Source organism: Meriones unguiculatus, chromosome 19, assembly GCF_030254825.1.
Source record: "Meriones unguiculatus strain TT.TT164.6M chromosome 19, Bangor_MerUng_6.1, whole genome shotgun sequence".
Classification (NCBI taxonomy): Eukaryota; Metazoa; Chordata; class Mammalia; order Rodentia; family Muridae; genus Meriones; species Meriones unguiculatus.
In genome coordinates, this window is record NC_083366.1 from 38,407,981 (window position 1) to 38,480,069 (window position 72,089).

Genomic DNA, 72,089 nt, shown 5'->3' on the forward strand with positions numbered 1-72,089 from the left:
GGGCAAATCTAAAGTCACAGTTTAGCCTCCCAAGATGGTCAGGCTGCATGTCATGGATGGTCAGGTACTCATTCCCTGTGTGACTCTATTCTTTCACACTGGATCCAGGGAATCACCTCTGCCACCTTTAGTATAATAGGAGTGGGGGAAAAAAATTAAGCAAGCAAACATGTCCAGCAGGGGTCCTACTGTGGTCTTTAAAAGTAAACTAGAGAGAACCTGTGCTTCATTCTCAGTCCTAGAGCTCAGCCTCACACTCTTACACAACTGGCTGATTTAAAACGGTGCTGTTGAAAACCTAAGGAAAACATTTTAGAACAGAATCAAACCTTGAGCACATATTTTTTTTTCCAATGCAGTTTATTCAGGAACCTTGAACAATCCTCGGACCCTGGGGAAAGCCAGCCCACAGCTTAAATAGCCTCTGGGTAGCCATCCCAGGTGTGCCACGTGTGCAATGCAGATAGGTCCACATACATGGAAGCAAGCCAGATCCTCAGCCTTAGCCAAATGTGGAATTGTTCGTGACAGAGAGCACTCACCATCAGGAAGGTGGAAGGCGGAAACCAGCTCCATCTTTAAGGCATAGCATTCCGCAGCTCTCTACAGTTCCCCCTTTTTGTTTTAGACGCATCAGGCAAGAGTAGAGGTCTGATCTCTGATATTAGAAATAAATTGGGACTTTGTACTGATGTTCATTTAGGTGTCATCCACCCAAAGAGCATCAGACCCGTCTGATACCTTTTTCTCAGAGGCGGGACCTAGGGCATCAACCCGCATGCAATCAGACATGCTCTTCTCTGGGTCGAAAGCGGCTGACCCTGAGTGCAGTGCTTAGCCTCGCATCCTGATTGAGCACAGATTTTGATCACAAGAAATGTTAGCCATAGAGGAACTTGTATTTCTGTCAAGGAGCTTCTTTATACAAAAAGGAAAATTTTAAGAGGTTTTGTCTTATTTGAGTCTTTGATCGAAAATGTCATGTTTTTATAATAAATTTATCTTTAGAAAACATTTCTATGTCTTTTTCAATTTTTAATTAAAATGTAATTTTTAAGATTTTCACTTTCTGGAGGGCTGGATAGATGACTCAGCAGTTAATATTTTCATTTTCGGCAAGGCATGATAACACATGACTTTAATGAGAGCATTGAAGAGGCTGATGCAGGCCGATCTCTGTGAATTCAAGGTTAGCCTGGTATAAAAAGATAGTTCTAGGACAGCCAGGGCTGTTACACAGAGAAACCCCATCTCAAAAGACAAACAAAACAAAACAAAAAAGATTTCTACTTGTTCTCTACCCTCTTTCATCTCTTCTGTCTGTCTACCACCAACTCCCTCCAAAGTGTACAACTCTCCTTTACTTTAAGCACTGTTGCTACAAACACAAATGTGTAAAGTTGTAAATACGAGCTGTTGAGTGGGTTTAGGGTTGACTGCATGTACATGCTCATAGGACTAACTACTTGGTATTGAGAACCAACCAAGGGACACATCCCTGGGGAAGATTAATTCTCCTGCTCTCCACAGTTATTCATTGTTTGTAGCTCTTCATCTAGGGGCAAGAACCTTTTCCCATCTACACTGATAAGTCAAATGTTTTTGGAATTTTCATTCTCCTTTAAGCAGCCATGTGGTTGAGATTTCCTGGGTGTAGGCTTGCTGTCATAGCAAGAACACACAATCTCACAGCAGACTTCTAGGTCCTCTGGCTCTTACAACCTTCTGCCCTCTCTTCAGTAATTTTCCCTGAGCCTTTGGTACAACACTTATGTTGTATCAATTGGGGTTTGGTATTAAATGTTCTCTACATTTGAATTAGTTGTGCCTTTCCATATGATCTTGTTTTGCAGCCAAAGGAAGCTCTTTTAATGAGGAGTAAGATCTACACTTCTCTGTGGTATAGGGTAAAGAATCTGGACTGCAGTTTGGAACTATACTGATCTAGAAAAGTAGTAGTTGTGCATTCTTCTCAGGACTACAACCTCTCCAGCCATGGGTACCCAGCTAGATTTATGGTGCCAGGTATGATTTGACCACTGTTGAGCAGCACTTGAATACAATTACATTTCTGTAGTGGTTCCCAAGATGAAAGTATCACTATTTCATTATTTTGAAATTGTTGCTGGTCCAGACACTTTATAGCTCGATAGGGCTGCTTGGTGCACCTCTCCCTTGGCAGCTTGCAAAGCACTTTCTGATACTGAACACTAGTCCTCAGGGATGAGGCTTCTGGAACAGTTCCAGCTCCTTACTCCAAGTCCTTTGTCCAAAGTGTATCATCCTTTTAGCAATATGGACTTAACCCTCAAGTTCTGCAAGGCAACCAAAAGTAATGGTAATAGCCTATATTATGTTGGAAGGGTACTGTCTAGATGTACCTCAACTTAACACAACCTAGGATCAATTTGGAAGAGAGACCTCAACTGAGAAAATGACCTTACCAGTCTGACCTGTGGGCAACCTTGTCATGCATTTTATTGATTGATGATTGACCTGGGAAGACCTACCAAACCATGGCTTATGCCATCTCTGTGCTGGTTTTCCCAACTACTATAAGAAGGCAAGCTGGATAAGCCATAGAGAACAAGCCAGTAAGCAGCACTCCTTAATGGCCTCTGCATCTTTGTATACCTTCAGGTGCTTGCTTTGTGTCTCTGCCCTGACTTCCTTTGAAGACAGACTGTGAAGTGGAGAATAATCCTACTAAACCCTTTCCTCCCAACATTGCTTATGGTTGTAATCCTTATCATAGCAATGAAACACTGAGACTGAAATTGGTACCAAGTTCATGAAATATTACAGTGAACGATCTGGCCATGTTTGGATGAGGACTGTGGAAGGAGTTTGGAACTTTGGGCTGTAAAATGCATTGAGTGTTCAGAGATTAATGAGCTGAGAAGATAAGAATGTTGAGAGAAACACAGATGATGGCAGCCTCGCTTATGTTTCAGAGGAAAATTTGACAGCTCCTGAAAGACTATATCAGGACCATTTGATAGGTTAAATAAAGAATCTGTTTCTGGTCAGTTATCTGAGATTAGTAATTGATGATGGTTAACTGGACCTTAGAAATCAGCTGTGGTTAAGAGAAGACCAGTATCACTGAAGCAGTCTTCTAGAAATGATTTTCTCAGGGTCTTCATACAGAAACTGTGATCCAGATGGACCTGAGGTTACATCTCATGCTGGCAGCTGAATTAGGTAGTTAAGAGTCAACTGGGTGGTATTGGTTTGAAGGCATAAGGGGGTCATGGAGAGCAACTGAGGTTTGGCACTGTGTGGCAGGGCTCGAGTCCATGAAGAGAGACTTGGAGAGACCATTGGTAAAGTTACATCCTCAACTGCAGTAGAAGACCCAGGACTGAAGCCAGGGAGTACATTTGAAACTTGGAAAGATATGAGATTCTTAGTTTCTGGAGAAAGCCCATAAGAAGCTACTGTAAAAGGGATGGTTCAGCTGCACTGCAGACCCCTCCATTTTGGAAATGGCGTGGGACAACCAACAAGGACCACAGCAGCTGTGCAGTAGACCTGGCCTGATCCTATGAGACAAGCTGTGTGTGCTAGAGAATGTCCCAGCCATTAGTCACTGAGTTTTTTATGCTCAGTTGTAATTTGCTTAGTTTGTTTTGATTTGTTTAGATTGTGCCTGTACCCTGATTCTCCTTCATTTAGTAAGAAGGTATTAACTTATATTTTATTTTTAAAAAGCCGACAGTTAACAGATTTTGAATGTCATATAAATTTTGGATATTTTAGAGAGACTTTGAATGTTTATAGAGACAGATCTTTTCAACTACTTGAATTTTTAAAGACTGTGGGAGTTTTAAAAGTGAAAGTGTTTTATATTGTGATAGTAATGGTAATATGAGATCGTGGAGATAAAGAAGAAAAGAAAGGTTATAGCTTAACAGTGACATATTTTTGTGTCAAGCTGACAAGTGAACAGTTGTGATGGCAGTTATATGTCAACATGACTTAATCTAAAAATCATTTGACAAGAAAAAAACACACATCAGAAAATGCTCCAAACAGATGGGCTTGTGCGAAAACTGTGGTATATTTCTTGATGATTCATTTGGAAGGGTATTGAAAGCTGAACTGATCAACTGAGAGTTTCTCTGAGGCCCTGGTGTATAGAAAAGGAACATAGCTTCTTCTCAAAACTAAGAACATACTTTGAGCAGCCAGTAATGGCCACAGGCCAAAGCCTTGGGGAGACGCTGCTTCGCATCCTTAGAACACAAGTCTTCCCACCTGAGCTATCAGTGCCAAGGTCGCTGTGGGCTCAGTCTGTAATGCTCTTGAGACACCCTGTGTTCTCCTTGTGCAGACAGGATTGGCTTATGGCTTACTAAGTCCCACTATAAAGCAGGACTATATAGAGTCTGTTGATTTTCTTACATTTCTCCCCTGGAAATAGTACATAAGAAGGTATAGTTCTTAGGAACTGTGTTTGGCATAAGACAGAGCTTGTGCAAGACATCTCAATGCCAAACTCTCTTTCTCATCTTCTATCCTTTTTATATTCTGATCTCCTGGTTTTCTCTCTCTCTCTCTCTCTCTCTCTCTCTCTCTCTCTCTCTCTTTCTCTCTTTCTTTCAATGTCACTGAAGAAAAACCTGATGGCCCAGATCAGGATAACACAACACTCTGTACCTGATGCCACCCCTGGGCTCCTGGTCCTGGATGCCAGAAGCAGGCTAAACAAGCCATAGGGAGGAATCTGATAATCAGTACTTTTTCATGGCTTCTTCATCACTTCCTGCCTCCAGGTCACTGTGAGCCAAAAATTTCCTCCCCATGTTGCTTATGTTTGTGTTTTTTATTACAGCAGGGAAACATTATCTGGCAGGAGATCTCTTGGACTCCACTGACAAAAAAAAAAAAAAAAAAAAAAAAAAAAAAAAAAACTCCATGTAAGATTTTTCAAGTCTATTTCTAGAATATTTAAGACTATGGTTTTTGAAGTATTATTGCTCCAGGGAGTAATTTCTTTTTGTTTTTTGTTTGTTTGTTTGTTTTTTATTTGTTATATTTTTATTATTAATTACATTTTATTCATTTTTGTATCCCCCCATAAGCCCTTCCCTCCTCCCCCTCCCGCCTCCACCCTACCTCCCCTTTCTGCATGCATGCTCCTCCCCACATCCACTGATAGAGGAGGTCCTCCTCTCATTCCTTCTGATCTTAGTCTATCAGATCACATCAGGAATGGCTGCATTGTCTTCTTCTGTGGCCTGGTAAGGCTGCTCCCCCTCAGGGGGAGGTGATCAAAGAGCAGGCCAATCAGTTTATGTCAGAGGCAGTACCTCTTCCCATCACAATGTAAGCCACTTGGACACTAAACTGCCATGGGCTACATCTGTGCAGGGGTTCTAGGTTATCTCCATTAATAGTCCTTGATTGGAGTATGAGTCTTTGGGAAGTTCCCTGTGTTCAAATTTTCTTGTTCTGTTGCTCTCCTTGTAGAGTTCCTGTCCTCTCCAGCTCTTGCTATTTCCCAGTTCTTATATAAAATTCCATTCACTCTGCCTGCCAGTTGGCCATCAGGCTCAGCATCTGTTTTGATAGTCTGCAGGGCAGAGGCTTTCAGAGGCCCTCTGTGGCAGGTTCCTAGGTTGTTTCCTGTTTTCTTCTTCTGGCTTTCAGAGGCCCTATGTAGCAGGTTCCTAGGTTGTTTCCTGTTTTCTTCTTCTTCAGATGTCCATCCTCTTTGCCTTTCAGGATGGGGATTGGACATTTTAGTTAGGGTCCTCTCTTTCGCTTAGTTTGTTTAGATGTACCAATTTTAGTGGGTTTATTCTATGTTGTATGTTTATAGGACTGAGTATATACTGTGTGTGTCTTTTTGCTTCTGGGACAACTCACTCAGGATGATCCTTTCCAGATCCCACCATTTACCTGAAAATTTCATGAATTCCTTATTTTTCATTGCTGAGTAAAACTTCATTGTATAGATGTACCACAATTTCTGCATCCATTCTTCAGTTGAGGGGCATCTGGGTTGTTTCCAGCTTCTGGCTATTACAAATAAAGCTGCTACAAACATGGTTGAGCAAATGTCCTTTTTGTGTACTTGAGCCTCTTTTGGATATATGCCTAGGAGTGGTATGGCTGGATCTCGAGAAAGCACTATTCTTAGTTGTCTGAGAAAATGCCAGATTGATTTCCAGAGTGGTTGTAAAAGTTTACATTCCAACCAGCAGTGGAGGAGGGTTCCCCTTTCTCCACAACCTCTCCAGCATGTGTTGTCACTTGAGTTTTTCATCTTGGCCATTCTGATGGGTGTAAGGTGAAATCTCAGGGTTGTTTTGATTTGCATTTCCCTAATGGATAATGAGGTTGAGCATTTCTTTAAATGCTTCTCTGCCATTCGATATTCCTCTACAGACAGTTCTCTGTTTAGCTCTGTTACCCATTTTTTAAGTGGATTACTTGGTTTGCTGCTTTTCAGCTTCTTTAGTTCTTTATATATACTGGATATGAGTCCTCTGTCAGATAAAAGGTTGGTGAAGATTCTTTCCCAATCTGTAGGCAGTTGCTTTGTTTTGATGACAGTATCCTTTGCTTTACAAAAGCTTTTCAGTTTCAAGAGGTCCCATTTATTGATTGTTGCTCTTAGAGCCTGTGCTGTTGGTGTTCTGTTCAGGAAGTTTTCTCCTGTACCAATGAGTTCTAGGGTATTCCCCACTTTTTTTTCAAGCCAATTTAATGTGTCTGGTTTTATGCTGAGGTCTTTGATCCACTTGGACTTCAGTTTTGTGCAGGGTGATGAGTATGAATCTATTTTCATTTTTCTACATGTAGACATCCAGTTAGACCAGCACCATTTGTTGAAGATGCTATCTTTTTTCCATTGGATGGTTTTGGCATCTTTGTCAAAGATCAGGTGTCCATAAGTGTATGGGTTTATTTCTGGGTCTTCTGTTCGGTTCCATTGATCCACCATTCTGTTTCTATGCCAGTACCATGCAGTTTTTATAACTGTTGCTCTATAGCACAGCTTAAGATCAGGGATGGAGATACCTCCAGAAGATCTTTTATTGTAGAGGATTGTTTTAGCAATTCTGGGTTTCTTGTTATTCCATACGAAGTTGAGAATTTTTCTTTCCAGGTCTGTAAAGAATTGTGTTGGTAATTTGATGGGCATTGCATTGAATCTGTAGATTGCTTTTGGTAAGATGGCCATTTTTACTATGTTAATCCTGCCAAGCCATGAGCGTGGGAGATCTTTCCATCTTCTCATATCTTCTTCTAGTTCTTTCTTCAGAGATTTGAAATTTTTTTCATACAAGTCTTTGACGTCCATGGTGAGGGTTACTCCGAGTTACCTTATGTCATTTGTGGCTATTGTGAAGGGTGTTGTTTCTCTAATTTCTTTTTCAGCTTTTTTGTGTTTTGTATACAGGAGTGCTACTGATTTTTTTGAGTTAATTTTGTATCCGGCCACTTTTGCTGAAGGTGTTTATCATCTGTAGGAGTTCCGTGGTAGAGTTTTTGGGGTCACTCACATATACTATCATATCATCTGCAAATAGTGATAATTTGACTTCTTCCTTTCCAATTTGTATCCCCTTGATCTCCTTCAATTGTCTTATTGCTCTAGCAAGGACTTCCAGCACTATGTTGAAGAGATATGGAGAGAGTGGGCAACCTTGTCTTGTCCCTGATTTCAGTGGGATTGCTTTAAGTTTCTCTCCATTCAGTTTGATGTTGGCTATAGGTTTGCTGTATATTGCCTTTACTATGTTGAGATATGTGCCTTGTATCCCTGATCTCTCCATTACTTTAAACATGAATGGATGTTGGATTTTGTCAAATGCTTTTTCAGCATCTAGGGAGATTATCATGTGGTTTTTTTCTTTCATTTGTTAATATGGTGGATCACATTGATGGATTTCCATATATTGAACCACCCCTGAATACCTGGGATGAAGCCTACTTGGTCATGGTGGATAATATCTTTGATGTGTTCTTGTATTCGGTTTGCGAGTATTTTGTTGAGTATTTTTGCATCAATGTTCATAAGGGAGATTGGCCTGAAGTTCTCTTTTTTTGTTGGGTCTTTGTGAGGTTTAGGTACCAAGGTGACTGTGCCTTCATAGAAGAAGTTTAGCAATGTTCCTTCTGTTTCGATTTTGTAGAATAGCTTGAAGAGAATTGGAGTTAGCTCTTTTTTGAAGGTCTGGTGGAATTCTGCGCTGAATCCATCAGGTCCTGGGCTTTTTTGGATGGGAGACTTTCAATGACTGCTTCTATTTCCTTGGGAGATATAGGACTATTTAATTGATTTACCTAGTCCTGATTTAGCTTTGGTAAGTGGAATCGATCAAGAAAATTGTCCATTTCACTTAGATTTTCAAATTTTGTGGCATATAGACTTTTGAAGTAAGTCCTAATGATTGCTTGGATTTCCTCAGTGTCTGTAGTTATGTCCCCCTTTTCATTTCTGATTTTGTTGATTTGGATGGTGTCTCACTGCCTTTTAGTTAGCTTGGCTAAGGGTTTGTTGATCTTGTTGATTTTCTCAAAGAACCAGCTCTTGGTTTCATTGATTCTTTGAATTGTTTTATTTGTTTCTAATTGATTGATTTCAGCCCTGAGTTTGATTATTTCCAGCCTTCTACTCCTTCTTGGTGTGTCTGCTTCTTCTTTTTCTAGAGTTTTTAAGGGAGCCATTAAGTTCCTTGAATGCGCTGTTTCAAATTTCTTCTTGAAGGCACTTAGTGCTATGAACTTTCCTCTTAGCACTGCTTTCATTGTGTCCCACAAGTTTGGGTATGTTGTGTCTTCATTTTCATTGATTTCTAGAAAGACTTTAATTTCTTTCTTTATTTCTTCCCTGACCCAGCTGTCTTTGAGTAGCAAGTTGTTCAGTTTCCATGTATGTGTAGGCTTTTTGCTATTTCTGTTGTTACTGAGGTCCAGATTTATTCCATGGTGATCAGACAGGATACAAGGGATTATTTCAATCTTCTTATATTTGTTGAGGCTTGCTTTGTGACCAACTATGTGGTTTATTTTGGAGAAGATTCCATGAGGTGCTGAGAAGAAGGTAAATTCTTTTGTGTTTGGGTGTAAGGTTCTGTAAATGTCTGTTAGGTCCATTTGATTCATGACCTCTGTCAGAGACATTGTTTCTTTGTTTAATTTCTGTTTTGTTGACCTGTCCTTTGTTGAGAGTGGGGTGTTGAAGTCTCCCACTATTAGTGTGTGTGGATCTATGTGTGGTTTAAGTTTTATCAATGTTTCTTTAACAAATGTGGGTGCCCTTGTATTTGGGGCATAGATGTTCAGGATTGTGATGTCTTCCTGGTGGAATTTTCCCTTGATGAGTATGAAGTGTCCTCCCCATCTCTTTTGATTAATTTTGGTTGAAAGACTATTTTATCAGATATTACAATGGCTACTCCTGCTTGCTTCTTGCGTCCATTTGCTTGAAAAGCCGTCTTCCATCCCTTTACCCTCAGGTAATGTCTATCTTTGTGACTTAGGTGTGTTTCTCGTATACAACAGATTGCTGGGTTTTGTTTACGCATCCATTCTGTTAGTCTGTGTCTTTTTATTGGAGAATTAAGTCCATTGATATTGAGAGAGAATAATGACCAGTGGCTGTTAGATCCTTTGAATTTGATGTTGGCTGTGGTCATCGGGTTGTGTGCTTGGTTGCTTTTTGTTTTACTGTAGTGGGGTTATTTATTTCCTGTGTTTTCTTGAATGTAGCTAGCTTTCTTGGGTTGTATTTTCCCTTCCAGTGTCTTCTGTAATGCTGGATTTGTTTGTAGGTATTGTTGCAATCTGTTTTTGTCATTGAATATCTTGTTTTCTCCATCTATGAGGACTGAGAGTTTTGCAGGGTATAGTAGCCTGGGCTGACATCTGTGTTCTCTTAGGGTCTGATGATATCTGTCCAGGCCCTTCTGGCTTTCATAGTCTCTGTTGAAAAGTCAGGTATGATTCTAATTGGTTTGCCATTATATGTTACTTGGCCTTTTTCTCTTGCAGCTTTTAGTATTTTTTCTTTGTTCTGTATACTTACGGTTTTGATTATTATGTGGCGGGAGGATTTTCTTTTCTGGTCTAATTTACTGGGTGTTCTATAGGCCTCTTGTATTCTTATTGGCCTCTCCTTTAAGTTGGGGAAATTTTCTTCAATGATTTTGTTGAAAATATTTTCTGGGCCTTGGTGCAGGGAATCTTCTTTTTCCTCTATTCCTATCATTCTTAGGTTTTGTCTTTTTATGTTGTCTTGAATTTCTTGGACGGTCTGTGTCAGGAATTTTTTAAATTTAACATTTTCTTTGACAGATACATCTATTTCTTCCATTGTATCTTCCACACCTGAGATTCTTTCTTCCATTTCTTGTAGCCTATTGGTCATGCTAACCTCTGTAGTTCCTGCTTTCTTCCCTAAGTTCTTTCTCTCCACAATTTCTTCCATTTGTGTTTTTTTTTTTAATTTTTCCAATTCTATCTTCAGGTCTTGAGCTATTTTGTTGGTTTCCTTCCCCTGTCTGACTGTATTTTCATGTTTTTCCATCAATTCCTTCAGCTGTTTGTTTGAACAATCCACTGTTTCTTTTATTTCATTCAGTGATTTAAGCATTTCCTCTTTAAAGGCCACATACTGTTTGGCTGCAGCTTCTTCTATTTCTTCTCGTATTTTATTTGTTTCCTCTGTTATCATCTTCTTGAGCATAGATGTTAGGTCATCTCCTTGAATTTCATTTATGCTGGGGTGTCTAGGGCTATTTGCCCCTGGATAACTGGGTTCTGGAGATGCCATAATGCTCTGGCTTTTGTTGGTTGAACTTTTACGCTGTCCTCTACCCATTGGCCTATCTTAGTTGTTTGAATTTAGTTTCTAGTTGTTCCTGGACTCTTGTAGTGGAGAGAATCCCTTTGGCAGGAAGATGGTTTTTCCTTCAAGGAAGCCTTCCCAGCTTTTTGGGTATAGTCCCTGGATGTCTGGTGTTTTTCAGGAGTTGCTACAGCTCACCTCAGGCATAGAGACCTGGGTCGTAACTGTGGTCCTGATTAGTCAAGAGGGCTCTCCTCTCACCGGGAGAAGTCCTGGAGACAGCTGCCCTCTTTCTGGGTTTCTTACTGTAAATTTAGTGATCAGCTGCTGTAACCTGTGTGTCCCATGGTTAGGGATGACTGGTTGCCCCTTGGAGCAGTATCTGGGGGTTGATCTCAGGGTTCCCGGTCTTTTGTAGGTCTGAGGTTGGGGCTCTGTGCCCCAGAACCCAAGAGGTAATCTGTGGCGGGTGAGTACTGCTCTGGTGTCTTGGGGCACTCAGTTCTGTCTGTAAGGAATAGTTGGTATGAAGCAGGCCTCTGAGCTGGTGGAGCGTGCACCCACCTGCTAGTCTGCAGGAGCTGAGTTTCCAATCACTCTGTGCTCCCTGTTTGGGCCCAGATCTGTGATGGCTGGGCGTACTCACCTGTTTGCGATCTGCAGTTTGCTAGACATTCCCTAGGTGACCCCAGCAGCATGGTTTCTTCCTTCTCTGTGGGGTCCTCTCCGGACAGGGGTTCCCAGTCCCTGTTGTACTGGGGCACGCAGCTTGTCTGTACCGCTGAGCTGAGCGCAGGAGCTCGGCTGTGATGGCGGCAGAGACCTTCCAGGGAAACACTGGGTGACCTGCGATCAGACCAGCAACCCTGATTTCCCGTGGGGTCCCCCCGCGACTGGGACTCCCAGTCTTAGGTACCCTTGTGCCCACGGTTCAGTTTTTTGTGTTTTTTTTTTCAATGCAGTTTATTCAGGAACCTTGAACAATCCTCGGACCCTGGGGAAAGCCAGCCCACAGCTTAAATAGCCTCTGCGTAGCCAACCCCAGCATGCCACGTGGGCAATGCAGATAGGGCAACATACATGGAAGCAAGCCAGATCCTCAGCCTTAGCCAAATGTGGAGTTGTTCATGACAGAGAGCACTCACCATCGGGAAGGTGGAAGACAGAAACCAGCTCCAACTTTAAGGCGCGGCATTACGCAGCTCTCTACAGTTCCCTCTTTTTATTTTAGACACATCAGGCAAGAGTAGAGGTCTGATCTCTGATATTAGAAATAAATTGGGACTTTGTACTGATGTTCATTTAGGTGTCATCCACCCAAAGAGCATCAGACCCGTCTGATACCTTTTTCTCAGAGGCGGGACCTGGGGCATCAACCCACATGCAATCAGACATGCTCTTCTCTGGGTTCAAAGCGGCTGACCCTGAGTGCAGTGCTTAGCCTCACATCCTGAGTGTAACATTTTAGCTTTTTATGGTAGCCAACCATGCTTGGGGAGACTGTCCTGCTTCAGTGGCTGTAAAGGCCTGAATAGTCATGGCTGCATCACCCTGTTGTGAGACTCTAATCTTGCATATATATATTAGGCAAACCAAGGAGACCAACACCAGAAGGCCTGCTAACGCTCCCATGCCCGCCCATTCCTTCAGATGACTCATGGCTGCAGCAATCCATGATGATAATCCTGTGGCTAGTCCTGCGTCCACTCTGGTAGAATTTACCATGACAATGGCCATTCTCAGCTGCTCCATCATAGTATCGAATTCTCCAGTCCAATTACCTAAAATATAGCTAGACAATTGTTTAGACAGATTTGCAGCACAGGGAAAATTCTCATGTTGTATGCTAGTGACTCAAAGTCCAGCATACTTTCATTGACAGCCAAGTTGAGCGATTTGCCATAGGGTATCAATTTGCTCCTGCACGAGGTCAATCCTCTGATTGAACACCATCAAGCCTCCTTTTAGTTGAGCATTAATTCCATTTTGTACATCTAAGGCATGAGCTACATTGGCTAAAAGGTTATTCAGGGTCTGAGCAGTCTGCACAGTATGACTCCTGGCTAATGCCGTGGTAGTAGCTCCAACAGCCGCCAATGAGATGGCAGTAACAGTGGCGGCTGTAGTTCCAAGATCCCTTTTCTGTCTGAAGAGAGTCATAGCATGAGGGGCATCAACGGGCACCCAGCGAGACATGCGAGTAACCAGCTAGTAAATTTACTAGCATTCCAGCATTGGGCAAAAAAGCAAGTATCATCACCACAATTACTTGGCTCTATCTGGCTAATAATGAATAAAAATGGGGGATATAAACAAACAGGTGTGGGCTTATAGGAAATATTATGAGAAGCCTTAACCCCCTCATTGGAACATCCTGCATCAGTTCTAGAACTAGCAGTGGTGGTGTCCGAGGTCTGAGTAGGTTCAGGAGACCATTGTCCCCAGGGGCGAGACATGCTCCATGTAAATTGACTAACTCCATGTTTTCCTCCACTTTTGAAAGTCATTTAAGGTTCTTAAATTATTTTTTTCCTTTTTTTTAATTTTTCATCAATTACACTTTATTCATTCTGCATCCCCCCATAAGCCCCTCCCTCCTCCCCTCCCAATCCCACCCTCCCTCCTCCCTCTGCATGCATGCCACTCCCCAAGTCCACTGATAGGGGAGGTTCTCCTCTCCTTTCTGCTCTTAGTCCATCAGTTCACATCAAAAGTGGCTTCGTTGTCCTCTACTATGGCCTGGTAGGGCTGCTCCCCCTCAGGAGGAGGTGACTAAAGAGCAGGCCAGTCAGTTCATGTCAGTCCCTCTTCACTTTACTATGTAACCCAATTGGACTCTGAACTGCCCTGGGCTACATCTATGCAGGGGTTCTGGGTTATCTCTATGAATAGTCCTTGGTTGGAGTATGAGTCTCTGGGAAGTTCCCTGTGCTCAAATTGTCTTGTTCTGTTGCTCTCCTTGTGGAGACCCTGTCCTCTCCAGCTCTTACTATTTCCCAGTTCTTACATAAAATTCCATTCACTCTGCCCAACAGTTGCCCATCAGGCTCAGCATTTGCTTTGATAGTCTGTAGGGCAGAGGCTTTCAGACGCCCTCTGTGGTAGGTTCCTAGGTTGTTTCCTGTTTTCTTCTTCTGATGTCCATCTTCTTTGCCTTCCCAGATGGGGATTGGACATTTTAGTTAGGTCCTCTCTCTTGCTTAGTTTCTTTAGATGCACAGGTTTTAGTAGGTTTGTCCTATGTTGTATGTCTGTATGAGTGAGTATATACCATGTGTGTCTTTTTGCTTCTGGGACAACTCACTCAGGATGATCCTTTCCAGATCCCACCATTTACCTGTAAATTTCATGATTTCCTTATTTTACATTGCTGAGTAATATTCCATTGTGTAGATGTACCACATTTTCTGCATCCATTCTTCAGTTGAGGGGCATCTGGGTTGTTTCCAGCTTCTGGCTATTACAAATAAAGCTGCTACAAATATGGTTGAGCAAATTTCCTTTTTGTGTGCTTGAGCCTCTTTTGGATATATGGCTAGGAGTGTTATGGCTGGATCTTGGGGAAGCACTATTCCTAGTTGTCTGAGAAAACGCCAGATTGATTTCCACAGTGGTTGTACAAGTTTACATTCCCACCAGCAGTGGAGAAGGGTTCCTCTTTCTCCACAACCTCTCCAGCATGTGTTGTCACTTGAGTTTTTTATCTTGGCCATTCTCATGGGTGTAAGGTGAAATCTCAGGGTTGTTTTGATTTGCATTTCCCTAATGGCTAGTGAGGTTGAGCATTTCTTTAAGTACTTCTCTGCCATTCGATATTCCTCTACAGAGAATTCTCTGTTTAGCTCTGTTCCCCATTTTTTAAGTGGGTTACTTGGTTTGCTGCTTTTCAGCTTCTTTAGTTCTTTATATATACTTGATATGAGTCCTCTCTCAGATAAAGGGTTGATGAAGATTCTTTCCCAATCTGTAGGCGGTCGCTTTGTTTTGATGACTGTGTCCTTTGCTTTACAGAAGCTTTTCAGTTTCATGAGGTCCCATTTATTAATTGTTGCTCTTAGAGCCTGTGCTGTTGGTGTTCTGTTCAGGAAGTTTTCCCCTGTACCAATGAGTTCTAGGGTATTCCCCACTTGTTTTTCAAGCCAATTTAATGTGTCTGGTTTTATGTTGAGGTCTTTGATCCACTTGGACTTCAGTTTTGTGCAGGGTGATGAGTATGGATCTATTTTCATTTTTCTACATGTAGATATCCAGTTGGACCAGCACCATTTGTTGAAGATGCTATCTTTTTTCCATTGTATGGTTTTGGCGTCTTTGTCAAATATCAGGTGTCCATAAGTGTGTGGGTTTATTTCTGGGTACTCTGTTCGGTTCCATTGATCCACCATTCTGTTTCTATGCCAGTACCATGCAGTTTTTATAACTGTTGCTCTATAGTACAGCTTAAGATCAGGGATGGAGATACCTCCCGAAGATCTTTTATTGTAGAGGACTGTTTTAGCAATTCTGGGTTTCTTGTTATTCCATACGAAGTTGAGAATTTTTCTTTCCAGGTCTGTAAAGAATTGTGTTGGCAATTTGATGGGAATTGCATTAAATTTGTAGATTGCTTTTGGTAAGATGGCCATTTTTACTATGTTAATCCTGCCAAGCCATGAGCATGGGAGATCTTTCCATCTTCTCAGATATTCTTCTAATTCTTTCTTCAGAGACTTAAAATTTTTTTCATACAAGTCTTTGACTTGCTTGGGTAGGGTTACACCAAGGTACTTTATGTCATTTGTGGCTATTGTGAAGCGTGTTGTTTCCCTAATTTCTTTTTCAGCTGTTTTGTGTTTTGTATACAGGAATGCTACTGATTTTTTTGAGTTAATTTTGTATCCGGCCACTTTTGCTGAAGGTGTTTATCATCTGTAGGAGTTCCGTGGTAGAGTTTTTGGGGTCACTCACATATACTATCATATCATCTGCAAATAGTGATAATTTGACTTCTTCCTTTCCAATTTGTATCCCCTTGATCTCCTTCAATTGTCTTATTGCTCTAGCAGGGACTTCCAGCACTATGTTGAAGAGATATGGAGAGAGTGGGCAACCTTGTCTTGTCCCTGATTTCAGTGGGATTGCTTTAAGTTTCTCTCCATTCAGTTTGATGTTGGCTATAGGTTTGCTGTATATTGCCTTTACTATGTTGAGATGTGTGCCTTGTATCCCTGATCTCTCCATTACTTTAAACATGAATGGATGTTGGATTTTGTCAAATGCTTTTTCAGCATCTAGGGAGATTATCATGTGGTTTTTTTCTTTCAGTTTGTTAATATGGTGGATCACATTGATGGATTTCTGTATATTGAACCACCCCTGAATACCTGGGATGAAGCCTACTTGGTCATAGTGGATAATATCTTTGATGTGTTCTTGGATTCGGTTTGCAAGTATTTTATTAAGTATTTTTCATCAATGTTCATAAGGGAGATTGGCCTGAAATTCTCTTTCTTTGTTGAGTCTTTGTGAGGTTTAGGTAACAAGGTGATTGTGGCTTCATAGAAGGAGTTTGGCAATGTTCCTTCTGTTTCTATTTTGTGGAATACTTTGAAGAGAATTGGTGTTAGCTCTTCTTTGAAGGTCTGGTAGAATTCTGCACTGAAGCCATCTGGTCCTGGGCCTTTTTTGGATGGGAGACTTTTGATGACCACTTCTATTTCTTTGGGGGATATAGGACTATTTAGTTGATTTACCTGATCCTGATTCATCTCTGGTAAGTCAAATCGATCAAGAAAATTGTCCATTTCACTTAGATTTTCAAATTTTGTGGAATATAGACTTTTGAAGTAAGTCCTAATGATTGTTTGGATTTCCTCAGTGTCTGTAATTATATCCCCTTTTCATTTCTGATTTTGTTGATTTGGGTGGTGTCTCGCTGCCTTTTAGTTAGCTTGGCTAAGGGTTTGTCTATCTTGTTGATTTTCTCAAAGAACCAGCTCTTGGTTTCATTGATTCTTTGAATTGTTTTGTTTCCAATTGATTGATTTCAGCGCTGAGTTTGATTATTTCCAGCCTTCTACCCCTTCTTGGTGTGTCTGCTTCTTGTTTTTCTAGGGTTTTTAAGTGAGCCATTAAGGTGCTTAATGAGCTGTCTCAAATTTCTTCTTGAAGGCACTTAGTGCTATGAACTTTCCTCTTAGCATTGCTTTCATTGTGTCCCACAAGTTTGGGTATGTTGTGTCTTCATTTTCATTGATTTCTAGAAAGACTTTAATTACTTTCTTTATTTCTTCCCTGACCCAGCTGTCATTTAGTAACAAGTTGTTCAGTTTCCATGTGTGTGGAGGCTTTTTGCTATTTCTGTTATTGTTGAGGTCCAGCTTTATTCCATGGTGATCAGACAAGATACAAGGGATTATTTCAATCTTCTTGTATCTGTTGAGGCTTGCTTTGTGACCAACTATATGGTCTATTTTGGAGAAGATTCCATGAGGTACTGAGAAGAAGGTAAATTCTTTTGTGTTTGGGTGTAAAGTTCTGTAAATGTCTGTTAGGTCCATTTGATTCATGACCTCTGTCAGAGACATTGTTTCTTTGTTTAATTTCTGTTTTGTTGACCTGTCCTTTGTTGAGAGTGGGGTGTTGAAGTCTCCCACTATTAATGTGTGGGGATCTATATGTGGTTTAAATTTTATCAATGTTTCTTTAACAAATGTGGGTGCTCTTGCATTTGGGGCATAGATGTTCACGATTGTGATGTCTTCCTGGTGGAATTTTCCCTTGGTGAGTATGAAGTGTCCTTCCCCATCTCTTTTTATTAATTTTGGTTGAAAGTCTATTTTATCGGATATTAGAATGGCTACTCCTGCTTGTTTCTTGGATCCATTTGCTTGGAAAGTCATCTTCCATCCCTTTACCCTCAGGTAATGTCTATCTTTGTGTCTTAGGTGTGTTTCTTGTATGCAACATATTGCTGGGTTTTGTTTACGCATCCATTCTGTTAATCTGTGTCTTTTTATTGGAGAGTTGAGTCCATTGATGTTGAGAGAGATTAATGACCAGTGGCTGTTAGATCCCTTGATTTTGATGTTGGCTGTGGTCATCAGGTTGTGTGCTTGGTTGCTTTTTGTTTTACTGTAGTAAGGTTAATTATTTCCTGTGTTTTCTTGAATGTAGCTAGTTTTCCTGGGTTGTATTTTCCCTTCCAGTATCTTCTGTAATGCTGGATTTGTTTGTAGGTATTGTTGAAATTTGTTTTTGTCATTGAATATCTTGTTTTCTCCATCTATGAGGACTGAGAGTTTGCAGGGCATAGTAGCCTGGGCTGACATCTGTGTTCTCTTAGGGTCTGCATGATATCTGTCCAGACTCTTCTGGACCAGGCCCTTCCAGGTGTGATTCTAATGGGTTTGCCATTATATGTTACTTGGCCTTTTTCTCTTGCAGCTTTTAGTAGTTTGTCTTTGTTCTGTATACTTACTGTTTTGATTATTATGTGGCGGGAGGATTTTCTTTTCTGGTCAAATTTGTTGGGTGTTCTGTAGGCCTCATGTATTCTAATTGGCCTCTCATTTAGCTTGGGGAAATTTTCTTCAATGATTTTGTTGAAAATATTTTCTGGGCCTTGGAGAAGGGAGTCTTCTTTTTCCTCTATTCCTATTATTCTTAGGTTTTGTCTTTTCATATTGTCTTGGATTTCTTGGACGGTCTGTGTCAGGAATATTTTGGATTTAACATTTTCTTTGACAGATACATCAATTTCTTCCATTGTATCTTCTACATCTGAGATTCTTTCTTCCATCTCTTGTAGTCTGTTGGTTATGCTTACCTCTGTAGTTCCTGTTTTCTTCCCTAGATTCTTCCTTTCCATTATTTCCTCCATTTGTGTTTTCTTTAATTTTTCCAATTCTATCTAAAGGCCTTGAGTTGTTTTGTTTACTTCCTTCACCTGTCTGATGGTACTTTCCTGTTTTTCTTTTAGTTCCTTCAACTCTGTTTCTTTTATTTCATTCAGTGCTTTAAGCATTTCCTTTCTAAAGGCCATAACCTGTTTGGCTGCAGCTTCCTCTAGTTCTTTACGGATGGCAATATTCTGTTTCAGTTTATCTTCCTCTATGTCTTTACATATCTTATTTGTTTCCTCTGTTATCATCTTCATGAGCATAGTTGTTAGGTCATCTTCTTGGATTTCAGTTATGCTGGGGTGTCCAGGGCTACTTGCCCCTGGGTAACTGGGTTCTGGAGATGTCATATTGCTCTGTCTTTTGTTGCTTGAGCTTTTACGCTGGCCTCTACCCATTGTGCTATCTTAGGTGTTTGGGGTTATTTTCTGGTGGTTCCTGGAGTTCCTGTGGTGGAGAGAATCCCCTTTGCAGAAAGCTGGTTTTTCCTGAAGGATGTCTTCTCAGCTTTTTGAGTATAGTCCCTGGATGGCTGGCGTTTTTTTCAGGAGTTGCTGCTGCTCACCTCAGGGATATAGACCTGAGTGGTAAATGTGGTCTTTGTTAGTCAAGAGGGTTCTCCTCTCACCCACGGAAGTCCTGAGGGCAGCTGCCCTGTTTCTGGGTTTCTTGTTGTAAATTTAATGATCAGCTGCTGTGACCCAGTTGGACATCAGGCGTGCAGCAACTGTTTGTGCCTGTGTATAGAGCACAGCTGAGTGATGGCGCCTCAGCCCCACTGGTCAGCTAGACCTTTCCTAGGGAAGGATTGGGTGATTTATGTCAGTACAGTTTCCTTCCTTCCCTGTGGATTCTCTAGAGACAGAGACTCCCAATCTCTTTTTTTTGCCCTGGTGTGCTCTGCTCAGTCTCCGCCAGCTGGCTGGCCACAGAAACTGCTTGTGTCTGGAACACAGCTGAGTGATGGCCGCTCAGTCTCTGCCAGCTGGCTAGCGTACAGATACTGCCTGTGTCTGCCTTTCTGGCCTTTGGGAGCCTGGGTGCCTGCCTAAACTGGGTAATTTTCCCGAGACCTTTTCGGGGTGGGGGTGAGTGCTCTGAGATCAGACCAGCCGTTTCCCTCCCTGTGTGTTTGCACCAGACAGTGAAACTCATTCGCTGGTGCCCTGGTGCCCACAGTTCTATCTCAGGCAGTGAATCAGGCGCGCAGGCAGGCAGGGCTCTGTGGCGGAGCCTGGGTCCTCGGCTCTGGCTCCCGGCTGGCTCCTGGGGTGCCTGTGGAACCCGAGTCTTTACAAGGGGATGTCTGGGTGACCTAAGGTCGGTCCCAATCATTTCCTGTACCGTGGGGTTATCTCTTGACTGAAAATTCCAGTCTCTGATAGTGTGGTGCACACAGTTCAGTCTGGGACCGTGACCAGAGACACTGGCTTGTGGCTCAGGGCTGGGGCTGGGGCTGGGGCTGGTGGCCAGCAGCCAAGCGTCTGGTGGAACCGGGATCTCTTCCACGGTTTAGCCGGGTGAGTTAAAAGCTGATTGACTCTACCACCGTGGGGTATCCTCTCACCTGGGAAACACCATGAATGTGTTTTATGGCCGCGAGTTCTGATTGGGGGTCACTGTGCTGATCCTGCTGCTGCTGCTCAGAATGAGAGTCCTCCCAGGGCTGCCATCTTGCCCCTCTCCCGTAATTGTCCAGTAATTTCTTTAAATTATATGTGTATGTACATATATTAGATGAAATTTTAAGTATATATAAAATTATAACTTCCTGTTTATTTTTCAATTGATATTATTTATCTCTCCTTTCACCCTCTTAATTTGTATGTCTCTCTATTTCCCTTTCCCAATTAACTTCCCATTTTTTTCCATTTTTCCCTTCAGAGCACCTATGTCCTTCCATTCTTCACTCTAAAACTTCTTCACACTCCCAGTTCCTTTTTATTTCCTAGTTTCTGTGGTTAATGTTGGTTTACACAACTATAGTTTTAGAACTAAGAACCAGAAATGATAAAGAATATGCAATGTTTCTTTTCCTGGGTCTGGGTTACCTAAGTCAATATGGTATGTTCTAGGTTCACTGATTTTGAAGGGCTTCTATTCAGCCAAAGTGTGGCTAACATGGCTCTGGCAGGTCTGACTCTTCACCTAATTTCCTCTGCTTTGATAAAAGCCCTTGGATTACATTCCTGAAGCTAACCACCATGGTCTGTTCCCTTATTTGGCCACTTCCTTCTCCTGAGGCTGAATACCAAGGTCCAGCTATGAAAGCAGTGGAGTCTAGAAAGAGAAAGTCCTCTTTGACTCACTTAGTTAACATGCTCACTTAACATTAAACACCTCATCTGAACAGCAAGTTTCCCCTTCTACCTTTATAAACTGTTATTTGCCTATAGGTCATGTCTGTCTTCTCTCTATCCAGAGGAGTCCTTTATCTCTATCTAGGAAAAAAAGCCATTACATTCTCCATTGTTCCCTTTCCTTACTCCCTCATTCTCTATCTCCTGATTTTGTTTCTTATTTCCTGCCCTTTGTTGCTCTGGGGCAAATATATCTCCTTTGTATTGAGAACTTGGTCTTGAGAGTCCTGCGCAGACACTGATCTCCTCTGATTTAACCGCATATTTCATAATTTTATTTTTCTTTACATTTGAGTATTTTGTCATATATTTTTCAGTTGTAGGGCATTTAGCTTTTTCTCCCTTTCCCATTTCCTATTCACAGCAATGAATAGAGCAGTAATGGACATGACTGAACAAGTATCTGAGGAGTAGGAAGCTGAATCCTGTACACTTATGCCCAGGAGCAGTATAGCCGTGTCAAATGGTGGCTGTACCACTTTGCAATCTCACCAACAGTGGATGAAAGCTCCCCCATGCCCACATCTTTCCCAGCACTTGTTGTCAGTTGTTTTGTAGATCTTCACAGTATGGCTGGAGTTAAATGAAATTTCAAAGTTGTTTTGGGGACATTGGTTTGCTTTGGTTTTGAAAGAGGGTCTCTCTATGGCACAAAGGCTGTCATGGAACTCACTACATAGCTCAGGATAGCCTCAAGCTCACAGAGATCCAACTGTCTCTTCCTCCTGAGGCTGACATTTATGATGTACAGGGTCATGCCTGGCTCAAAGTTGTCCAGATTTTCATTTCCCTAAACGCTAAGGATAACAAACACTTAAACTTTGTGTGTGTGTGTGTGTGTGTGTGTGTGTGTAGGTTTGTTTGTTTGTTTGTTTTTTATTTCTGTATATATTCTGGATATCAATGATTTACTAGATGTACATTAGCTGACAAAGATTCTCTCCTACTTTTTGGCGTTTTGATTCACTTCATTGAGTATATTAGCTATACAGAACTCTTTTGGTTTTATGAGGTTCCACTTCTCATTTGGTATGATTAATTCCTAGGTAAATGCAGTCTTTATATAAGTCTTTTCCTACATCTGTATCATTTAGTCTGGTGCATATGCAGGGTTTATTCCCAGTGTCCAGGTTTCACATTGAGGTTTTTGGTCCTCTTGGAGTTAAATTCTCCCCTCTTTTCCTTACACTCTCCCTCTCCCTCTTTCTCTTCCTTTCCCTTGCTCTCTCCCTCCTGCCTTCGTCTTTCTCTTTCTTTTCTTTCCCTTCCTTCTTCTTCTTTTTCCTCCTCCTGCTCCTTTTATTTTCTTAGTTAATACATAATTTCAACATTTTCACTTTACTTTTCTTCTAACCCCTTCCCTTCTGGAAACCATAGGGTTTTTTCCCCCTTTTTGTTTGTTATTGTTAAATACACACACGCACACACACACACACACACAACTGCACTCAATATTCTTTAACTGTTTGTAGTTCTTTGCCTAGGAGTGGGGCCCATGAGAATTCCTCAGTCCATGTTGCATGTGTTCTGGTACTAGATCTTAGGAAGCCAAGAAAGTGGGTGTGTGTTGTTGGCAAGGCCTCAGCCATGTCAAGAACTCCAAAGCTTCAAACCCATTGGAAAATAGTAAAGCCTTCCACTGCAGTAAGACTCAGAGTGATAGAAAAACCTTCCTTGAGGATTCATGTGTGGATGATGATAATCTGTGCAGAAAATGTCCACCATAGCTTTTTCCCAGCCCCCTGCATATACATGGCCTGAAGACTCCTCCCCTACAGTGACATCTCCTTCTGCCATTAACTAAACCTGTCTCCTTGTTCAGGTGTAAATAATGACACTGCTTTCTTGTTTATCTTACCCTCTTGTTTATCTAACCCTCTCAGACCACTCAAAGAATGGAATTCAAGGAATTGAGATTTTCCTAAGAATCTCATGTTGAGCAAAGTAAAACAGTAAAGCCTGGTGCCAAGCAGGAAAGTTTGTGTCCTGAAGAGAGATTTCACAAAGTTCTGACAACTGGTCACATGACCTTGCAGGAGAAAGAAGCTGAGGTGCTAATGCTGGGTTGGGCCACAGCCTGACTGAGGCTGCAATAGCTCTGAAGACAGTTTACCTTCTGCTTAAAACTGAACCCCATGCCAGTAATAGAAAGGTGGGATTGGGTGATTGTCACCTGGGATTCGTTGTTTAATTTCTAATGTGACTTCATTGAATCCATCTCTTTTACCTCCTTTGCATTACTACTTCTTTAACTGACTTATCCTAGATAAGTCTTGTTAGGGCTGTCAGTGTCCAGGTCCTTACAACCCTTTGGGCAACCACTCAGACCAAACCACAACTCAGAAATCATAAAGCCAAAAGTAGGGAAGGAAGGTGACAGCCTCCTCACGAGGACAGCTGTGAGCAGAGCAGGGACCTGATGCCACTGGTTCTCATGGGGTATGCTAGTGGTGCTGAGGTCCTGTACTGTAGCCATAGCACCACCAAGTTCCTGTGAGAACAGGTGTCAACACTGGACTGCTTCTTCTATGTACCCACTAACATGAACTCACTTTAAAACTTTTTAAAGTTGAAGACATTTTAAAAAGAGGCGCCTGAAATATAGACTCTATATGTTCTATTGATACTGCAAGCATGGGATGATGGATTAGTGGAATAGCTATGACAATAAAATTAAGCCGCCTCCTTTAACTGCCTCAGTACCATCCTCCCTCCCTCTTAGCCTCATCCCTTTCCCCTAGTCCACTGAGAGAGTTCTCCATTTTTGCCATCTGCCCATAGATTGTATTTGTACTATCTTTAGACAGCTCAGCTAACACCCAAGAACATAAAACATGATTCATGGGGGCTGGAGAAGTGGCTCAGAGGTGAAGAGCACTGGGTGCTCTTCCAAAGGTCCTAAGTTGAATTCCCAGTAACCACATGGTGGCTCACAACCATTTATAATGAGATCTGGTGCCCTCTTTCTGGTGTGCAGGCAGGACATTGCAAACATAATGAATCTTAAAACAAAACAACAACAACAAAAAAAAAAAAAACATGATTCATTGTTTGCATGTGGCCACTTCATGTGCTTAAACTCAGATAAAAGGGTTAAAAGCTTTCATATTCATTGATATCTACCTCCTCCAACTCCTACTTGTTTCTCTGTCTCTCTGTCTCTGTTTTTATCTCCTCCTTCTCCATAATTGCTTGTCTCATTGATTTGTTAAAATACATGACAAAGTCACATTAAAGAAGGAGGGATTTATTTTGGCTCCCATTTTGTTTAATTTTTGTATTTTTCTTCAAAATTTATTCATTATATATCCCGATTGAAGCCCCCTCCTTTAACTCCCCCAGTCCCATCCTCCCTCTCTCTTTGCCTCATCCCTTTCCTGTAGTCCACTGAAAGAGGGAGTTCTTCACTTTTGCCATCTGCCCATAGCCTGTTAAGTCTCATCAGGACTGCTTGGAACTTCTTCCTCTGTGGCCTGGCAAGGCTGCATCATCAGGGGCGAGTGATGAGAGAGAGGTCAACTGAGTTCATGATAGAGGCAGCCCCTGACCCCCTCACTCAAACATCCACCTGGAGGCTGAGCTGCCAATCAGACAAATCTGAGCAAGGTGTCTAGGTCCTCTCCAGGCATGGTCCTCCATTGGTGCACCAGTATCAGCAGGACCACCTTGGCTCAGATCTTTTAGTTTTGTTGATCTCCTTATGTGGTACCATGTTCCCTTGATATCCTTTAATCCCACCCCGTTCTTCTTCCATAAGACTCCCTGCACTCTGCCCAAAGTTTGGCCCTGAGTATCAGCTCTGGTCCCCTGTTGGATGAATCCTTTCAGAGGACATGCTATGGCACACTCCCATCCTGTTTCCTCTCTTCCACTGCTTCTGGTGTCTATCCTGTTTGCCATTCTGAATGAGATTTAAAGCATCCTCCCAAGGGTCTACCTCAGTGTTTAGATTCTTTTTGTGTGTGTGTGTGTGTGTGTGTTTAGATTCTTTAGGTCTGTAAATGGCTATCTTATATTCTATGGCTAATATCTGCTTATTAGTGAGTGAATAACCATGCCTGTCTTTCTGTTTCTGGGTCAATTCATTCAAGATGATTTCTCCTATATCCATTTATGCCTGAAAATTTCATGATTTCCGTGTTTTAATAGCTGGGTAGTATTGCATTATGTAGATGTACCACGATTTCTTTATCCAATTAGTTGAGGAACATCTCAGTTGTTTCCAGATTCTGGCTATTACAAATAAAGATGCAATGAACACAATTGGGCAAATGTCCTTAATGAATGGTGGGGCATCATATGGGTATAGGCCCAGGAGTGGTACAGCTGGATCTTGAGGTAGTTCTATGCACAATTTTTGAGAAAGCTTGACCCCCACTTTTAACACACACACTCCATCACAATAAAAACAAGAAGCAGCTGGTCGCATTGTATCCACAGCTGTGAAGTCAAACGTGGTGAAAGTTAACATTATGCATAAGAAAATTCTAGGCACAAATGAATGCCAGAGAACCTGTTTTAAGCTGCTACACTAAAGAAATATTTTTCCATTGACCTCACACTTTAGGAGAATGTTTGTCCATTCCTAAAATTCTCTTCACTGCATTCTTTACATCTTTGTTTCTTAAGGTGTAGATCAAAGGGTTAAGGCTGGGAGTGACAATGGTGTAAAAAAGGGTAAAAAACTGACCTTCCGCATGGGATATGGTATTCTGTGGCTTCATGTACATATAAATGACTGTTCCATAAAACAGGGTTACTACTGTGAGGTGGGAACCACATGTATTAAGGATCTTTCTCCACCTTGTTGCTGACTTGATTTTCATCACAGCTTGAGTGATAACTCCATAGGAGATGAGGATTAGTGATAGAGGTACAAGAAGAAATATAACTCCAAGAGTAAACACAACAATCTCTATAACTCTGGAATAAACACAAGCCATCTTGACCAATGCTGGCATTTCACAGAAAAAATTATCCACTTCCCTGTGCCCACACCTTGGCAACTTCAAAGTCAAGGGACAAAGAATTAAGGCACTGCCAAGACCACCCAACCAGGCTGACAGCACCATCTTCTGACAAAGAATAGGGTGCATTATCACTGTGTAGTGGAGAGGTTGACAGACAGCAGCATAGCGGTCATAGGCCATCACAGCCAAGAGAAGACATTCTGTAGATCCCAGGTCCAGGGCAAAGAAGAACTGGAGAACACACCCTCCATAAGTAATAGACTTCTTCGGGCCCCATAAATTTACCAGCATCTGTGGGACAATGCTGGTAGTATAACAGAGGTCCACCAAAGACAAATTAGATAGGAAGAAATACATGGGGGTATGGAGATGAGAGTCCAGATAAGACACTAGAATGATGGTTGTGTTTCCTACCAGAGTTACAATATAGAAGATGAAGACAATCACAGAGATGATATGCTCCAGTTGGGGTCGACTGGAGAACCCCAGAAGGATGAAGTCTGTATCAGAGCTTCTGTTGTTTGTTTCCATTGCTCCTTAGGAAAAGCTAGGACACAAGGGTATAATAACCAAAATTAATTTCAGGCTTGTGTAGAAAGGAAGGTCTTTGGCTTTGCTGTGAATGTTCAAACTCCATCATCTGCATTTGTCTTCTTCTTGGAGCATATTTTGAAATATTTATCACTCACCAGAACTTCTCTTATTTATTTGTATCCAAGTGATTTTAACAAGTGCTGAATGCAGTCCCTGTACATTATAAACCATTGAAAAGCATGAATTTGTACTGTCATCTTACCCGTGGTTCTGTGTTTTGATTTTGTGTTAAAGCATAATAAGAATAAAAGTGAGAGTATATACTATATATGTGCGTGTGTATATATGTACGTGTAAGCATTTGTAAGGATTGTGTGTGTGTGTGTATGTGTGGTGTGTGTGTGTGTGTGTGTGTGTGTGTGTGTGTGGGACTCATGGCTTTGTAGTGTTACCTGTGCTGGTCTTGAACAACCATACCCTGCTGGAATAGAAAAGATATTGAATTTTTCTCATGGAACTCTACTATGTATTATTTGATTATGACAAATCTTTCCTTTATCAAAAGTGCTGAGCTTGAAGCAAAAAGGTTTTAAATTTTTAGATACTCTACCACTTGATAACAGAATCACTTTTTCTTGTGTTCATTTACAAGTGCCTACATCCCAGCCATTATCACTATCATAATAGAACCGCCACCTCCTCTTCTGAGTTTTTCTCTAGTCAATCTTATGGTCATTGTGCTTTCTGGTGTGCATTTTGCTGTTCATAAATACACATTTTTGTGATATACCTTTGCTTACCAAGAAATAATAACTTCTCTAAATTATTAACCTTTATCTGTTTGTGACATTTTTAATACCTATAAAGTGTCACGCTACACATTCTGCTTAACTTTATGGACGTACTTCAGGGTTAAACATTGAACTAGTTCTAGAATCTTTTGGCCATCACAGACAACAGCAACTGTCAGCTTCTGGCCACTCAGAAACTCCCCAGATGTAGCCAGGCAGATGATCCAGCAAGAGACAGGTCATAGGATAAACAGTCAGTCCGCTGTCCTTACCAAATTCACCAATCAGCACTGGATTTTCTGGTTACTTTGCATCTTGTTAAGGAAAAACTATCACCTGGTTACCTTTAAAAGAGAATGATAGGGAAGAAAACCTTCATCAGTTTTGATACCTCTGATTCGTGTAGCTTTACATACATGCAATGTCTAGTCATTCATCTTTTATTTCTCAGTGAGCTCTGACCATGAACTTCAGACCTAGAGTTTCTTATATTTAAAGTGTTCTTAGGGGCATCAAAATAAGCCTCATTTTGATTAAAATAGTGTAATGATAAATGATCTCATAAAAATCATTGTTGTATAAATCTTAGTTATAGCATGAAAATAAATTATTAAAAAAAGGAAGACATATTCAGAAATTACATGGAGTGAAAATATACTTTTTCATGTGATGAATGTGTTGACTTGGCTGAGTATCATGTTTTTATATTAGTAGGATATCAACAAAGTCAAGCATAGTGCTTAGATGAACTTGTTTTCCTTTTCCTTTTTGGGAGTAGAGTAGAGGGGCCCAACAATCCTTTTTGATACAAAGACACTTATAGGCCAGTTTGGCCCTGAACCTGATATGTAGCAAGGGATGACCTTGAATGCATGATTTCTCTTGCTTCTCCCAAGTGCTGCAAGTGTGGAACTTGCAGGCATGGCCCACCACCCCTAATAAATCCTAACCAATGTTTATGCTGTTAAATCCCAGGCATAAACTGTTCCTAAGCTATACTCTTGGGCAGTAATTTAACCCACTTATATACTAAGCTTTCCATATGTGAAGTAAATATAATTATATTCCCTTCTTCAGTGGGAGGTTATGAACATTAGTACTCATGAAAAGACCTAGAACCTAAGCTTATATTTAATTTTAAAAAGACAGACTGCCCACACGTCAAACAAGCACTACTCTCCCTAACCCCTTCACTTATGCACAACCGGTTTACTTGATGTTTAGAGCTAAACTCAAAAGTCTTGATTTTTTTTTGTCTTGATTTTTCTCAACCTGGCTTCTACACTGCACAAATGTACATCTGTGCACAACACAGAAGCATAGAACAATACCTACACTGTGCAGAGAAACCAGGAGCAAGACATGACTTCAGCCCCCAAAATTACAAATTACAAATTACCTAGGTTTCTTTGGATTTCTTAGAGCTAAGAGTGCTCAGAATTGAAAAGCCATAATCTCCAAACTGAAAACAGAACTCAGAAGTTCAACTCCAGCCTTCTTCAGCACAGACATTCTCTCCCAGAGAACATTCAGCACCTCCCATTGTAGAAGCTCGGTGGGAGGGAAATCAGCTTTCCTTTCAATTTGGTGCCTCTTACTTACACTAAACACAAAATCTCCTTTTCCATAATATCTAGGCACTGGCTCTTTCTTTTAATCCCTAAATTATCACCAGCAGTAGTCCATTTACTATAGCTTCAACTCTAAAATGGTTTTTATTAATAAGTAAACCAAATGCAATAATAAAATAATAAGAAAGGTGCTGAGTAGCTAAACAGTCAAGTAACTCAGACCCAGTCAAAAAATTAGTACAACTTCCCCAGAATCCTTCCCTGCACCTCACACTTCATAAATCTACCTGGACCACCCACTGTACCTGAAGACAAGGTGGTGAAAAGTAGCATGCTACATTTTACACAAACCCTGTTTGTCAATGGTATGTTTCAGTTTCCAATAATATAACATATTATAAGTTCAATAATTTTTAAGAAAAATGAACTAAGAATATTTGGGCATAGTTTAATATATATAACAATCGAATAGAAAATAGAAACTAATTTTTGAAACTGTCTTAGTATTTAAAAACATGTTAAGTAGATCATTTATTAGCGGTAATCCAAGAGGTACTTTGTTGTTAACAGACAAAGTCCAAACAGGAAAAAGTAAGGTCAAAAGAATAAATTTAAAATACTGGGTTCAAATAAGCTGTATGTTGACTGCCACTGGTCTCTGCCACTTTTTTACTGTGTGAACAGTATCAAGTTTATCAGTTTTATATATGAATTGGCTTCGTTACCTGCAGTTATTTGAACAGGACTTGCTTTGTTTAAGGTTTGGAGAAGGCTTAACTTACAGTGAATTTACAATACTTAGCATGAGCTTAAAGCCTAAAGACCACTCAGAAACTTCAAAATACACAAACTATCAATTTGGAAATTGGTCCTCTTTCCTGAGTGGTCTCCAATGTATCCATATTACATACACTTTTCACACCTTTCAGAACTTTATATTTCTGTTCCATAGAGGCCTACACTGTCTGTGATTTGGTTCTCAATCTTCTCCATTTATGTTGGAGACAGCAGACAATACTCACCAGGAGACAAGATGATTAGAATATGTCTCCAGGCAGGGAGAGTTCAGAGGTTTCATGCTTTTCTCTAGTCCAAATGTACCCCTGTTCCAAGGAGGATGATCTCTCCTTTCATTGATGACGCAGAGAAGGTTCTTGCACAGAAAGATGTGAAAGGATTAAAAGTAAAGTTGGACTACCTACCAACCTTTCTTATAGCCATCTCACAAACCCATTGATACTTAACAGCAACAGTTGGACTAAGATTCAGAAGTAATAGTACCTGTTTAATTTGAAGGTTGGAATGAAATTTGATCTGAAAACAAATGGGAAAAAATCAGTGGATCACTTTTGGCTTGCCACACTTTGGTTCAATATTTGAAACTGCTTATTGCATCCTCTTATTCATAATCATACCTACTGTTTTTCAGTAGGGCACTATGTTGTTTGGTTTGAACTCCAAGGCTACTTGACTGCAGTGAGGAAGTACTTATGCTCAACTCTAAGGGCTACTCTGTTGGTGTGATTTAGGCCTGAGGGGATTGGTGGCCCACAGAGGTGATTAAGGAAAACTGCGACTACAGTCAGAATCCTGTCCAAATAGCAATTTTATGATGGGATCCCTTAAGACAATGGTTTCTGAAGAGGAGGCACTAAAAAAAAGTTGGCAGTAGGTTATTTTTGCCATAAAACTTATCCAGAAAGAATATAAAAATAAACCAAACAAGCTTTTGCACAAGAGCTAAGCCCCTTTCATCCTGTCTAAAAGAGAAAATCAAGCTTGCAGAGGTCCTGAAATGTAGGACGAGGCCACTAAACCTGGTGGGACAATGGAGGGAGTATAAGAAGAAAAAAAACAATGAAATCAGCAATGAGACCATCAGCAAGGGACTTTTCTTCAGTCAGCAAAAAGATGCATCTTAGAAATCAAAAGCTACACATAAAAATTCTTGTTTAGATAATGGCTTCAGAAACCTATTGGTGTAAGCTTCTGATAGGAACCAAAGTTAGAAGAAAAGAGAAACAGCACTACAAAATTCATTTATTGCTATTTTATGAAAGCAATTTGTGAGCATGATTTATAATACAAAATAATTCTGTCTTACTATGAAAACTAAAGAAGTCTTTTGTTCTTTCTATTTCCAAACTGATCAGTGTAGAAGGGACCCAAACTTTCAGCTATTTCTGTTGGTGTTTATTGCTATGTTTCAAAATATTATGCTAGCTTTTTAGTTTCCACACTGTAGATTAATGGTCTCCAAATACATCTACTTTCTTGTGCTTAGAATTTGTGAATGTTTTTTTGTTGCATGGTAAGTTAATGGATAAACTTATAGCTTTCTGTTAGCTGATTAATAACTTAGGCTCACTTACATTATCTATCCATTGGTTCCTGAATATTCATGGGCTTCCTTTAAACACAGAAAGTATAAGAATAAAAATAGTAGCAGAGAGACTAAAAGGTCCCACTAGTTAAGGACTGGTGGCAGTCCCAGACGCTGGAAAAAGCTAGAGAACAGCTGAATATCTTAAAGTTTGTCATGTGAGACAAGTTTGTTTTTCTGATCCCCAGAGCTATAGGATACTCAGTTTACATTTATAGCACCCTCATGATTTACAAGTAATTGACTGGATAGCAATCTATGCTGGCAAATACATTTTATATAATTTTGAATCCATTTGCAAAGCAACTTCTAATTCATGGCATGCAAATACTGGGAGGGAGTTTTCTTTGGTCCTATGAACCTGTCTTTTACTGTAAATAAATTTCATTTTATGTTTTATTTGATAAAAAAAAGACAATGGTTTCACCCCTTCCTGTTATTTAACATTTCAAAAGAAATTAATTTCATGGACAGACTTACATACTTAGTGTTATATTAAGCCTATATTGAAAATTAGAAGTAAGTCCATCTATAAAAGTTAACATATACTTTGAAATATCTTATGACTAATGGAGAGCAGATCGAAAAACTTGTTACCTAAGTGTTGCAGCTACAGAATAGGAAATAGTTGCTCTCTTAAAATATTGATGAAATAATCATAACTGTTAGTACATGAATTATATCACCACTGTTCCATTGCCAATTAAGTTAATGTAACAGATGAAAAATTTTGAGTCTAGCTTCAGTTCAAGGACTGGAAATTTAACAATAGCTGAAAGGCCCCTGCATTTCCACTCTTCTGTGTTTCCTATCTGACTCATAGGAAATCATAGTGAGGAGTCACGTTCCTTACACACTCACTTAAAAAAAAATTAGGTACAATATACACCACATTCAATGTGAGTGCATGAGTGCCATGTGTTCTTTAGCTTACTTTGAATTTAAGCAAAAAAAAAAAAGAAAATTGATTATGGCACTCTGGGGGATTTTCGCTTTTCTCTTAATATTTTTGTAAGATTCACTCAATACATTGTGTCCAGCTGTGGCTTACTGTCCACTGTGTGAGCATATTGTTAGCATAAATCCCCGGGTTGACAGACATTCACACGGACTAGAGTTTCCAGCTTATGGGAGTGGTTCCACGGTGAATGACTTCATACAGGTCTCACTAAACCTACAGTCAAGCCAGTCTTGGTGTGTGCCTAATATACAAACTGCTGGCTTACGGAGTAAGTTAGGAATAAACATTACAATACATTTTTTCCAAGTGAAATTCATCAGCTTGTCCTATGCTTATTACATATAGATTTTTCTACTGATCTACATATCCTGAAGCACATGGCATTATAAATATTGAAGTTATTACCAGTTGAAATGATGTGGATGTTATCGACCTGTAGCCTTGTGCTGTGGGATTCTATTCAAAGAGTCGAGAAACCAAGGTTTCTTCAGAGAAAAGGTGTTGGCAGGTGTGGAAAGCCGCTTCTTTGTCAGGATGCTTTGTTACTGAACTCTCAGCAAAACCCATGGTTTCACCCAGGCCTGCACCTGGAGACAGTAATGGATAGGATGTTTTGCCATGTTCAATTTCTTTTCTTTGTGACAGTAGGCAGGATGTTTGTGCCAAGTTCACTTCCTTTTGTTCGTGTGAGGATCACAAAAACAGTTGGTTGAGATAAACTAGTTTGACTTCTTCATGAACTTCATCGTATCAAACTGCTTTGCTCTGACTATAAAAAAGGACTGTGGAATAAACCAGGGTGCATAGTTTCTACTGTAAGTCCTCTCAAACAGATCCCATGTGCAGTGGCATGTTTTTTTGTTTTGTTTTGGTTTTTGTTGTTTTTTAATTTTATTTTTCTTAGGCCTCACTCCCCACTCAGGAACTGTTCGATTCTGCTGGCAGGCTTCAGCAGACATGAATAAATAGACTTGAACTACATCTTGTTCATAAAGAACCTGAATTACAAATACAGTTTTAAAATGGGAGGCCGCTATTTATATGATTTTGTTCCTTTGTCTCCCTGTATGGTAATTCATTGGTTATTTTAAAATCTTAAAGAGGGATCCTAAAGCTGCCAGGAATGTAGAGGAAGGGACGGGCACTTGGGGCATGGGACAAAATCTCATGTAAGTAAACCACATGACAGACTCTCTGTCCTTTCTTCAAGATTTTTGGAAAGGCTTACTAAGTATAACAGGAGTTGGAGAAAACATATGGCCAAGTTTAATGTGTATTAAAGAACTCTGCTTTCCCTGCAGGGCTGTTTTTTGGTTTTGTTTTGTTTACCTATTCCCTGGCTCTTAGGGATATTTACCCATTTTTGATGTTTGAACCCCTGCAGGAACAAAGAGTACTGTCCTGGCTTATATTTCAATAGCATCATCACATGGGTGGCTGGATGTTTTTTATTCCAATCAGGGCCACAATAATGCTGAAGACATGCATTAAAACCAATGAAATTATGTGAGAAAAGATCAAAAGATTCCCCCCATTGCTAAAATCATGATATTTATAGAGAGTTTGAAGACACCACAAATAGAAAACTATCCTCCAAATAAGTTATCTGGGTTCTAACCAAGTCTGTATGGGGACTAGAGCAGGGTAACAGGATGCTGATGTACAATCTGTTGATGTCCCACTTTGGGGACTCAATTTAATATGATCAGACACATTTTTATATGTTAGTGTCTTGGATGGCATCAAAGTGCCTTAAGAAATAAAGATCCTTGGACCTAGCTGTCAAAGCCTCCACTACAGACACTATAACATTTTGAAATAGTATATAACTGACTGAGGACAGGATTCCTTGGAATGTAGTACCCCCAAGTGATTTTGTGTGTGTGTGTGTGTGTATCTATTCACTAGCATGGATATTGAGATGGAAACTTACATAATCACCCTTGTGTTTACAAACAGAATAGTTCCATTGTACATATGTAGCCCCTGACTCTCCCCTTGCACTCAAAGAAAATATGGTAAACTGAGGTCTAGTTGGTTCCCTGGTCTGTCGTGATAATATGATGGTCCTATGGTCACAAGAGGAAGAGTCTGAAACTATAGTGGTGAAACAAATGGGGAGATATATTGGTAACAAAAAACGGCAGTAATATAACCAACAAATAAGAAATTTAAAGAGTTAAAAGGAGCTTCTTAGCACATTTTGATTCAACTAGAACTGAGGTAGTCAGACCTAAGGCAAACACTGAGGCATTTATGACAATAGATACAGTTCAAGGATGGCAGTTCATAAGCAAAAGAAGCAAGAGCACTTTACCTGTTTCTCTGAGTGGCAGGATTACCTGACTTTCAGCCCGGGAACCTCTGCATAACTAGGGCAAATTTAGAGTCACAGTTTAGCCTCCCAAGATGCTCAGGCTGCATGTCATGGATGGTCAGGTACTCATTCCCTGTGTGACTCCATTCTTTCAAACTGGATCCAAGGAATCACCTCTGCCACCTTTAGTATAATAGGAGTGGGGGGAAAAAATTAAGCAAGCAAACACGTCCAACAGGGGTCCTACTGTGGTCTATCGGTAACCTAGAAGGATCCCGTGCTTCATTCTCAGTGCTCAGAGCTCAGCCTCACTCTTACACAGCTGGCTGATTTACAACAATGCTGCTGAAAACCTAAGGACAACTTTTTACGACAGAATAAAACCTTGAGCACATATTTTGATCGCAAGAAATGTTAGCCATAGAGGAACTTGTATTTCTGTCAAGCAACTTCATTATACACAAAGAAAAAATTTAAGAGGTTTACTTGAGTCTTTGATAGAAAATGTCACATATTTTTTATAATAAATTTATCTTTAAAAACCTTTCTACATCTTTTTCAAATTTTAATTAAAATGTAATTTTTAAGATTTTCACTTTCTAGAGGGCTGGATAGATGACTCAGCAGTTAATATTTTCATTTTCTGCAAGGCATGATAGCACATGCCTTTAATGAGAGCATTGAAGAGGCTGATGCAGGCCGATCTCTGTGAATTCAAGGCTAGCCTGGTCTAAAAAGAGAGTTCCAGGACAGCCAGGGCTGTTACACAGAGAAAACCCATCTCAAAAGACAAACAAAACAAAACAAAAAAGATTTCTACTTGTTCTCTACCCTCTTTCATCTCTTCTGTCTGTCTACCACCAACTCCCTCCAAAGTGTACAGGTCTCCTTTACTTTAAGCACTGTTGTTACAAACACAAATGAGTAAACTTGTAAATATGAGCTGTTGACTGGGTTTAGGGTTGACTGCATGTATATGCTCATAAGACTAACTACTTGGTATTGATAACCAACCAAGGGACACATCCCTGGTGAAGATTAATTCTCCTGCTCTCCACAGTTATTCATTGTTTGTAGCTCTTCATCTAGGGACAAGAACCTTTTCCCATCTACACTGATAAGTCAAATGTTGTTGGAATTTTCATTCTCCTTTAAGCAGCCATGTGGTTGAGATTTCCTGGGTGTAGGCTTGCTGTCATAGCAAGAACACACAATCTCACAGCAGACTTCTAGGTCCTCTGGCTCTTACAACCTTCTGCCCTCTCTTCAGTAATTTTCCCTGAGCCTTTGGTACAACACTTATGTTGTATCAATTGGGGTTTGGTATTAAATGTTCTCTACATTTGAATTAGTTGTGCCTTTCCATATGATCTTGTTTTGCAGCCAAAGGAAGCTCTTTTAATGAGGAGTAAGATCTACACTTCTCTGTGGTATAGGGTTAAGAATCTGGACTGCAGTTTGGAACTATACTGATCTAGAAAAGTAGTAGTTGTGCATTCTTCTCAGGACTACAACCTCTCCAGCCATGGGTAGCCAGCTAGATTTATGGTGCCAGGTATGATTTGCCCACTGTTAAGCAGCTCTTAAATACAATTACATTTCTGTGGTGGTTCCCAAGATGAAAGTATCACTATTTCATTATTTTGAAATTGTTGCTGGTCCAGACACTTTATAGCTGGATACAGCTGCTTGGTGCTCCTCTCCCTTGGCAGCTTGCAAAGCACTTTCTGATACTGAACACTAGTCCTCAGGGATGAGGCTTCTGGAACAGTTCCAGCTCCTTACTCCAAGTCCTTTGTCCAAAGTGTATCATCCTTTTAGCAATATGGACTTACCCTCGAGTTCTGCAAGGCAACCAAAAGTAATGGTAATGGCCTATATTATGTTGGAAGGGTACTGTCTAGATGTACCTCAACTTAACACAACCTAGGATCAATTTGGAAGAGAGACCTCAACTGAGAAAATGACCTTACCAGTCTGACCTGTGGGCAACCTTGTCATGCATTTTATTGATTGATGATTGACCTGGGAAGACCTACCAAACCATGGCTTATGCCATCTCTGTGCTGGTTTTCCCAACTACTATAAGAAGGCAAGCTGGGTAAGCCATAGAGAACAAGCCAGTAAGCAGCACTCCTTAACGGCCTCTGCATCTTTGTATACCTTCAGGTGTTTACTTTGTGTCTCTGCCCTGACTTCCTTTGAAGATAGACTGTGAAGTGGAGAATAATCCCACTAAACCCTTTCTTCCCAGCATTGCTTATGGTTGTAATCCTTATCATAACAATGAAACACTGAGACAAAAATTGGTACCAAGTTCATGAAATATTACTGTGAAAGGTCTGGCCATGTTTGGATGAGGACTCTGGAAGGAGTTTGGAACTTTGGGCTGTAAAATGCATTGAGTGTTCAGAGATTAATGAGCTGAGAAGATAAGAATGTTGAGAGAAACACAGATGATGGCAGCCTCACTTATGTTTCAAAGGAAAATTTGACAGCTCCTGAAAGACTATATCAGGACCATTTGATATGTTAAATAAAGAATCTGTGTTTCTGGTCAGTTATCTGAGATTAGTAATTGATGATGGTTAACTGGAACGAAGAAATCAGCTGTGGTTAAGAGAAGACCAGTATCACTGAAGCAATCTTCTAGAAATGCTTTTCTCAGGGTCTTCATACAGAAACTGTGATCCAGATGGACCTGAGGCTACATCTCATGCTGGCAGCTGAATTAGGTAGTTAAGAGTCAACTGGGTGGTATTGGTTTGAAGGCATAAGGGGGTCATGGAGAGCAACTGAGGTTTGGCACTGTGTGGCAGGGCTCGAGTCCATGAAGAGAGACTTGGAGAGACCATTGGTAAAGTTACAGCCTCAGCTGCAGTAGAAGACCCAGGACTGAAGCCAGGGAGTATAATTGAAACTTGGATACATGTGAGATTCTTTAAGTTTCTGGAGAAAGCCCATAAGAAGCTACTGTAAAAGGGACGGTTCAGCTGCACTGCAGACCCCTCCATTTTGGAAATGCCGTGGGACAACCAACAAGGACCACAGCAGCTGTGCAGTAGACCTGGCCTGATCCTATGAGACAAGCAGTGTGTGCTAGAGAATGTCCCAGCCATTAGACACTGAGTTTTTTATGCTCAGTTGTAGTTTCTTTAGTTTGTTTTGATTTGTTTAGATTGTGCCTGTGCCCTGATTCTCCTTCTTTTAGTAAGAAGGTATTAACTTATATTTTGTTTTAAAAAAGCCGACAGTCAACAGATTTATTTGTCATATAAATTTTGGATATTTTAGAAAGACTTTGAATGTTTATAGAGACAGATCTTTTCAAGTACTTGAATTTTTAAAGACTGTGAGAGTTTTATAAGTGAAAGTGTTTTATATTGTGATAGTAGTGGTAATATGAGATCGTGGAGATAAAGAAGAAAGGAAAGGTTACAGCTTAACAGTGACATATTTGTGGGTCAAGTTGACAAGTGATCAGTTGTGATGGCAGTTATATGTCAACATGACTTAATCTAAAAATCATTTGACAAGAAAAAACCACAAATCAGAAAATGCTCCAAACAGATTGGCCTATGGGAAACCTTTGGTACATTTCTTGATGATTAATGTGGAAGGTTATTAAAAGCTGTACTGATCAACTGAGAGTTTCTCTGAGGCCCTGGTGTATAGAAAAGGAACATAGCTTCTTCTCAAAACTAAGAACATGCTTGGAGGAGCCAGTAATGGCCAGAGGCCAAAGCCTTGGAGAGACGCTGCTTCACATCCTTAGAACACAAGTCTTCCCTCCTGAGCTATCAGTGCCAAGGTTGCTGTGTGCTGAGTCTGTAATGCTCTTGAGATACCCTGTGTTCTCCTTGTGCCACCTGGATTGGCTTATGGCTTACTAAGCCCTACTATAAAGGGCAATAATATAGAGTCTGCTGATTTTGTCACATTGCTCCCCTGGAAATAGTGTATAAGTAGCTATAGTTCTTAGAAAGTTTGTTTAACATAAGACAGAGTTTGTGCAAGACATCTCAATGCCAAACTCTCTTTCTCATCTTCTATCCTTTTTACATTCTGATCTCCTGGTTCTCTATCTATCTATCTATCTATCTATCTATCTATCTATCTCTATGTCTTTCTCAATGTGACTAAAGAACAATCTGATGGCCCACATCAGGATACCACAGCACTCTCTACCTGATGCTACCCCTGGGCTCCTGGTCCTGGGTGCCTGAAGCAGGCTAAACATGCCATAGGGAGGAATCTGATAAGCAGTACTCTTTCATGGCTTCTTCATCAGTTCCTGCCTCCAGGTTACTATGAGCCAAAAACTTCCTCCCCATGTTGCTTATGTTTGTGTTTTTTTATTACAGCAGGAAAACATTATCTGGCAGGGGATCTCTTGGACTTTACTGAAAAAACCTCCACATAAGATTTCTCATGCCTGGCCCTAGAATTTTTTTTAAAGTCTATGGTTTTTGAAGTATTATTGCCCCAAGTGGTGTAATTTCTTTAAATTATATGTGTATGTATATGTATTATATATAATTTTAAGAAAATTTAAATTAATAACTTCCTGTTTATTTTTCAATTAGTATTATTTATCTCTCCTTCCACCCTCTTAATTTGTTTGACTCTTCATTTCCCTTTCCCAATTAACTTCCCGTTTTTTCCATCTTTCCCTTCAGAGCACCTATGTCCTTCCAGTGCTCACTCTAAAACTTCTTCTTCACACTCCCAGTTTCTTTTCAATTCCTTGTTTCTGTGGTTAATGTGGGTTTTACACATGTATAGTTTTGGAACTAAGAACCAGAAATGATAGAAAACATGGAACATTTCTTTTCCTGGGTCTGGGTTACCTAAGACAATATAGTTTCACTGATTTGGAAGGGATTCTAGCCAGCCAAAGTGTGGCTAACCTGGCTCTGGCAGGTCTGGCCCTTCACCCAAATTCCTCTGCTTTGATAAAAGCCCTTGGAGTACATTCCTAAAACTAACAGCAATGGTCTATTCCCTTATTTGGCCACTTCCTTCTGCTGAGGCTGAATACCAAGGTCCAGCTATGAAAGCAGTGGAGTCTAGAAAGAGAAAGTCCTCTTTGACTCACTTAGTTAACATGCTCACTTAACATTAAACACCTCATCTGAACAGCAAGTTTCCCCTTCTGCCTTTATAAACTGTCATTTGCCTATGGGTCATGTCTGTCTCCTCTCTATCCAGAGGAGTCCTTTATCCCCATCTAGGAAAAAAAGCCATTACATTCTCCATTGTTCCTTTTCCTTACTCCCTCATTTTCTATTTCCTGATTTTGTCTATTTCCTGCCCTTTGTTGCTCTGGGGCAAATATATCTCCTTTGAATTGAGAACTTGGTCTTGAGAGTCCTGCGCAGATACTGATCTCCTCTGATTTACCTGCATATTTCTTTTTTTTATCAGATGGTTCTTTATTTAAATACTCTTTTTTTTAATTTAATTTTATTTTTTTCTTATCAGTTATTTAAATACTCTTGTTGCTTCTTAACTAGCTGGGCACTCCACTGCACCACTATTGATGTCATCTATGATGTCATGACAGTGGCGGCCATCCACATTGCAGCCCACAGACTGTGCAGTACCCAGGATCTCCTTAATAGATCCAGAAAGCTCTCTGGCTAAAGAACAGTGTCTCATTTGTCTGGCAATGTTGACAATCTCATCAGAGGTAATATTTCCACTGTGTTTGATGTTCTTCTGCTTCTTTCTGTCTCTTGGTGGCTCCTTGAGTGCTTTGATGATCAGGGCAGAGGCAGAAGGCACCATCTCAATCTGGGCCTGTTTGTTCTGGATGATCATTTTCACTGTAATCCTCAGAACTTTCCAGTCACCGGTAGCTTTGGCAATGTCATCACCAACTCTTTTTGGAGAGAGACCCAGAGGACCGATCTTGGGGGACAACGTGGATGTGGCACCGACCTCCCCTCCGGTACACCTCAAGCGCGCGACTTTGACCTCGTTGGGGTCGAATTTGGGCGGCATGGTGGAGGCGGCTGGTGTCAGATGAACCTGGATTTGGGTCGACCTAAGAAAGTTGCACCGTTCCTCCTCCGAGCCGAAAGCGGAAAAGCTTACCTGCATATTTCATAATTTTATTTTTCTTTACATTTGAGTATTTTGTCATATATTTTTTGGTTTTGGCGCATTTAACGTTTTCTCCCTTTCCCATTTCCTATTCACAACTATGAATAGAGCAGTAATGGACATGACTGAACAAGTATCTGAGGAGTAGGAAGCTGAATCCTGTACACTTATGCCCAGGAGCAGTATAGCCGTGTCATATGATGTCTGTACCACTTTGCAATTTCACCAACAGTGGATGAAAGCTCCCCCATTCCCACATCTTTCCCAGCACTTGTCAGTTTTTTTATAGATCTTCACAGTATGGCTAGAGTAAGGTGAAGTCTCAAAGTTGTTTGGGGGCATTGGTTTGTTTTGGTTTTGAAAGAGGGTCTCTCTGTGGCACACAGGCTGTCATGGAACTCACTGTGTAGACCAAGATAACCTCAAGCTCACACAGATCAAACTGTCTCTTCCTCCTGAGGCTGGCATTTATGATGTACAGGGTCATGCCTGGCTCAAAGTTGTTCTGATTTTCATTTCCCTAACCACTAAGGATGACAAACACTTGATCTTTTCTTAGCCACGTCTTTCTAGAACTCTCTGTTCAGAACCTTAGCCCATTTATTGAGTGAGATATCTCTTTTTGTTTGACACTTTAGGGTTTTGTTTTGGGATTTTTATTTTTAGTTCTTTCTATATTCTGGATATTAATCATCTACCAGATGTACATTAGCTGGCAAAGATTCTCTCCTACTTTTTGGCCTCTTATTTCACTTCATTAAGTATATTAGCTATACAGAAACCTTTTAGTTTTAAGAGGTTCCACTTCTCACTTGGTATGATTAATTCCTAGGTAAATGCAGTCCTTATATAGGTCCTTTCCTACATCTGTATCATTTAGTCTGGTGTATATGCAGGGTATATTCCCAGTAGTATCAGTGTCCAGGTTTCACACTGAGGTCTTTGGTCCACTAAATTCTCCCCTCTCTCTTCATAACACTCTCCCTCTCCCTCTTTCTCTTCCTTTCCTTCTAGCTCTCCCTCCCCCTCTCCCTCTTTCTCTTTCTTTTCTTTCCCTCCCCTCTTCTTTTTCCTTCTCCTATTCCTTTTATTTTCTTAGTTAATATATAATTGCAACATTTTCACTTTACTTTTCTTCTAACCCCTTCCCTTCTGGAAACAATGCCCCCCCCTTTGGTTGTTATTGTTAAATACACACACACACACACACACACACACACGCACACACAACTGCTCTCAATATTCTTTCACTGTTTGTAGTTCTTTGCCTAGGAGTGGGTCCATGAGAATTCCTCTGTGCATGTTGCATGTGTTCTGGTACTGTAAGACATGGGGTCTCACAGCTTAGGAGTTCAATCGGGCCCTTCCCAGAAACTCCCCCAGACCAAGACTCATTGCAAAAGCAAGAGGTTTATTAACCATTGTACAATGGGGTCACCCCTGCTGGTCAGCAAAGAGTGGCACCAGGAGACAAAGGCCTTTAGGTTTTTAAAAGAAAAATTGCAGGAAACTTGAAGTTGCAGTTTTGGCAATTTAGGATTGGATGAGGAAGTTATAAAGTAAGATAATTGGTTAGTCTTAGGAGCTCAAGCTTGGCCAGTCCTGCCAAGTGTGGATGCAGCTACAATTGAAGGTGGGGTGGTTAGCTCATCCTTGAAGATTAGGGGCTACAGACTTTTGGCTGGAGGTCAAAAGCTACTCAGAAGAAGTCTAGGTTCGTTGCTAAGAAACGCTATCTCAAGGACAAGGGTCTGGTCCTTCTTTTGCTGAGTGAAGGTCATTGCTTGCTTGCCCTTTTTTTATATCTGTCCTCACAGATAGGGTCACATTCCTTCACTCTCTGGAAAGGTACTAAGAGGCTTTAGCTTAACCTGGACCTAAAACTCAAAACTATAGGCTTTAGAAGACATATAGGTTACAAAGTTAGTCTAACCCTTTCAGTACTAGATCTTAGGAAGCCAAGAAAGTGGGTGTGTGTTGTTGGCAAGGCCTCAGCCACGTCAAGAACTCCAAAGCTTCAAACCCATTGGAAAATAGTAAAGCCTTCCACTGCAATAAGACTCAGAGTGATAGAAAAACCTTCTTTGGGGATTCATGTGTGGATGTTGATAATGTGTGCAGAAAATGTCCACCATAGCTTTTTCCCTGCCCCCTGCATATTTATGGCCTGAAGAATCCTCCCCTACAGTGACATCTTCTTCTGCCATTAACTAAACCTGTCTCCTTGTTCAGCTGTAAATAATGACACTCCTTTCTTGTCTATCTTACCCTCTTGTTTATCTAACCCTCTCAGACCACTCAAAGAATGGAATCCAAGGAATTGAGATTTTCCTAAGAATCTCATGTTGAGCAAAGTAAAACAGTAAAGCCTGGTGCAAATGGAAAAGTTTGTGTCCTGAAGAGAGATTTCACAAAGTTCTGACAACTGGTCACATGACCTTGCAGGAGAAAGAAGCTGAGGTGCTAATGCTGGGTTGGGCCACAGCCTGACTGAGACTGCAATAGCTCTGAAGACAGCTTACCTTCTGTTTAAAATGGAACCCCGTGCCAGTAATAGAATGGTGGGCTTGGGCGATTGTCACCTGGCAATGTTTGTTCCATTTCTAATATGACCTCATTGAATCCATCTCTTTTACCTCCTTTGCATTACTACTTTTTTAATTGACCTGTCCTTGCCTTCTACATAAGTCTTGTTAGGGCTGCCAGTGTCCAGGTTCTTATCCTAACAACCCTTTGGGCAACCACTCAGACCAAACCACAACTCAGAGATCAAAAAGCCAAAAGTAGGGACAGAAGGTGACAGCCTCCTCACGAGGACAGCTGTGAGCAGAGCAGGGACCTGATGCCACTGGTTCTCATGGGGTATGCTAGTGGTGCTGAGGTCCTGTACTATAGCCATAGCACCACCATATTCCTGTGAGAACAGGTGTCAACACTGGACTGCTTCTTCTATGTACCCACTAACATGAACTCACTTTAAAACTTTTTAAAGTTGAAGACATTTTAAAAAGAGGGGCCTGAAATATAGACTCTATATGTTCTATTGATACTGCAAGCATGGGATGATGGATTAGTGGAATAGCCATGACAATAAAATTAAGCCCCCTCCTTTAACTGCCTCAGTACCATCCTCCCTCCCTCTTAGCCTCATCCCTTTCCCCTAGTCCACTGAAAGAGAGAGTTCTCCATTTTTGCCATCTGCCCATAGATTGTATTTGTACTGTCTAAAGACAGCTCAGCTAACACACAAGAGTATAAAACATGATTCATTGTTTTCATGTGGCCACTGGATGCACTTAAACTCAGATAAAAGAGTTAAAAGTTTTAATATTCATTAATATCTACCTCCTCTAACTATTCCTTGTTCCTCTGTCTCTCTGGGTCTCTCTAATTCTCTGTCCTCCTTCCCAATAATTGCTCGTCTCATTGATCTGTTAAAATACCTGACAAAGTCAGCTTAAAGAAGGAACGGTTTACTTTGGCTCCCATTTTGTTTAATTTTTCTATTTTTCTTCACAATTTATTCATTATATATCCTGATGGAAGCCCCCACCCTCAACTCCCCCAGTCCCATCCTTCCTCCCTCTTTGCCTCATCCCTTTCCCCTAGTCCACTGAAAGGGGGAGTTCTCCACTTTTGCCATCTGCCCATAGCTTGTTAAGTCTCATCAGGACCGCTTGGACCCTCTTCCTCTGTGGCCTAGCAAGGCTGCATCATCAGGGGAAAGTGATAAGAGAGGTCAACTGTTCATGAGACAGCCGCTGACCCCCTCACTCATAGATCTACCTGGAGATTGAGCTGCCAATCAGACAAATCTGAGCAAGGTGTCTAGGTCCTCTCCAGGCATGGTCCTCCATTGGTGCACCAGTTTCGGCAGGACCACCTTGGCTCAGATCTTTTAGTTTTGTTGATCTCCTTATGTGGTACCATGTTCCCTCGATATCCTTTAATCCCACCCCGTTCTTCTTCCATAAGACTCCCTGCACTCTGCCCAAAGTTTGGCCCTGAGTATCAGCACCTGCCCTGGTTCCCTGTTGGGGGAATCCTTTCCAAAAACCCTCTACAGTAGACTTGAATCCTGTTTCCTCTCTTCCACCACTTCTGGTGTCTATCCTGTTTGCCATTCTGAATGAGATTTAAGCATCCTCCCTAGGGTCCTCCTTAGTGTTTAGATTCTTTAGGTCTGTAAATGGCTGTCCTATATTCTATGGCTAATATCCAATTATTAGTGAGTGTATAACCATGCCTGTCTTTCTGTTTCTGGGTCAATTTATTCAAGATGATTTCTTCTATATCCATTTATGCCTGAATATTTCATGATTTCTGTGTTTTAATAGCTGAGAAGTATTGCATTGTGTAGATGTGCCACAATATCTGTATCCAATTCGCTGAGGGACATCTAGGAGTTTCCAGACTCTGGCTATCACAAATAAAGACACAATGAACATAGTTGGACAAATGTCCTTAATGAATGGTGGGGCATCATCTGGGTATAGGTCCAGGAGTGGTACAGCTGGATCTTGAGGTAGCTCTATTCACAATTTTGTGAGAAAGCTTGGCTCCCACTTTTAACACACACACTCCATCACAGTAAAAACAAGAAGCAGCTGGTCGCATTGCATCCAAAACTGTGAAGTCACACATAGTAAACAATGTGCCTAAGAAAATTCTAGGCACAAAATGAATGCCAGAGAACTCGTTTTAAACTGCCACACTGAAGAAATATTTTTCCATTGACCTCACACTTTGGCAGAAGGTGTGTCTCTTCCTAGAATCCTCTTCACTGCATTCTTTACATCTTTGTTTCTTAAGGTATAGATCAAAGGGTTAAGACTGGGAGTGACAATGGTGTAAAAAAGGGTGAAAAACTGACCTTCCTCATGGGATATGGTATTCTGTGGCTTCATGTACATATAAATGAGTGTTCCATAAAACAGGGTTACTACTGTGAGGTGGGAACCACATGTATTAAGAACCTTTCTCCACCTTGTTGCTGACTTGATCTTCATCACAGCTTGAGTGATAACTCCATAGGAGATGAGGATTAGTGATAGAGGTACAAGAAGAAATATAACTCCAAGAGTAAACACAACAATCTCTATAACTCTGGAATAAACACAAGCCATCTTGATCAATGCTGGCATTTCACAGAAAAAATTATCCACTTCCCTGTGCCCACACCTTGGCAACTTCAAAGTCAGGGAACAAAGAATTAAGGCACTGCCAAGACCACCCAACCAGGCTGACAGCACCATCTTCTGACAAAGAACAGGATGCATTATCACTGTGTAGTGGAGAGGTTGACAGACAGCAGCATAGCGGTCATAGGCCATCACAGCCAAGAGAAGACATTCTGTGGCTCCCAAATCCAAGGCAAAGAAGAACTGGAGAACACACCCTCCATATGTAATAGATTTCTTAGGGCCCCATAGATTCACCAGCATCTGTGGGACAATGCTGGTAGTATAACAGAGGTCCACCAAAGATAAATTAGATAAGAAGAAATACATGGGTGTATGGAGATGAGAGTCCAGATAAGACACTAGAATGATGGTTGTGTTTCCTACCAGAGTCACAATATAGAAGATAAAGACAACCACAGAGATGATGTGCTCCAGTTGGGGTCGACTGGAGAATCCCAGAAGGATGAAGTCTGTCTCAGAGCTTCTGTTGTTTGTTTCCATTGCTCCTTAGGAAAAGCTAGGACACAAGGGTATAATAACCAAAATTAATTTCAGCTTCAGGTAGAAGGGAAAGTCTCTGACTCGTCATTAGTGTTCAATCCACCATCTGCACATGTCTTTTTATTGAAGCATATTTTGAAATACTATCAATGTTCAGAACTTCTCCATATATACTTGTATCCAAGTGATTTTACAGTGTTGTGACCACAGTCCCTGTACATTATAAACCATTGAAAACCATGAATTTGTAGTGTCATCTAACCCATGGCTCTGTGTGTTTTGATTTTCTGTTAAAGCATAATAATTATAAAAGTGAGAGTATATACTATATATGAATGTGTGTGTATATATGTGTGTAGGTATTTGTGAGGACAGGATGAGTGTGTTTGTGTGTGTGTGTGTGTGTGTGTGTGTGTGTGTGTGTGTGTGTGTGTGTCAAGGGTTTCCAGTATTACCTGTGCTGGTCTTCAACAACCATACCCTGCTGGAATAGAAAAGATATTGAAATTTTCTCATGGAACTCTACTATTTATCATTTGATTATGACAAATCTTTCCTTTATCAAAGGTGCTGAGCTTCAAGGAAAAAGTTGAAATTGTTAGATGCTCTACCACTTAAAAACAGAATCACTTTTTCTTGTGTTCATTTACAAGTGCCTATATTCTAGCCATTATAACTATCAAGATCAAACAACCACCTCCTCTTCTGAGCTTTTCTCTGTTCAATCTTATGGTCATTGTGCTTTCTGGTGTGCATTTTGCTATTCACAAATACACATTTTTGTGATTGTCATTGATATACCTTTGCTTGCCAAGAAATGATAACTTTTGTAAATTATTGACCTTTATCTGTTTGTGACATTTTTAATACCTATAAAGTATCACGCTACACTTTCTGCTTAACTTTATGGACGTACTTCAACTTATACATTGAACTAGTTCTAGAATCTTTTGGCCATCACAGACAACAGCCACTGTCAGCTTCTGGTTACTCAGAAACTCCCCAGAAGTAGCCAGGCAGATGATCCAGCAAGAGACAGATCATAGGATAAGCAGTAAGTCGGCTGTCCTTACAAAATTCACCAATCAGCACTGGATTTTCTGGTTACTTTACATCCTGTTAAGGAAAAACTATCACTTGGTTAACTTTAAAAGAGAATAGGTAGGGAAGAAAACCCTCATCAATCTTGATACTTCTGATTCATGTGGCATAGCCTTACATACATGCAATGTCTAGTCACTCATATCTTATTTGTCAGTGAGCTCTGACCATGAACTTCAGACTTACTTTATAGTGTTCTCAGGGGCATGAAAATAAGGCCTCATTTTCATTAAAATAAAGTGATGATAAATTATTTCAAGTAAATCATTGTTGTATAAACTATAAACCTTAGTTAGAGCATGTAAATATATTATTAAAAAGAAAGACATATTCACAAATTAAATTGAATGAAAATGTACTTTTTCATATAATGAACATGTTGATTTGGCTGAGTATCAAGTTTTTATATTAGTAGGATGTCAAGTAAGTGAAGAATTATACTTAGATGAATTTGTCTTTCTTTTCTTTTTGGAGGTGGGGTGGAGGAGGCCAACAATGCCTTTTAAGACAAAGACACTTCCAGGCCAGGCTGGCCTTGAACCTGATGTGTAGCAAGGGATGACCTTGAATTCATTATATCTCTTGCTTCTCCCAAGTGCTGCAAGTGCAGGAATTGCAGGCATGGGCCACCACCCCTGATAAATCCCAAGCAATGTTTATGGTGTTAAATCCCAGGCATAAACTGTTCCTAAGCTATATTCCTGGGCAGTAATTTTTAACGCACTTGACTACTAAGCTTTCCATATGTGAAGTAAATTGAATTATATTCCCTTCTTCAGTGGGAGGTTATGAACATTAGTACTCATGAAAAGACCTAGAACCTAAGTTTTTATTTAATTTTTAAAAGACAGACGACTTACATGTCAAAAAAACACTATTCTCCCTAACCCCTTCACTTTTGCACAACTGGATTTGGTTGATGGGTTAGAGCTAAACTCAAATGTCTTGATTTTTTTGTCTTGATTTTTCTCAACCTGGCTTCTACACTGCACAAATGTACATCTGTGCACAACACAGAAGCATAGAACAATACCTACACTGTGCAGAGAAACCAGGAGCAAGACATGACTTCAGCTCCCAAAATGTTGTGGTTACAAATTACGTGGGTTTCTTTGGATTTCTTAAAGCTGAGAATGCTCAGAATTTAAAGGCCATGATCTCTAATGTTAAAACAGACCTCAGAAGTTCAATTCCAGTCTTCTTCAGCACGGACATTCTTTCCCAGAGAACATTCAGCAACTCCCAATGTATAAGCTTGGTAGCAGGAAAGTCAGCTTTACTTTTAATTGGTGCCTCTTTCTTACACTAAACACATTTCCTTTTCCGTAAAAGTAGGCACCGGCTCTCTCTTTTAATCCCTAAATTATCACCAGTAGTAGTCTATTTAACTACAGCTTCACATCTAAAATGGTTTTTATTAATAAGTTAGCTAAATGCAACAATGAAATAATTAGAAAGATGCAGAGTAGCTAAACAGTCAAGTAACTCAAACCGAGTGAAAAAATTAGTACAACTTCCCCAGAATCCTTCCCTGTGCCTCACACTTCATAAATCTACCTGAATCACCCACTGTACCTGAAGACAAGGTGGTAAAAAGTAGCATGCTACATTTTACACAAAGCCTGTTTGTCAATGGTATATTTCAGCTTCCAATAATATAACATATTGTTACATGTAATAATTTCAATAATTTTTAAATAAATAAACTAAGACTATCTAGGCATAGTTTAATAGGTATAATGATCTGAATATAAAATAGAAATAAAAATTTGAAACTGTCTTAATATTTAAAAACATGTTAGGCAGATCATTTATTAGTGATAATCCAAGAGCTATGTTGTGGTCAACAGACAAAGCCCAAACAGGAAAAAATAAGGTCAAAAGAGTTACTTTAAAATACTGGGTTCAAATTGGTTTCCCATAGTAAGGGGAACAGGGACTATTTCTAACAGGAACTCAGTGGCAGGCTCTTTGACCTCCCCAAACCCCCAAGGAAAGAGCAGTCCTACTAGGCCACAGAGGAAGACTTTACAGCCAGTCCTGAAGATACCTGATAAAACAGGGTCAGATGAAAGAGGAGGAGGTCCTCCCCAATCAGTGGACTTGGAAAGGGGCAGGGAGGAGATGAGGGAGGGAGGGTGGGATTGGGAGGGAATGAGGGAATGGGATATAGCGAGAATACAGAGTTAATAAAATGTAACTAATAATAAAAAAATAATATTAAATAAAAATAAAATTAAAAAAAACATACTGGGTTCAGATAAGCTGTATGTTTACTGCCACCATTCTCTGCCACTTCTTTACTGTGTGAACATTATGAGACTAATCAGGTTTTATGTGATTTGGTTTCTTTACCTGCAGTTATTCAAACAAAACTTGCTTTGTTTAAGGTTTGGAGAAGGTTTAACTTAAAGTGAATTTACAATACTTAGCATGAGCTTGAAGTCTAAAGACCACTCAGAAACTTCAAAATACACAAACTATCAATTTGGAATTTATTCCTCTCTCCTAAGTGGTCTCCAATTTATTCATATTACATATACTTTTCACACCTTTCAGAACTTTATATTTCGGTTCCTTAAAGACCTACACTATCTGTGATCTGATTCTCAGTCTTCTCCTCAGCAGACAATACTCACCAGAAGACAAGATGATTGGAATATGTCTCCAGGCAGGGAAAGTTCAAAGGTGTCACGCTTTTCTCTAGTCCAAATGTACCCATGTTCCAAGGAGGATGATCTCTCCTTTCATTGATAATGCAGAGAAAGTTCCTGTGCATAAAGATATGAAAGCATTGAAAGTAAAGTTGGACTACCTACCAACCTTTCTTATAGCCATCCCACAAACCCATTGATACTTAATAGCAACAGTTGGACTAAGATTCAATAGTAATAGTATCTATTTAATGCGAAGCTTGGATTAAAATTAGATCTGAAAACAAATGGAAAAAATCAGTGAATCACTTTTGGCTAGCCACACTTTGGTTCAATATTTGAAACTGCTTATTGCATCCTCTTATTCATAATCATACCTACTGTTTTTCAGTAGGGCAGTATGTTGTTTGGTTTGAACTCCAAGGCTACTTGACTGCAGTGAGGAAGTACTTATGCTCAACTCTACGGGCTACTCTGTTGGTGTGGTTTAGGCCTGAGGGGATTGGTGTCTCACAGAGGTGATTAAGAAAAACTGTGACTACAGTCAGAATCCTGTCCAAATAGCAATTTTATGACGGGTTCCCTTAAGACAACGGTTTCACCTCTTCTTTTTTTTTACATTTCAAAAGAAATTCATTTCATGGACAGACTTACATACTTAGTGTTATATCAAGCCTATATTGAAAATTAGAAATAAGTCCATCTATAAAAGTTAACATATAATTTGAAATCTTTTATGACCAATGGATAGCAAATTCAAAAACTTGTTATCTAAGCATTGCAGCAACAGAATAGAAAATAGTTGATCTCTTATTTATGAAGTAATCATAATTGTTAGTATACGAATTATATCACCACTGTTCCATTGCCAATTAAGTTAATAGATGAAAATTCAGTTAGCTAGCTTCTCATTTTTTCCAGTAAGAAAACTGATGGTTAATTCTGCTACAAAGTTTCTGTGGTCATAAAAATTGGTCATAAAATTTGTCTGTCTGTCTTGAATGTATAAATTTACCATGTTTAATATGTCTTGGTTATAGATTATTGATCATTGGATATGCTGAAATTCTGTAACATAAAGTTAACTTACTTAAAACCTCGGGTTGGAACCATTCTAAACAATAAATGGATGTTATTCATATCTCAGAATTTAGAAAACTAAAATATGTTCATGCAAAAATTGATCCTTTTTCAGGATTTATCATGGCATCTCTCTTACCAGGAAAAGCCACCAAACACATTATAAGTCATTGCTTAAAATGTTTTACTACAATTGGTATTCCTTCCATTATAAAGAGTGATAATGGTACTGCATATATTAGTAAGCTTTTCAGGGTTTTTGTGCATAAGTGAATATAAGTTATTAAACAGGTATTCCATATAATCCTCAAGGTCAAGGAACTGTGGAGAGTGCCCATGGATCTCTTAAGAACCAATTATAAAAAAAAATTAAAAAACGGGAATCATATTCCCAAATATTAATCATGCTTTATTTTAAAATTTTTGAATGTGTCCAAAGTTTGACTATGCATCTCAGCATATGCTTTGATACCCTGCTGGGTGGAGTATTTCAGACCCTATGTGATAGGCTCCTGTCCCATTCCCTGTTTTCTCCCTCTTCCGATGTCCATCTCATTTGCTTTTCTAAATAAAGATTGAGCATCTTACCCAGGGTCCACCTTCTTGATTAGCTTCCTTAGGTGTACAGATTTTAGTATGATGACTGGAGGAGGAGCATACGAGAAGAAGAGGGAGGGAGGGTGGGATTAGAAGGGGAAGAAGAGGGGGCTACAGCTGGGATACAAAGTGAATAAACTGTAACTGAAGAAAAAGCTTTTGAAAGAAATTTTTTTTAATATGGATATACAAGGCTGTTCTGTGGCAGATCGATTGTGGCATCCTAATACCAAAGATTATTATTCCCAAGTGAAATGGGAAGATCTGAATACTGGAATATGGCATGGCCTCGACCCTGTATTAATATGGGGAAGAGGGCATGTTTGTGTTTTCCAACAGGACACTGAAGGAACCAGGTAGACCCCAAAAAGGTTGGTGCGATTTGTGAGAGATGTTTCCTGGAAGGAGGATAGGATGTTCCTGCTGCTGGCCATGGTGAATGCTGTCCTGAAGGTGAACAGAGAGCTGTATTGGGCTTATGTTCCTGACTCACCTTTGTTTCATTCTGCCCCCAAGTTGTGCAGAGAAACCTCTTAGATACAGTGTGGCTGGACTTGATTGATCTGGTAATCAGGACAATTCTCAAAAAAAGCAGAAAGAATGGGAAAAAGAGGACTAACTTTGGTCTGATTCTGGTTTTCAAAAGATACATATATGGAAGCTTGCCACAAAAATTCTTGGGAAGCCCTGTAGTGTCTCAGAGAGCGTGTGTGTGTGTGTGTGTGTGTGTGTGTGTGTGTGTGTCTGTGTGTGTCTATCCCTTCACTAGCATGGATAATTGAGATTGAAACATACATAATGACCCTTGTGTTTACAAACAGAATAGTTCAATTTTACATAGGTAGTCCCCTGACTCTCCCCTAGCACTCAAAGCAAACATGGTAAACTAAGATCCAATTGGTTCCCTGGTCTGTCATGATAATATGGATGGTCCTATGGTCACAAGAGAAAGAGTCTGACACTATAGTAGTGAAACAAATGGGGAGACATATTAATAAAAAAAATGGTAGTAATATAACCAACAAATAAGAAATTTAAAGTGCTAAAAGGACATTTTGATTCAACTAGAGGTAGTCAGACCTATGACAAAGACTGGGGCATTTATGACAACAGATACTGTTCAAGGGTGGCAGGTCATAAGGGAAAGAAGCAAGAGCACTGTACTTTTTTCTCTGGGTGGCAGTATTACCTGATTGTTAGCCAGGAGCCTCTGGATAACCAGGGCAAGTCTGGAGTCACAGTTTAGCCTCTCAAGATGGTCAGGCTGCATGGCGTGGATGGTCAGGAACTCATTCTCTGTGTGACTCCATTCTTTCACACTGGATCCAGGGGATCACCTCTGCCACCTTTAGTATAATAGGAATGGGGGAAAAAATCAAACAAGCAAACATGTCCAGCAGAGGTCCTACTGGGATCTTTATCAGTAACCTAGAAGGATCCCGTGCTTCATTCTCAGTGCTCAGAGCTCAGCCTCACACTCTTACACAGCTGGCTGATTTACAACAATGCTGCTGAAAACCTAAGGACAACTTTTTACAACAGAATAAAACCTTGAGCACATATTTTGATATCAAGAAATGTTAGCCATAGAGGAACTTGTATTTCTGTCAAGCAACTTCATTATACACAAAGAAAAAATTTAAGAGATTTACTTATTTGAGTCTTTGATAGAAAATGTCACATATTTTTTATAATAAATTTATCTTTAAAAACCTTTCTACATCTTTTTCAAATTTTAATTAAAATGTAATTTTTAAGATTTTCACTTTCTGGAGGGCTGGATAGATGACTCAGCAGTTAATATTTTCATTTTCTGCAAGGCATGATAGCACATGCCTTTAATGAGAGCATTGAAGAGGCTGATGCAGGCCGATCTCTGTGAATTCAAGGCTAGCCTGGTCTAAAAAAGAAAGTTCTAGGACAGCCAAGGCTGTTACAAAGAGAAAACCCATCTCAAAAAACAAACAAAACAAAACAAAAAAGATTTCTACTTGTTCTCTACCCTCTTTCATCTCTTCTGTCTGTCTACCACCAACTCCCTCCAAAGTGTACAGGTCTCCTTTACTTTAAGCACTGTTGTTACAAACACAAATGAGTAAACTTGTAAATATGAGCTGTTGACTGGGTTTAGGGTTGACTGCATGTATATGCTCATAGGACTAACTACTTGGTATTGATAACCAACCAAGGGACACATCCCTGGGGAAGATTAATTCTCCTGCTCCCCACAATAATTCATTGTTTGTAGCTATTCATCTAGGGACAAGAACCTTTTCCCATCTACACTGATATGTCAAATGTTGTTGGAATTTTCAGTCTCCTATAAGCAGCCATGTGGTTGAGATTTCCTGGGTGTAGGCTTGCTGTCATAGTAAGAACACACAATCTCACAGCAGACTTCTAGGTCCTCTGGCTCTTACAACCTTCTGCCCTCTCTTCAGCAATTTTTCCTGAGCCTTTGCTACAACACTTATGTTGTATCAATTGAGGTTTGGTATTAAATGTTCTCTACATTTGAATTAGTATGGCTTTCCACATGATCATGTTTTGCTGCCAGGAAGCTCCTTTAATGAGGAGTAAGATCTACATTTCTCTGTATAGGGGTAAGAATCTGGACTGCAGTTTGGAACTAGACTGATCTAAAAAAGTAGTAGTTGTACATTCTTCTCAGTACTACAACCTCTCCAGCCATGGGTAGCCAGTTAGATTTATGGTGCCAGGTATGATTTGACCACTGGTGATCAGCTCTTAAATACAATTAGATATCTGTGGTGGTTCCCAAGATAAAAGTATCACTATTTCACCATTTTGAAAATGTTGCTGGTCCAGACACTTTATAGCTGGATAGGGCTGCTTGATGCTCCTCTCCCTTGGCAGCTTGAAAGCACCTTCTGATACTGAAAACTAGTCCTCAGGGATGAGGCTTCTGGAACAGTTCCAGCTCCTTACTCCAAGTCCTTTGTCCAAAGTGTATCATCCTTTTAGCAATATGGACTTACCCTCAAGTTCTGCAAGGCAACCAAAAGTAATGATAATAGCCTTTATTATGTTGGGAAGGGTACTATCTAGATGTACATCAACTTAACACAACCTAGGGTCAATTTGGAAAAGAGACCTCAACTGAAAAATGTCAGACTGGCCTGTGGTCAACCTTGTCATGCATTTTATTGATTGATGATTGGCCTGGGAAGGCCTACAACACCATGGCTTGTGCCATCTCTGTGCTGGTTTTCCTGGTTACTATAAGAAAGCAGGCTGGACAAGCCATAGAGAGCAAGCCAGTAAGTAGCCCTCCTCCATGGCCTCTGCATCTTTTTCTACCTTCAGGTTCTTACCTTGAGTCCCTTGTCCTGACTTCCTTTGAAGACAAACTGTGAAGTGGAGAATAAGCCAACTAAACCATTTCCTCCCAGCATTGCTTATGGTTGTAATCTTTATCATAGCAATGAAATACTGAGACAGAAATTGGTCCAGTTTCATGGAATATTACTGTAGAAGACCTGGCCATGTTTGGGGAGGATTGTGGAAGGAGTTTGGAACTTTGGACTAAAAAAAATCCATTGAGTGTTGAGAGTTTTATAAGCAAAGAAAATAAGAATGTTGTCTCTGACATGAACTCAGTGGCTGGATCTTTGATCACCTCCTCCTGAAGGGGGAGCAGCCTTACCAGGCCACAGAGGAAGACAATGCAGCCACTCCTGATGAGACCTGATAGGCTAGGATCAGAAGGAAGGAGAGGAGGATCTCCCCTATCAGTGGACAGGGGGAGGGACATGGGTGGACAAGAGGGAAGGAGGGTGCAATTGGGAGGGGAGGAAGGAGGGAGCTTCAGGGGGCATACTAAGTGAATAAACTGTAATTAATAAAAATTAAAAGGAAATAAGCTTGTCAAGAGAAACAGATGATGGCAGCCTGGCTTATATTTCAGAGGAAATTTTGACAGCTCCTGAAAGACTATATCAGGACCATTTGATATTTTGAATGAAGAGTCTGTGTTTCTGGTCAGTTAACTGAGATTATCAATTGATGATGGTTACCTGGAGTGAAGAAATCAGCTGTGGTTAAGAGAAGACCAGTATCACTGAAGCAATCTTCTAGAAATGATTTTCTCAGGGTCTTCATACAGAAACTGTGATCCAGATGGACCTGAGGCTACATCTCATGCTGGCAGCTGAATTAGGTAGTTAAGAGTCAACTGGGTGGTATTGGTTAGAAGGCATAAGGGGGTCATGGAGAGCAACTGAGGTTTGGCACTGTGTGGCAGGGCTCGAGTCCATGAAGAGAGACTTGGAGAGACCATTGGTAAAGTTACAGCCCCAGCTGCAGTAGAAGACCCATGATTGAAGTCATGGAGTAAATTTGAAACTTGGAACATGTGGGATTCTTAAAGTTTCTAGAGAAAGCCCATGAGAAGTTACTGGAAAAGATACGGTTCAGCTACAGTGCAGACCTTCATTTTGGAAATGCTGAGGGACAACCTCTAAGGACCACAGCAGCTGTGCAGTAGACCTGGCCTGATCCTATGAGACAAGCTGTGTGTGCTAGAGAATGTCCCAGCCATTAGTCACTGAGTTTTTTATGCTCAGTTGTAGTTTGTTTTTATTTGTTTATATTGTGGCTATGCCCTGGTTTTCCCGCATGGAGTAAGAAGTTTTTTTAATTAAATTTTTATTATTTATATTAATTACAGTTCATTCATTTTGTTACCCAGCTGTAGCCCCCTCTCTCCATCCTTCCTAATCCCATCTGCTCCCTCCCGCATCTTCTCCTATGCCCCTCTTCAAGTCCACAAATAGGGGAGGACTTCCTCTCCTTCCATCTGACCATAGCTTATCCGGTCTCATCTGAACTGGCTATATTGTCCTCCTCTGTGGCTTGGCAAGGCTGCTCCCCCATCCAGGAGAGACAGTCAAAGAGCTAGCCACTGAGTTCAGGTCAGACACAGTCCCTGTTCCCCTTACTAGAGCACCCACTTGGATACTGAGCTGCCATGGGCTACATCTGAGCAGGGGTTCTATGTTATATCCATTAATGGTCCTTGGTTGGAGTATCAGTCTCAGAAAATACCGCTATGCCCAGATATTTTGGTTCTGTTGCTATGCTTGTGGAGCTCCTATCCTCTCCGGGTCTTACTATCTCCCCCTTCTTTCCTAAGATTCCCTACACACTGCCCAAAGTTTGGCTATGAGTCTCATTATCTGCTTTTATACAATGCTGCATAGAGTCTCTTTCAGAGGTTCTCTGAAACAGGCTCCTGTCCTGTTTCCTGTTTTCTCCTTCTTCCAATGTCCATCTCGTTTGCCTTTCTGAGTGAGGACCCAAGGTCCTTCTTCTAGCTCACCTTCTGTAGGTGTACAGATTTTTGTAGGTTTATCCTATATTATATGTGTAGTATCCACTTATCAGTGAGTATATACCATATATATCTTTCTGATTCTGGGATACCTCACTCAGGATGATCTTTTCTAGTTCCCACCATTTGTTTGCAAATTTCATGATTTCCTTGTTTTTAATTGTTGAGTAGTATTCCATGTGTTAATGTACCACAATTTCTGTATCCATTCCTCCATTGAGGAACATCTGGGTTGTTTCCAGGTTCTGGCTATTATGAATAAAGCTGCTATGAACATGGTTGAAAAAATGTTCTTGTTGTGTACTTAAGCATATTTTGGATAAATGACTAGGAGTTGGTATAGCTGGATCTTGAGGAAGCGCTATTTCTAATTGTCTGACAAAGCGCCAAATTGATTTCCAAAATGGTTGTACAAGTTTATATTTCCACCAGCAATGGAGGAGGGTTCCCCTTTCTCCACATCCTCTCCAGCATGTGCTGTCACATGAGATTTTGATCTTCACCATTCTGATGGGTGTAAACTGAAATCTCAGGGTCATTTTGATTTGCATCTCCCTCCTGGCTAAGGATGTTGAGCATCTTTTTTAAGTTTTTCTATAACATTCTATTTTCCTCTACAGAGAATTCTCTGTTTAGCTCTGTACCCCATTTTTTTAATTGGATTACTTAATCTGTTGCTTTTTAGCTTCTTTACTTCTTTTTATATTCTGGATAATAACCTTCTGTCAGATATAGGGTTGGTGAAGATCCTTTCCCAGTCTGTAGGCTGTTGTTTTGTTCTGATAACAGTGTCCTTTACTTTACAGAAGATTTTCAGTTTCATGAGGTCCCATTTATTGATTGTTGCTCTTAGAGCCTGAGCTGTTGGTGTTCTGTTCAGGAAGTTTTCTCCTGTACCAATGAGTTCTAGGCTCTTCCCCACTTTTTCTTCTAACAGGTTTAGTGTGTCTGGTTTTATGTTGAGGTCTTTTATCCACTTGGACTTTAGTTTTGTGCAGGGTGATAAATATGGATCTATTTGCATTTTTCTACATATAGACATCCAGTTAGACCAGCACCATTTGTTAAGATGCTGTCTTTTTTTTTTTTCCATTGTATGGTTTTGGCTTCTTTTTCAAAAAACAAGTATCTGTAGGTGTATGGATTTATTTCTGGGTCTTCTATTTAATTCCATTGATCCACCATTCTCTTTCTATGCCAGCACCATGCCATTTTTGTTACTATTGCTCTGTAGTACAGCTTGAGATCAAGGATGGAAATACCTCCAGATCATCTGTATTGTACAAAATCATTTTGGCAAGTCTGAGTTTTTTTGTTTTTCCATATGAAGTTGAGAATTTTTCTTTCAAAGTCTGTAAAGAATTGTGTTGGTATTTTGATGGGAATTGCATTGAAACTATAACTTTTGGCAGGATGGCTATTTTCGTTATGTTAATCCTACCTATCCATGAGCCCAGGAGATCTTTCCATCTTCTGATATCTTCTTCAATTTCTTTCTTTAGAGACTTGAAGGTTTTTTTCAAACAGCTCTTTCACTTGCTTGGGTAGAGTCACACCAAAGTACTTTATGTTATTAGTGGCTATTGTGAAGGGTGTTGTTTCCCTAGTTTATTTCTCTGTCCCTTTGTCTTTGGTATACAGGAGGGCTTCTGATTTTTTATTTTTTAGTTAATTTTGTATCCAGCCATTTTGCTGAAGGTTTTTCAGTTGAAGTAGTTCTCTGGATAAATATTTGGAGTCAGTCATGTATCATCATGTATCTATTATATCATCTTCAAATAGTGATACTTTGACTTCTTCCTTTCCAATTTGTATCCCCTTGATCTCCAGTAGTTTTTCTATTGCTCTAGCTAGGACTTCAAGTACCATATGAAGAGATATGGAGAGAGTGGGCAGCCTTTCCTTGTCCCTGATTTCAGTGGGATTGATTTAAGTTTCTCTCCATTTAGTTTGATGTTGGCTATAGGCTTGCTGTATATTGTCTTTACTATGTGTGGGTATGTGCCTTGTAACCCTGTGATGTCCTCGTGGTGGATTTTTCCTTTGATGAGAATGAAGTGCCCCTCCTCATCTTTTTTGATTAATTTTGATTGAAAGTCTATTTTATTTGATATTAGGATCGTTACCCTAGCCTGCTCTCTGGGTCCATTTGCTTACATTTTCCAGCCCTTTACTCTGAGGTAGTGTTTATCTTTGTTGCAGAGGTGTGTTTCTTGGGTGCAGCAGAATGTTGGATCCTGTTTCTGCAACCATTCTGTTAGTCTGTCTATTAGAGAGTCGAGTCCATTCATAATAGTGACCAATGAATGTTAGTTCCTTTTATTGTGGAGTTGGTGGTGTTACTGTGATTCATTGCTTGTTTTCTTTTAATTTTTGTTGTGAAAGTTATCTGTATCCTATGTTTTCTTGGGTGTAGTTATTTTTGTTGGATTGGTGTTTTCCTTCAGTATCTTCTGTAGGGCTGGGATCCTGTGTAGATATTAAATTTAGTTTTGTCATGGAATATTTTGCTTTCTCCATCTATGTTGATTGAAAGCTTTGCAGGGTATAGTAGTCTGGGTTGGCATCTGTGGTCCCTTAAGGTCTGCATGACATCTGCCCAGGCCCTTCTGGCTTTCATAATTTCTGTTAACAAGTCTGGTGTGATTCTGATAGGTCTGCCTTTATATGTTACTTGGCCTTTTTCTCTTGTTGCCTTTAATATTGTTTATTTGTTCTATAGGTTTAGTGTTTTGACTATGATGTGATATGAAGAGTTTCTTTTCTGATCTAGTATATTTGTTGCTCTGTAGGCTTCTTGTATTTTATGGACATCTCTTCCTTTAAGTTGGAAAAATTTTCTTCTATGATTTTCTTGAAAATATTTTCCAAACCTTGGAGGCTAGAATCTTCTTTTTCGTCTATTCCTATTATTCTTAGATTTCATCTTTTCATGGTGTCCTTGAGAATGAAGGGGCACTTCATTCTCATGTTTTGTGTTTGGGACTCTTCCAATTTTACTTTTTCTTCTCACAAGGACAGCTATGAGCGGACCAGGGACCTGGTGCCACTGATTGTCATGGGGGTACGCTAGTGGTGCTAAGGTCCTGTACTATGGCCATAGCACCACCATGTTCCTGTGAGATCAAGTGTCAACACTGGGCTGCATCTTCTATGTGCACTCTGACATGAACTCACTTTAAAATTTTTAAAGTTGAAGACATTTTAAGAAGAGGGGCCCAAAATATAGACCATAGATGTTCTATTGGTATTGCAAGCATGGGGTGATGGATTAGTGGAATAAAAACAATAATAAAATGAATGTATTTGTGCTATCTTTAGACACCTCAGCTAACATGCGTGATCATAAAACATGATTCATTGTTCACATATGGCTATTGAATGTGCTTAACCTCAGATAAAAGGGTTAAAAGCTAAAATAGTCATTGATATCTACCTCCTACAACTACTTGTTTCTCTGTCTCTCTGTGTCTCTCTGTGTTTTTATCTCTCTCTTTCCTCCTTCTTTATAATTGCTGATATTATTGATCTGTTGAAATACCTGAGAAAGTCAGCTTAAAGAAGGAAAGGTTTATTTTGGCTCCCAGTTTTAACACACACACACTCCATCACACTAAAAACAAGAAGTAGCTGGTCACACTGAATCCATAGCTGTGAAGTCAAACATGGAAAAGTTAACATTTTGCCTAATTAAATTATAGGTACAAAATGAATGCCAGAGAAATGGTGTTGAATGGGATGATTAAGCTGCCCATGACAAGGACCATTGTTTCTTCAGCTCCACACTCTGGTTGAATATTTTTCCGTTAACCTTACACTTTGGCAAAATGTTTGTCTATTCCTAGAATTCTCTTCACTGCATTCTTTACATCTTTGTTTCTTAAGGTGTAGATCAAAGGGTTAAGGCTGGGAGTGACAATGGTATACAACAGGGTAAAAAACTGACCTTCCTCATGGGATATGGTATTCTGTGGTTTCATGTACATATAAATGAGTGTTCCATAAAACAGGGTTACTACTGTGAGGTGGGAACCACATGTATTAAGAACCTTTCTCCACCTTTTTGCTGACTTGATCTTCATCACAGCTTGAGTGATAACTCCATAGGAGACGAGAATTAATGATAGAGGTACAAGAAGAAGTACAACTCCTAGAGTATAAACAACAATCTCTATAACTCTGGAATAAACACAAGCCATCTTGATCAATGCTGGCATTTCACAGAAAAAATTATCCACTTCCCTGTGCCCACACCTTGGCAACTTCAAAGTCAAGGGACAAAGAATTAAGGCACTGCCAAGACCACCCAACCAGGCTGACAGCACCATCTTCTGACAAAGAATAGGGTGCATTATCACTGTGTAGTGGAGAGGTTGACAGACAGCAGCATAGCGGTCATAGGCCATCACAGCCAAGAGAAGACATTCTGTGGCTCCCAGGTCCAAGGCAAAGAAGAACTGGAGTGCGCACCCTCCAAATGTAATAGACTTCTTCAAGCCCCATAGATTCACCAGCATCTGTGGGACAATGCTGGTAGTATAACAGAGATCCACAAAAGACAAATTAGATAGGAAGAAATACATGGGTGTATGGAGATGAGAGTCCAGATAAGACACTAGAATGATGGTTGTGTTTCCTACCAGAGTCACAATATAGAAGATGAAGACAACTGCAGAGATGATGTGCTCCAGTTGGGGTCGACTGGAGAACCCCAGAAGGATGAAATCTGTCTCAGAGCTTCTGTTGTTTGTTTCCATTGCTCCTTAGGAAAATCTAGGACACAAGAGTATAATAACCAGAGTTAATTTCAGCCTTTGGTGGAAGGGCTAGTCTCTGGCTTTTGACATGAGTGTTCAAAATCCATCATCTGCATTTGTCTTCTTCTTAGAGCATATTTTGAAATATTTGTCAATAACCTGAGCTTCTCAGTATTTATTGTATCCAATGATTTTACAAATTGCTGAATGCAGTCCCTGTACATTAGAAACAATTGAAAACCATGAATTTGTACTGTCATCTAACCCATGTTTCTGTGTGTTTTGATTTTGTGTTAAAGAATAATGAGAATAAAAGTGAGAGTATATACTATATACGTTTGTGTGTATATATGTGTGTATGTATTTTTGAGGATAGGATTTCAAGTGTTTGTGTATGTGTGTGTGTGTCTCTGTGTGTGTAGATCATGGCTTTGTAGTGTTACCTGTGCTGGTCTTGAACAACCATACCCTGCTGGAATGGAAAAGATACTGAAATTTTCCCATGGAACTATATATTTATCACTTGATTATGACAAATTTTTCCTTTATCAGAGGTGCTAAGCTTCAAGGAAAAAGTTTTTAAATTTATAAATGCTCTACCACTTTTTCTTGTGTTCATTTACAAGTGCCTACATCCTAGCCATTATCACTATCATAATAGAACTGCCACCTCCTCTTCTGAGTTTTTCTCTATTCAATCTTATGGTCATTGTGCTTTCTGGTGTGATTTTGCTGTTCATAAATACACATTTTTGTGATATACCTTTTTTTGATATTCCTTTGCTTACCAAGAAATAATAACTTCTCTAAAGTATTAACCTTTATCAGTTTATGACATTTTTAATACATATAAAGTGTCACGCTACACATTCTGCTTAACTTTATGGACGTACTTCAACTTATACACTGAACTAGTTCTAGAATCTTTTGGCCATCACAGACAACAGCCACTGTCAGCATCTTGTTACTCAGAAACTCCCCAGAAGTAGCCAGGCAGATGATCCAGCAAGAGACAGATCATAGGATAAGCAGTAAGTCAGCTGTCCTTACCAAATTCACCAATCAGCACTGGATTTTCTGGTTACTCTGCATCCTGTTAAGGAAAAACTATCACCTGGTTACCTTTAAAAGAGAATGATAGGGAAGAAATGATAGGGAAGAAAACCCTCATCAGTCTTGATACTTTTGAATCGTGTGGCATATATCTAGCGATCCATATCTTATTTCTCAGTGAGCTCTGACCATGAACTTCAGACTTAGAGTTACTTATATTTATAGTGCTTTTAGGGACATGAAAATAAAGCCTAATTTTCATTAAAAATAAGGTGATGATAAATTATCTCAAGTAAATCATTGTTGTATAAACCTTAGTGAGAGCATGAAAATCTGTTATTAAAAAAGGAAGACTTACTCACAAATTATATGGAGTGAAAATGTAGTTTTTCCTAGTAGGAATGTGTTGATTTGGCTGAGTATCAAGTTTTTATATTAGTAGGATGTCAACTAAGTCATGCATAGTACTTAGATGAACTTCTTTTTCTTTTTCTTGGCAGGGGGGTTGGGGCATGGATGGCTCAATGCTTTTTTGAGACAAAGACACTTACAGGCCAGGCTGGCCTTGAATCTGTTGTTTAACAAGGGATGACCTTGAATTCATGGTCTCTCTTGCTTCTCCCAAGTGCTGTAATTACAAGAATTGCCTGCATGTGCTACTACACATGATAAATTCCAGGCAAGGCGTTGAATCATAGGAATACACTGTATGTAAGCTATACTCTTGGGCAGTAAGTTAATCCACTTGTATACTACACTCTCCATATGTGAAGTAAATATAATTATATTCCCTTCTTCAGTGGGAGGTTATGAACATTAGTACTCATAAAAAGACCTAGAACCTAAGCTTATATTTAATTTTAAAAAGACAGACTGCCCACATGTCAAACAAGCACTATTCTCCCTAACCCTTTCACTTTTGCACAACTGGTTTACTTGGTGTTTAGAGCTAAACTCAAATGTCTTGATTTTTTGGTCTTGATTTTTCTCAACCTGGCTTCTACACTGCACAAATGTGTATGTGTGCAACAACACAGAAGCATAGAACAATACCTACACTGTGCAGAGAAACCAGGAGCAAGACATGACTTCAGCTCCCAAAATTACAAATTACAAATTACCTAGGTTTCTCTGGATTTCTTAAAGCTGAGAGTGTTGAGAATTTAAAAGCCATGATCTCTAAAGTGGAAACAGACCTCAGAAGTTCAGACTCCAGCCTTCTGCAGCACAGATATTCTTTCCCAGAGAACTTTCTACAATTCCCATTGTAGAAGCTCGGTGGCAGGGAAACCAGCTTTCCTTTCAATTGGTGCCTCTTACAATAAACACAAAATCTCCTTTTCCATAAAATCTAGGCACTGGCTCTTTCTTTTAATCCTTAAATTATCACCAGTAGTAGTCCATTTACTATAACTTCATATCTAAAATGGTTTTATTAATAAGTAAACCAAATGCAATAATAAAATAATAAGAAAGGTGCTGAGTAGCTAAACAGTCAAGTAACTCAGACCCAGTCAAAAAATTAATACAACTTCCCCAAAATACTTCTCTGCACCTCACACTTCATAACTCTACCTAGACCACGCACTTTACCTGAAAACAAAGTGGAAAAAAGTAGCATGCTACATTTAAAACAAGCCTGTTTGTCAGTAGTATATTACAGTTTCCAATAATATAACATATTGTTACACTTAACAAGTTCAATAATTTTTAAGATAAATTAACTTAAACTATCTGGGCATACTTGATATGTATAAGGATCTGAACAGAAAACAGAAATAAAAATTTGAAACTGTATTAACATTTAAAAACATGTTACGTGGATCATTTATTAATGATAATCCAAGAGGTGCATGGTCAACAACGTCCAAACAGGAAAGATTAGGTCCAAACAGTTGCTTTAAAATCCTGGGCTCAGATAAGCTATATGTCTTCCACTAGTCTCTGCCACTTCTTTAACAGGCTAATCAGTTTTTATGTGACTTGGTTTCTTCACCTGCAGTATTTAAACAGGACCTGCTTTGTTTAAGGTTTGGAGAAGGCTTAACTTACAGTTAATTTACAATACTTAGCATGAGCTTGAAGTCTAAAGACCACTCAGAAACTTCAAAATACACAAACTATCAACTTGGAATTTAGTCCTCTCTCCTAAGTGGTCTCCAATGTATCCATATTACATATACATTTCACACTTTTCAGAACTTTATATTCCTGTTCCATAGAGACATACACTATCTGTAATCTGGTTCTCAATCTTCTCCATTTCTGTTGGACACAGCAGACAATACTCACCAGGAGACAAGATGATTAAAATATGTCTCCAGGCAGAGAGAGTTCAGAGGTTTTATGCTTTTTTCTAGTCCAAATGTACCCATGTTCCCACGAAGATGATCTCTCCTTTCATTGGAAACGCAGAGAAAGTTCTTGTGCAGAAAGATATGAAAGCATTGAAAGTAAAGTTGGATTACCTACCAACCTTTTTCATAGCCATCCCACAAACCCATTCATACTTAACAGCAACAGTTGGACTAAAATTCAATAGTAATAGTATCTATTTAATATGAAGCTTGGATTAAAATTAGATCTGAAAACAAATGGAAAAAATCAGTGGATCACTTTTGGCTAACTACACTTTGGCTCAATATTTGAAACTGCTTATTGCATCCTCTTATTCATAATCATACCTACTGTTTTTCAGTAGGGCACTATGTTGTTTGGTTTGAACTCCAAGGCTACTTGACTGCAGTGAGGAAGTACTTACGCTCAACTCTAAGGGCTACTCTGTTGGTGTGGTTTAGTCCTGAGGGGATTGGTGGCCCACAGAGGTGATTAAGGAAAACTGCGACTACAGTCAGAATCCTGTCCAAATAGCAATTTTATGACGGGTTCCCTTAAGACAATGGTTTCACCTCTTCCTTTTGTTTCACACTTCAAAAGAAATTCATTTCATGGACAGACTTACATACTTAGTGTTATATCAAGCCTATATTGAAAATTAGAAGTAAGTCCATCTATAAAAGTTAACACATAATTTGAAATCTCTTATGACCAATGGAGAGCAGAGCAAAAAACTTGTTATGTAAGTATTGCACCTACAGAATAGAAAATAGTTGATCTCTTATTTATGAAGTAATCATAATTGTTAGTACATGAATTATCTCACCACTGTTTCATTGTCAATTAAATTCATGTAACAGATGAAAATTCTTGAGGTTACCTCCAATTCAAGGACTGGAAATTTAACAATAGCTGAAAGGCCCCTGCATTTCCACTCTTCTGTGTTTCCTATCTGACTCATAGGAAATCATATTGAGGAGTCATATTCCTCATGAACTCCCTTAAAAAATCAGGTATATCATCTGTAACACCAGTTCTAGCGATTCCGATGCTCTCTTCTGGTTTCCACAGGCACTTCATACACATGATAGCAAAACATGGAGCCAAAACACCCATTCGTTAACGTGCACGCGCGCGCACACACACACACACACACACACACTGATATAAAAAGTCCCTTACACAAAGCACATAGCCATAAAATGAAGGCATGCCTGCCACACAGACTATTAAAAGTATTCAATAGATACAGCTCATTTGGTTCAGTAAAATAGAACATCACACACAACACAATGAATTTAGTAGTAAGAGGTATACTATCTACATGTAGTGTTGGAAAAAATTACTTTGGCTGTAAGCTGTGAAACAAAGAGGCCGATAAGATAGCTGTTGGAATAGCTCAGGTCTGAGTTGTTGATTATTTAGACTAAACCAGTAGCTAGTAATATGGGGACCACTGTGATGGTGGTGGCTGTAAAAGACTTAGTTAGTTTAATGGAAATGGGAGTTAAGATAGTATTTGTTATTTCTTTATACATTAAAACTTATAACATTTATATAAGACTATTGTAATTCTGATGTACAATATGAAAATGAGTATGTGTGATTACACTGTGAAATTTAAGTACCAGACCTGTCAATGAGCAAGAATGTGTTTGCTCCTATCACTATATGTTTTTCCCCCTATTAAGAGCACAACTTTTCAGACTTGCCTCATAAGTGGAAAACATTGCTGTTTTCCTACTTATCTGTATTGGTTTTTGTGGTTGTGGTTTCTTCATTTTTTTCTTAAACTCAGTATTTTCTACCTGAGAGAATATTGAAGCCTCATTGTATGCAAGGAAAATGGACCTGAGCTGATGAGCTTGTTTATTTACCTGTGAAGAAAAGTTTGCTTGCTACAAAGCTAGTGATGTGGATAATTTAATTACAGAAAATAGGAAACATAGATTATTTCAGAATGCATTAGATTCTGACCTTATTTAATGCCACCACAGTCCACAGAGCATGGTGATTATCCACCACTATTCTCAGGAAACTTCTCTGTCTTGTATGGCTTACAGGGAGAGAATACTCTGGTGCAGAAAACTAAAATATCTAGATCACATTCTGAGCCTTTTCACAATTATGAATATTCAAGTAGCTTTTGAGAAAATGGTGATTACATGAGTGTGCTGGTTATTCTTAGGTCAACTTGACACACAACTAGAGTTATCTGAAAGGAGAAAATGTATTCAAAAGATCCACTCTCAAGCATTTTTTAAGTCAATGATTGACAGAGGAGGGCCCAGGCCATTGTGGGTGCTGTCATTCCTGGGCTGGTGATCCTGGGTTCTAAAAGAAAGCAGACTGAGCAAGCCCTGTGGAGCAAGCCAGTAAGCAGCACCTCTCCATGGCTTCTGCATCAACTCTTGTTCCATGTTCCTTCCATGTTTGGGTTCTATTCCTGACTTCCTTCAAAGATGAACAGTGATATATAAGTATAAATCAAAAAAATCCTCGTTGAAGGATGTTTTTGTGCAGTCTATTTAAATGCTGACTTCTGTACCAGAGATCTGGTCCCAGTCCCGACTTTGAAATTGTAATTATAATGAAGCAACTCATGTCTTCATATCCTGTGAACATTGTTCTCCATTACCTTCTGATTGGTTAAATAATTGGACAGGTGAAGATAAGGCGGGACTTCTGAGCCCAGTGAGAGGGTTCCAGATGGGGACCAGAGAGGAGAGGAGTCACCATCAGGACATGTATGAAGAAGGAGGTGCCAGGGCAAGACTAATTTGGTAGGTAATAGGCCACATGTCTGGGAAGTGAGAGAGGCCAGTATTATCAGTTTAGAACAGCTATCTGCCCAGCTATAGTGCCTGAAGCTTTTAATAAATATAATAGGTCTCAATGTTATTAATCAGAGCATAGGGCAAGCATAGAAAAGCATCCATTTTACAAACTTTTTCTTTCCCAATTTGCTTTTCAGTCATTGTGTTTCATTGCAACAAAAGAAACCTTAACTAAGACAATAAGGAAAAAAAAAAGACTTGAAATTACAATCATGGATTTATCAGTGTGGTTCTGTTTTGTTGTTGTTTTATTTTGGAACTGTACCCTATAAGTGAAATAGATAATTTATATAAATTATAATTCTAATTCTCCAAGTGAATGTCAAAAATCAGATTAAAGCTAGGACATTCCATTCCATTTTTTTTTTTTTTACTTTCAAAAAAAAAATCAGGTATATTATACCCCACATTCATATGTGAGTGCATAAATATCATGTGTTCTTTAGTTTACATGCTTTGAATTTAAGCAAAAAAAAAAAAAAAAAAAGTTTATGCCACTCTGGGGATTTTTCTCTTTCACTTAAAATTTTTTGTAAGATTCATTCAATACATTGTGTCCAGCTGTGGCTTACTGTCCACTGTGTGAGCATATTGTTAGTATAAATCCCATATTGATAGATATTCACAGAGACTATAGTTTCCAGCTTATGTGAGTGGTTCCATGGTGAATTATTTCATACAAGTCTCACTAAACCTACAGTCAAGAAAGCCTTGCTGTGTGCTTAATATACAAACTGTTGGTTTATGGAATAAATTAGGAGTAAACATTACAATACTTTTCTCCCATGTGAAATTTGTCAGTTTGTCCTACACTTATTACATATAGATTATTCTACTGATCTACATATTTTTAAGCACATGGCATTATAAATATTGAAGTTATTACCAGTTGAAATGGTGTAATTGGGGACTGGAGAGATTACTCAGTGGTTAAGAACACTGTCTGCTCTTCCAAAGGTCGTCATGAGTTCAATTCCCAGAGACCACATGGTTGCTCACAACCATCTATAATGTGAACTGATTCCCTCTTCTGGCAGGTGTAAATGCAGATAGAACACTCATATTCATAAAATAAATAAATCTTTTTTTAAAAAGAGAGAAATGGTGTAAATTTTATCTACCTGTGGCCTTGTGCTTGTGATTCTAATCACAGAGTTGAGGCAACAAGGTTTTGTTATACCCAGATATGGAGACCCTAAAAGACTAAGAGAAGTTGAGTCTGTTGCAAAATACATGAGGCTTTATTTAATACAAGCTTGAGCCTGGATCACAACAACCTCCCTGGTGAAGAGGAGGACTGTGGTGGGGTGATCTAGGGCAACAAGGTTTTTAAAGGGCAAAACCGCAAGCGGAGGTGTTACATCCCTTGGAGTTACATGATTGGTTAAAGGCAATTGACTTTTGAAATGATTGGTTTACTTTAGGCACAAAGTCCATAAACAGTTCTGGCCTGGCCATCTGGGTAGATTGCCAGGAGATGGTATATCTTTAAGTGGTTCAGAGCAGGCCATCTGGGTTGGTTTCCTAGCAACTGTATCTCTAGTGGGCAGGGAAAGAATGCAGTAAGGCTGGTTCTTCCCCTCAGGTGGCTGGATATGTCTCTATCTGGCTGGCCTTTGTTCAGCTTCTGCTTTAAACCTTAAACCAATACCCCCACCCAAAAAAAAAAAAAACCTAATTTTTAATTCTTTGGTCTCTCATTCCCCCTTCCCATGATCATTTGAAGACCCAATCTTGGGTCTTCCAGATATGACCCCTGTAGTCCTCCAGATTTACCTTTCCACAATGGGATCTCAGGACCAATACTGTATCACTCCCAAGCACTCAAGCAATTTAAAATACAAGGCCCAAAGGTAAAAATAAAAATGAATAGGGGTCCCATCAGGATAGATATAAGGGTAGTAAGCCAAGGAGAACTATTATACCAGGATTTAAACCATCCTCTGGAATCCTCTCTTGCTAATGTCTCTTCAGGCTTTTTGTCCAGTTGCTACTCCAGCTAAGCAGGTCCCCAAAATAATAGCTAATGTCAGGGGGCCATTTTTGCCTTACCATTTCAGCCTCCCAGGTGGGATTGGGACTGATGGCCTCTTGTTCTGAAACTGATTCAGTTCTGACAATAGGACCATAAGAATAGGGTCTAGGAATAGGAATAGGAATCAGGGCCTAGGAAAGCTGAAATGCCAACCAAAGGCTGGGCAATGGGGTACTATCTAATTAACCATCCAGTTGAAGAGGCATGGAGCCATCGCATTGGCTGGACTGGTTTATTCAGCTTCCAGCAAGTCCAGATTTCAGCTTGCAGTCCATGGCTGATCCCCAAATAGAGTCAAGCAAGTGAAAATCTGCTAAGACAAATTCAGACTAGAGACAGAAGTTAAAACTTGTCTAGTAATTAGGGAAAATGAAGAATCCCAAGTCCAAGGGAAAAACTCATCTGAGGTCCATTTGAGCTACACCAGATCCAGATCCAGATCCAGATCCAAAAAGTCTTCTGACTTTTTGATTTCCTGAAATTCATATTAGCATCACCATTGTATTGCAATTCATACTTTGGAAAAATCAGTTAACAGGTGTCTATAAGACAGAAGAAGTAAACTCATGCCATTAAGACCTAGTAAAATCTATGGCTTTTGGGTCAGATATACACATTCAACAGAAGTTTTTAGCATGATGCACCTTTAAGTCTGTCTCCCAAAGGCAACCAAAATGAAATTAAAATCTCAAGCTTGTGACTAAATAATAAGCAGCCAGTGCTCCACCAACTTATCAAAACTTTACTGACCAGTGTCAAAACTCTGAACTTCTGACATCCTATAACAGCATAAACACAACAATAGCAGAGAGAAGGGAGATATCTGAAATATTTCCCGTTTTCAATATGCCTTAAATTACTTTCTTATATCATTACAACTTATATGCATATACCTCAAAACACCTACCCAGATCCTCCAATATTTTTTTTTGCATTTACCCAAATGTGAAACATTTTCCTAGGCCCTTAAACAATTTTTGTATTCCCATAACTTAAACTTTCATATCCTCAGACCTTACATCTATCCAGTTATTCACTGTAAAACACTGCCAATTAAAATGAAGCCCGTGAGCAAGGCAAACCTGATTGCCTTTCTAAATAAGAGATCAAGTGCCTAGTCGTTCTTACTAGCTAATTAACTGACCAATGAACTAACAGTCTAATTGTCTGCTCTTTAGCTGCAAAGCTACCATTAGCTTAGCTTAGCCGTCAATGTAATCAGAGACTTGAGAAGGATAAATTATAAGCTAAATAAATGTACCAGTCTATGTACCAATCAAAATGACAGTGACGACTAGTCAGTCCACAACCTAGGCAATTGTCCCTGGCTCCTGTAGTCTCATGACATCATGAGCAGAGACAGTTTGGCCATCAGGCACAGAAGATGAGAGACCGTTTATATTGGGGAAAAAAAGAACAGGAAAGAATAGTTTCTTGTCTTCATCAACATGAAACAATGACTCTCCAGGTGTCCATAGTTTTGTCCCAGTCCAATTGTCCAGCTGGACCCTAGTGGTGAGCAACTTGGGGCAGTCTTGCCCAGTAGTTAGCATACCACAATCCAGAGTAAAAGTCATCTGTTGTTATGTCCAAATCTTCTTGGAGACCCTGGGAAGCTAATGCCAGGATTTTGGGACTCTCTGTCATACATTACATGCCACATTCATCAGATCTCTTACAAGCTTGAGGGCCAGCATTTCTGAGTTACTCGTTGCCTATCTTTATCTGCTCCATACTGCATCCTATAAAACACAATTTTATAATCTCTAATTCTGGCATATTTCTTAGATAAGTGTTTTAGAACCAGATCTATTTCAAATAGATCTACATAGGCAAACTTTGTCATTACCCATCCTAGGCTTAACCTTGAAAACCTAAACAACAGACTAGGTAAAGCTCAACCTTGTAGCCAACTGCAG

The 72,089-nt window shown here is 39.8% G+C and overlaps 4 protein-coding genes across 4 annotated transcripts; all 4 read right to left on the minus strand.

The window, feature by feature from the left end:
• Positions 1–25,603: 25,603 nt before the first annotated feature.
• LOC110544614 (putative olfactory receptor 2W6) lies at positions 25,604–26,548 on the minus strand. Its single transcript, XM_021630526.2, has one exon. It carries the CDS (start codon positions 26,546–26,548, stop codon positions 25,604–25,606), a length of 945 nt encoding a protein of 314 aa, XP_021486201.2.
• A 13,515-nt stretch (positions 26,549–40,063) lies between these two features.
• Positions 40,064–40,595, minus strand: LOC110543789 (large ribosomal subunit protein uL11-like). Its single transcript, XM_060372270.1, has one exon. It carries the CDS (start codon positions 40,578–40,580, stop codon positions 40,083–40,085), a length of 498 nt encoding a protein of 165 aa, XP_060228253.1. The 5' UTR covers positions 40,581–40,595; the 3' UTR covers positions 40,064–40,082.
• Positions 40,596–45,421: 4,826 nt separating this feature from the next.
• On the minus strand, positions 45,422–46,366 carry LOC110544787 (putative olfactory receptor 2W6). Its single transcript, XM_021630625.2, has one exon. The coding sequence runs from the start codon at positions 46,364–46,366 to the stop codon at positions 45,422–45,424; it is 945 nt and encodes a 314-aa protein (XP_021486300.2).
• Positions 46,367–60,963: 14,597 nt separating this feature from the next.
• Positions 60,964–61,908, minus strand: LOC110542645 (putative olfactory receptor 2W6). The gene has a single exon (XM_021629195.2). The coding sequence runs from the start codon at positions 61,906–61,908 to the stop codon at positions 60,964–60,966; it is 945 nt and encodes a 314-aa protein (XP_021484870.2).
• Positions 61,909–72,089: the final 10,181 nt, after the last annotated feature.

What these genes read in the sequence shown, in the direction of transcription:
- LOC110544614 (XM_021630526.2), bottom strand. Translation starts at nt 26,548, where the DNA reads ATGGAAACAAACAACAGAAGCTCTGATACAGACTTCATCCTTCTGGGG.
- LOC110543789 (XM_060372270.1), bottom strand. Translation starts at nt 40,580, where the DNA reads ATGCCGCCCAAATTCGACCCCAACGAGGTCAAAGTCGCGCGCTTGAGG.
- LOC110544787 (XM_021630625.2), bottom strand. Translation starts at nt 46,366, where the DNA reads ATGGAAACAAACAACAGAAGCTCTGAGACAGACTTCATCCTTCTGGGA.
- LOC110542645 (XM_021629195.2), bottom strand. Translation starts at nt 61,908, where the DNA reads ATGGAAACAAACAACAGAAGCTCTGAGACAGATTTCATCCTTCTGGGG.